The sequence below is a fragment of the Dendropsophus ebraccatus genome, chromosome 15 (genome assembly GCF_027789765.1).
Source record: "Dendropsophus ebraccatus isolate aDenEbr1 chromosome 15, aDenEbr1.pat, whole genome shotgun sequence".
In the NCBI taxonomy this organism is placed as follows: Eukaryota; Metazoa; Chordata; class Amphibia; order Anura; family Hylidae; genus Dendropsophus; species Dendropsophus ebraccatus.
The window spans coordinates 42,320,678-42,371,151 of record NC_091468.1 but is presented as its reverse complement, the minus strand read 5'-3'; the positions used below and the strand labels follow the sequence as shown (position 1 = coordinate 42,371,151).

Genomic DNA, 50,474 nt, shown 5'->3' with positions numbered 1-50,474 from the left:
ATGAAATAAGGTATGAAAACCGCTAAATTTACCCTTTACACCTGTATAGAGATGTCAGAATGCAAAAAGGAGGTGACAGTGTCACTTTAAGTCCTTCTTCAAGGGTTTTCACAATATAATCAGGGATGGCATATCATTAAAATGTCACATCCTACTTGGTGGGAGTTAGACTGGCGAGACGGTTGGTTATTGAAATTAGCATTGTCAGCTCATGCTATATGTACTGTCAAGAAGGGGATGTTTTGTTTACCTTGAAGAGCATTTCCATATTTTGGCAATCTTTATCTATACAGTAAAGCACAGTAATAAAAGGCATTATGCATAGTTTTTCTAGCCAAATGCCTTCATTTTAAATGCCTTTATTTTCTCACTGTATACATTTATGACAAATACATGATGTGTCATAAATGTCTAATAGGAGGAAGCCTGTCCTCTATGACCTCCAACTATGTTTCCTCTGACCAATGTTTGGCAAGCGGAGGTATCTTTATATACACTAGGCCCATATATGAGGAGGTTAAACAGAAATCGGGCACCCCGGCTGACATTTATAGTGTATCCTGTAAGTATGCTATACATATCTGTCATCACATGCTTTGTATTTAGAGGCTATGACTGGGTTTTATTTAAGGCTTACAAGATGTACTGTATATATGGATAGCTTTGGCAAACAGTTAAATGGAAGAATGTGCAAAGCAGCGGCAAACTGGTCACTTATTGATTACTTCTTCTTTAAGTTTTTCTGCAAGTTGCTTTCTTTTCTGTAAGTTCTTCAATTGTTCTTCAGTCATCGTCTTTTGCTCCTTAAAAAAAAAAAAAAAAAAAAAAAAAAACACACAACAATGTAAATATAATACCTTGCAGACTTTTCAAACAGCTCCCCCCCCCCCCCCCAAAGTAAAAATTCTCAAGTATAGACCGATTCAATCACCTTTACTGTTTAGATGATTGCATCACCGATTCATAGACTATAGAACATGCCATAAAAGAGGATTTTTTACTCACCGTAAAATCTCTTTCTCGTAGTCTTCATTGGGGGACACAGATACCATGGGTATAGGCTGCTGCCACTAAGAGAAACAAAGGAAGTGACTCCTCCTGAGCAGGATATACCCGCCCACAGGCACTGAGGTAAACCAGTTTGTACCAGAGCAGTAGGAGAAGTCAAGAACAGGTAAAGTGGGAATAACACCAAAATGGAGAAAGCTACCATACCGAGGAAAAACCCAAAAGAAAATGGGTGGGTGCTGTGTCCCCCAATGAAGACTACGAGAAAGAGTAAAAAATCCTCTTTTCTTGTGCGTCTTATTGGGGGACACAGATACCATGGGACGTCCAAAAGCAGTCCATGGGGTGGGAAAGATAACCGCTAGACAAGGAGCTTGGTGAGAAGGCACAGAATAGCACCAACACAACCATCAACTAGGAATAGAGCAACGGATGATGCTGAATGCATCAGAGAAAACCCCTACAGGTCCGCGGCAAAGGAAAGCCCCTGGAGCAACGTGCTGCACTGCAGACAGAGTGGGTTGTGGCAATCCTGGAAGCCAGCAACATGATGTAACTTTGAGTTCAACAGAACTGGTAGGCTAGATGTGGGGGAAAAAAACCTGACGCCCAGCCAAGTAGGCGACCACAGGCGGCAGGGACTTACTCTGAGGTAGAACAGAAAAAAGGCAAATACAACCATGACGGGAGAGACTGGAAAGTGTTTCATGGCGCATAGAGGCCTAAGGTGTCAAATAAAGGAGAAAAAGACTGAGCGTCTTCTCATAGAAGGTGCCACATGAGATGCAGGAGAAGCTGCGTCCCTGACAATGGAGCTGGGAAGAATGGCCAGGCTGAAAGCTCCATAGGCCTAGGAGTACAGTCTTCACTGAGAAGCCAAAGCTCGAGCACAAGAGAAGTATGGCAATCTGGGAGAAGCCATGGCCTATGACATGAGTTACCCCATCTGAGAAACACATACATGTTAATAAGAAGAATAAAGCTTTCCAAGCGTAAAGCAGTCCAGGGAAAGGAAGGAGCAGGAGAAAGGAAAACCATGATCTGAATCTTGAGTAAGTTGTCCTGAAAGAAGTACAGAAGTACCTGGTACCCAGCAGTGCCCAACAGAAAAGATTAACAGAGGAAGCCGGTAGGCCGGGAAAAAACATCTTCATGGGCTGTTAAAGCCTTAGAAAGGAGGTCGATCATGCAAAACACTCTACTCCCAGGAGAATAGAGGTACTCGAGAGCATGAAAGGAAAGGCTGATGGCACGGGAGTTGTCACCGGACAATGGGCACAACAGGTAGTACATAGACTAGAGTCCATATGTAGACTAAATCTAGAAACCAACGCCTCAAAGAATGAGCAGAGATGTTGCTTGGTAAGAGCAGAACAGCAAAAAAAGAGAATATACGGCTGTTGCGAAAGTGGGAGAAGACCAGAAGAAAAGAACCTTATGCGGAGTCCGATGGCCACATAGAAGAGATTAGAGGATCAACCAGCTCAACCGGAGCCCTAGGCAATTGGAAAGGCGAGCCAGATGCTCTGGTGGACAGAGCAACAGAAAAACAAGGGGACTTTAATGGTGAATGAGAAAAGATGATCGAGAATTGGCAACTTGCCGAACAAATGTACGCCTGGCCAGAATGCGATACGGTTGGAGACGATAGAGCCTTAGGTAAGGCCAGACATGGGCCAGTGAACAACCCTGTTTGCAAGGAGAGGAAGCCTTTAAGAGAGAAGTTATCGAGGACTCCACATGGGAGACAAGATTAGGGAGGGGGACCGGGAGTCCCGTCTGGAGAGCATGGCCGGTCAACAAGAAGACCAAGGACAAGCAAGTCAAGCAGGAGTGCTCATAGAGGCCAATGAGGGCCGAAAACCCACACTCGCCTGTCGGAAGAAGCAATTTCGGAATAACAGTCCTCTGGAGGACTGTAAGATACTTATTATACTAAATATATTCCATCCTCACAGAGGAGGAAGGGACTGCTTGAAGAATTCCTGACTGAGTGGTAAAAAAAAAACCAAACCTATTATAGGGGGGTCATGCACAACAGTGTGCTACTCCAGAGCGTAGGAATAACTGTGTATGCGGGAGCACTGCAAAACCCTGAACTGAGAACAACAATGCTTCATAGTCCATATGGCCAAGCAAGGACACTTGGAGAAGGTAGACCACGAAGTGACCATCCACCTATGCTTAGGACGTTAGAGAAACAGTACAGGCAGTAAACATGAATCCTTACCCTGTGAGACTGCAGCTGCCTAAAAGAGAGAAGACTAAATACTAATAACACACTTCCACCAGTAGGTGTCAGGAGAGATGCATTGTGTCCCAAGCTGCTGGGAATAGGAGAACAGTGTGTGTGGTAGCTCTCCAGGAGACCACACACACACATGGCAGGGGGAGGGGGGAAGCAGCATCCCTCAGTGCAGGCTCTGGAGAGAGCCACAATCCAAAATAAAAAGGCAGGATGCTGCGGTCTGCGACACCCGAAAAGGGGCGGGGCAACCCGGGAGGGGGCGGGGCATCCCACAGTAAGACTCAGCAACTTAAGGAAAAATGGCGGGATGCTGCGGGCCGCGCGGCTCCCGAAGGGGGCCGAGCATCCCACAGTGCAGAATCAGCCACATAAGAAAAATGGCGGGATGCAGCAGCCCACGCGGCACCCGAAAGGGGGCAGAGCCTAACGGGAGGGGCGGGGCATCCACAGAGCAGGCTCAGCAACCTAAGAAAAATGGTGGGATGCTGCGGCCGAAGGGGGGCGGGGCCTAACGGAGGGGGCGGAGCATCCCCCAGAGCAGGTACTCCAGACATAGCCACACTAAGGAAAAAAGCGGGAAACTGCAGCCTGCACAGCACTGACAGGAGTGAGAGACCCCTCACTGTACACCCCATGGCACCCAGAGAGAGAGGCACAAATAAATAAAATGGTGGAGGGGGCTGGCCTGTTACTGACTGAGGGGAGAGCCACAGAGGTACAGTGACCCTGAGGGAGTGGAGCATGGGGAGATGGAGAAATCCCTGTGTGAGGAGAGCATGGCCCCAGGGTTGTCTATAAGAATACAATGGCGGCCTGGGAGGGAGGGCAGGGGGAATATACTTACCATATAGGAGCCCATACTCACCATTGCCGTCTTCAGCCGGTGGGTGCCTCACCTTACGCGCCAAGCTTTGGGGGGGCGAGGCGGGAAGGGGCTGTGCGGATACAGAGTCCGCAGAAAGGAGATTAGACAGTCAGACTGATTTGGTGCCATGGTGTCACGTTGCCGGCCGGTGGCGACCGAGGGGCGACAGCCCATTTACATTTATGGTCTGTTCCCTGGTCGCATAGTGGGGGGGATCAGGGTGAGTTTTAGATAACCCACCGTGCCCAAGAATCCATAGGACCTAGAAGTAAAAAGAAAATCTAACTAACTAAACATAAAGGAAGAAACTGGTCTGGGGAACCCAGACCTGTGTCTGCCTCCTACTGACACTAAGCTAAACTGGTTTACCTCAGTGCCTGTGGGCGGGTATATCCTGCTCAGGAGGAGTCACTTCCTTTGTTTCTCTTAGTGTCAGCGCCTCCTAGTGGCAGCAGCCTATACCCATGGTATCTGTGTCCCCCAATAAGACGCACAAGAAATGTCTGATAGGTGCAGTAGCTCTGTAACAATGATCCTTCGATTACTAGTGATGATCGACTTTGCCCAACGTTCAGGATTGGCCTAACCCGAAGGCTCGGCATTTGACTCCTGGTGGCTGGAGAAGTTGGATGCAGCCCTATGGAGTACTGGGAGCCATGTTTTTCTGCCAGGCAGCAGGTATCATATGCCTAGCGTTTGGGATCGGCCAGTTCACTCAACACAAATAACTACAATCACATTCAGATTACCTGGTAAGAGCAGGGGGCCTTTTCTTTGTGCCCTTCAGTATTTTGTGTTCCATTCTTAGAATCTCCTTTCCGCGCCATAAGTTCTGCTCTTTTTTGTTTCAGATACTCTGCCCGTTCGCGGAGCTGTTCCTTCTCTGTCTGACTTAAGCTCTGCAAAATAAAATACTTTATATTAAGATCAATTTCCAATGGGCAATTAGGGTACACAGAGGTACACTAAATAGCTGAACAAAGCATCAAATCTGCTGCGGATCCTGTACGTGTGAAGCTACCCTAAGGGCAATTGATTTACTGTAAGGGGATGTGCACACCGAGGAATCAGGGCAGCTCCCCCCACTTGCATCTCCACCTGTGCCATAGACTCAATTCTATGCACAGGCAGATTTCGCTGTCCGCGTGAAGAATGACCCCATTAATTCTTCAGGTAAACGGCGGAATCTGAATGACCATAGAATGGAATCCGCTTGGATTCCTTGAGTGTGCACATCCCCTTTACAATAAGGGCCTTATTATACGGGACGATTATCGTGCTAAAAATCGTTAAATTGTTCGAATTTAAAAGATAATCATTCTGTGTTATTGCAGGCAATGATCGAAAAATCGTTTGTTCGTCGTTGATTTAGATCTGTGCAAAAATTATCGTTAATCGTTCGCTGTAATTCCACATTTGTTCGCTCAATTCCGCGTTTTTTCACAAATCGTTCATTGTAATTGCACATTGTACATTGTTTCACTGGGATCAGAAGGAATAAACGATCGTAGTAACGATAGTAACTAACAATTATCTTTCTGTGTAATATGGTGACTGATTTCAGGTTAATGATAAACAATCTCGTTTGCGATCGTTTATCGTTAAAAATCGTTCCATGTAATAGGACCCTAAATCAATTACCCTTAGGGTAGCTTCACACGTACAGGATCCACAGCAGATTTGATGCTGTGTTTAGTTATTTAGCCAAATCTACTGTGGATCCTGTACGTGTGAATGCACCCTTAAAGTAATCCTACACATTGCACTTTATTAGTAGTTGCCACGGGTCTTTGTAATTCACGGTACGTTCCCAGGGACACACAACAACCTCTTTTAAAGTGAGATAAAGGGCATATAAAATACAAGGCAAATATATGCGGTCACTGCAAAACATAGGGTCTACATGTTACAGAATATCAGCTAGACAATTTGTGAGTGTAAAGAACAAACACGTGCATCCACTTGTATGTTTTTTATCTCACCTAATAGACGCTCACTGCTGTAATCCTTGTTTATAGGTAACTAAAAAACAAACTTAAAGAGTCACTGTCGTATTTTTTTTTTTTGCAGAAATCAATAGTCCAGGCGATTTTAAGAAACTTTGTAATTGGGTTTATTAGCCAAATCTGCCATTATCTGCATGTAAAAAGCCTTTTCCCAGGTCCCCCCCTCCTTCCTCTTTTTCATCCACTCCAAAAAATCTGAAAATTGTGACTTGTTGCAGGAGACGTACCCTGTCTGCTCTATGGAGAGGGGAGGGGGGAGGAGGAAGGAGGGAGTTAGCCGGCAGCAGAAAGCAGATAACAGAAGATTACAGGCACGGAGCTGGGTGACAGCTGTAATCTGAGCTCAGACAGGTCACTGGTGATGGTCAGAACAGATAACGGGTGAGGGATTTGTAGATTAACTCTTTGTTGTCCTGTTTTGGTCTTTTCTTTAGCTCTCTCCATAGGAGAACAATGAAGACAGGGGGGAGAGCTTCAAACTGCTTTTTCATGATAAAAATGCATTTTTCGGATAATAAACCCAATTACAAAGTTTCTTAAAATCGCCTGGACTATTGATTTCTGCAAAAAAAAAATTCACGACAGTGACACTTTAAGTAGTACTCACAGTTAAAGTGCCCTGTATGCCAGCTTCTTTCCTGGCTTGTTCCATCCAGGCCTCTGCTGCTTCGGTGCTACTAAGCTCTTTAAATCTGACAGGAGGTGGGTTGTACGTAAGTTCTTCCACTTTCAAGGACTGCTTTATGGTCTGAAGAGGTTTAACTTGTTCTACAGACAAGAAGCATAAGGAACACACAGTACAACAGGCAATAGGAAACGTAAAAAATTATTTAAAATTAAAGGGGTAGTGCAGCAGTAAGCAATTATTCACTAAATAACCACTCCGACTGTCCCTAGTGCCGAAGATGACATCATTGTCTCAAGATGGCGGACGGGGGTCGACACGAATCAGGTGAGTATAGAGCACTACACTTTCGGGGGTGGCGTGGGTTGGGGGAAACACGGGGAAGGGGGCCATTCACTAACATAACATACATTACAAAGTTGTGTGACTTTGTAATGTGTGTTATTTAGTGAATAATTACTTACCGCCGCACTACCCCTTTAAGTTTAAGCCATTAAGTTTTCTGCCAAATAAAATTTTTTTTAAAAAAACCTATGCAAAGAGAGCCTATACCTCCTGATTTCTCTAATATGTTTAAATGGTCATTTATTGTGGATACAATCACTGATCAACATTAGTTGGAGACAAACGGATTGCAGAAGCGTTCCACAAACAACTTGCACTTCTAGTGGCCTGATAGGATGTCACGCATTGGCGAGTGCCGCCTGTTCACGTATCTATCTTCTATGACTGACGTCTTATTGAGGCAGAGCACCACATTAGTCACCCGATCTGTGTCCCGGTGGGCTGGCTGCACTTTGTAATTACTACATGTTATACTGATTGGCAGCAGATGTTGGCTAAAGCTGCACCGGGAATTTCTTCTTTAAAAGTTTCCATATATAAATACAATTTAGGCAGTGACTTATAAATGCCTAAAAGATACTTCAAGCACAACCATTTACTAAGGGAGAGAAATGTAAGAACCTGCAAGACAATTGAGATAGTAAACATTTCTAATGTACCCCTTTCGTATTATAGTTCTGAATGTGACTGGTGGCTATGTGCTCGTCTTAATTTTGGAGCACATTGTTAAGTGGACAGCTCACTAGGCTCTGCCATATGTCATTACTAGGGCTGAGCGAACTTCAAGCAACCTATTGCTGGATCCGTGTTTTTCAGGACTTCTTGGGCTTCATCCAACTTCGGCAGCCACCAAATCAAGTGCTGCACAGCCAGTTTTGGACGAACCCGAGCATGCTGAAAGTTCGATCAACTCTAGTCATTACACATCCAGTCATCACACAGTTTGACACATCCAAAAGTGCACTGTGGTTTCTGGTTAGCCAGATGTTAACAGAACCATAAAAACGACCCAAAAATTACAATTCTTTTTTTTCCTGTATATTTTTAAGCCCTATTTCATAAAATTACCTGTGTCTGGAGTTTTCATTCTGTCATGTGTGGATGTTGTGGGGAGATTCTTTTTATCTACATTGGCTCCATTTCTTTTCTAGAGGAAAAAAGGACGAAGCGTCTGATGGGTGAGCAAATTGTATTTCGTACTGCACAAGAAAAAAAAAACGGAACCAAAATGTTTACAGTAAGTTTCCAACCTTTCTCCGTAACTCCTCCTGTTCATATTCTTCCCTTGATATCCTAAAAGAACAAAAGTATACCCTGCATAACTTAAAGGAGAATAGCGCCCTCTGTCTGAACGATAACTGCTCTCTGCTTTAGGACTTAATAGGATAATGTATTTATAAAGTCTGAAAGTTAGTTCTCTACATCTGTACTTATTTGTCCATCTCTTTCCAGTCCTCGACAGAAGTCCCAATGTCAGTGTATCAGGGGTTGCTGAGAGTGCACACTGCTACTCTACTGACTCAGAGGACAACTGACCTCCATTCTCATGGTCTGTGAGGGTCTCAGCTGTCAGACCCCCACAATCAGCTAGCTAACCTCTATTCTGTTTCTCAGGTTACACTTTTAATCTTTGTATAACCCCTATAAAGCATAGCTGTCCTTTTAGGTAATGTCTCAGGATGCACTGTCCAGCGTGTGTACATGAAGAGCAGCCCTATTTCGGGCAATACTTGTATATGGCATTTTTCCACAAATCTCTGCTTTTCAAGCTCCATCTTTTCTCAGTAGTCTCTGAGTTGGTGGGTGGACCCTAATTTCTATGGTATCTGCCATACATTGTACATACACAGAAGAGGGCATCCCGCTCTCCTATGTTTCTATACAAACCCTAAGCAGCACAGAGAACATTAAAGAGCACTAGGAAAGAATGTAGGGTGTCAAACTAGTGGCCCTCCAGCTATTGCAATACTACACTTCCCATCATGCCTAGACAGCCAAAGCTGTAGTTTTGCAATGCAGTTTGACGCCCCTGGTCTAAGCTGTGAATCAGGCCAAGAGTTAAAATTATTAGTTAGTTAAATACAGCTGGACTACAAAAACTCTCTAAACTGATGTCTCCTTCCATCACTCCCCTTATCCCTCCCCTCTCCATAGACCTACATAAGCATCATGTAACACGATCTGTCAGTAAGGTGCTAGTTAATCTTGTAAACACAGGACAGAAATTAGTATTTTTTTTCAAGGTGAATGAAACTTTAGCAGAAAAAGAACCTTAGGGCCCTATTATATAGAGTATAGAGCGATTATCTGCTGAATCAGGTTGATATTGTTCTGTATAATAAAGACAACAATCAGCAGCGGAGCTGATCGAAAGATCGTTGTCTGTGCATTACTATGTGTAATAGTAATGCGCAGACGGCGGCTGGAGAAAGGTATATAAAAAAATAATAAAGAATATACTTATCTGTCTATACTCCCCGATGTCCTGACTGTTTTCCACTGACGATACAAACCAGACTCTGCAGTGACAGGCCGCTCAGCCAATCACTGGCTGGGACTGTCATGGGACAGCGGCACAGCCAGTGGTTGGCTGAGCGGACTGTCACTGCAGAGACTCGGGGAACTAACAGGAGGAAGCAACTATAATCTTTATTTTCTATTTGGCAATGTTAAAGTACACCTAAAAGCAAGGGGTACACGGACATCGCTAACAATGGCTGTACTATCATTGAGCCGTGCCATAGGCTCTGTAAGCAAGATGCTAACTGGCCCATCTAATACACCCCTTAGTAAGAGGAGAGAAAAAAAACTTTTCTCTGATAAGATATATTAAAACCTTCTTACATTCATTTGTACTATAGATTTATGCAAAGTCTGTTGAAATAGCGTGTTATGTAATGTCTCATCCAAGCCGATACAGATTTACAGTAGAACAAAACAGGTCGTTGCTGTTTACCTTAAAGCTTCCGAGATCATTTTTATCTCCTGTTGTTCAAGGTCTGAAATAAAATCTGCCCCGTTCTTTAAGCATTCTGGAAGGTCACCTATAGGCAAAATACATTCAGACTGTTATACCTGTACACTGGACACGTTAGGAGTCTTTTCTCTATAAAAAAAAAAAAAAAAAAGAAAATTTTAAAAAAGTAGCATTTTTCAGAAAAGCACCAGTGAAGAGCGAAACTCTCCATGCATTACCATTCTTTTGCTGTATTATCTGAATGGCTTGTAACTGAAGCTCAATATTCTTCTGCAGCATCATTTCTTTAAAGACAATAAAATCTTCTACAGCTACCACAGCCTGCAACATACTCTATAAGTAAGGACAAGACAGCGTCACAACAGAGTTTGCTAGATCTCGAAAATGAAGGTTACATCTATTCTCTGATCATTCCCGGTCACGTTAAATCTTAGCTTATAACAGTTCAGAAAGCGGCGGCAACGACCGATTTCTATGTAGATTAACTTACCTAAGGTCAATAGGAGGATTACCATTGTATTATCTCTTAATCTACATTATCCTTCAACGACTTTCCGGAAAGATTTATGGCGAGAGAAAACACGGCATATGTTGTCTTGTAGTGAATGGAAACAATACAACAAAACAATATGCTGTTCTGCCATCAGAAGGATGATTTTTTTTAATACAGAGAATTACCTAATTTACTAATGACACTCCATGGAAAACTCTGTATTATTAGTGACAATGAATAAACACTGACAGCCGTCCAGCAATTTATGTGCCATCAGCCATAGAGGAATACTTGATCACAATTGGTCCCTGTGCAGTCCAACAGTGAAACTCCTTGTGTTCAGCGTATTGTCAAAGGAATATTCTAACAATGGTGAACCAGTTTAGGCAGGAAATACATATTTCACATTCCTTTTGATCCACTTTTATGTTTGGCTCAAAAACAATAAAAAATAAATAAATAAAAAAAGTAACAAAAAAGTTTTAAATCTTTAGGGTGTGCTCCCACATACCGCAGATTTCACACATTGAAGACTGCAGCCCCTCTTCCTTATTAACTAATTGTCTGCCACAAGTCGGGAGCTTAAAGAGGCTCATACATTACCTGCCCACGCTCCGGCTTGTTTGTGACGCCCCTCAGCCAGTGCGCTGTCCTGACGCAATTGGTGACAATTTTCTGATTGTAATTTATTCAATTTCATTAGTAATAAATTATGGGGGCTGTTTCTAACAGCATTTAGTGACATGCTTTGTGGCAAGCTTCATGGACATAGACATACTGAACATTGCCAGGTCCCATTCATTGTATGGGACATATTTGTGAGCATGCTCTTTGGGCTCATTCCACAGGAGAGGAGGGCTGAGTTGTGAGTAACAGTAAGGGCCCTATTCCACCGGACGATTATCGTTTGCATAATCGTTAACGATTAACGATCTCAAACGACCGCTATTGCGAAAGACCTGAAAATGTTCACTCATTTCCATGGAACGATAATCGTTACTTACGTAATTGCGATAGTTTTTTCTTCGCTATTGCGTTCGTATCTATTGCGAACGATGGAACGATGTCTTATTCAATGCGAACGATTTGCGAACGATAAAAATAGGTCCAGGTCTTATAAAGCGATCAACGATTTCTCGTTCGGTCGTTAATCATTAACTGCATTTCAACCGAACGATTATCGTTTAGATTCGAACGATTTAACGATAATCTGAACGATAATCGTCCGGTAGAATAGGGCCCTTATTGTGTGCGCCTCTTTTTTGTGTTATTGTGTTCACCTCTTTGTGTGAGGACACTACTGGGAAGTGATCTGTACAGAACAGTCTGAGCTTAGTTATACTGTATGCTTAGTGGCCAGAATAAAAACTGCATGATCTCAGGATATAAATAGTACAATATTAAATAAATAAACAAAAATTACCAAGATGGCTTTAAATTACATGTTTAACATTAGAAGATGATTTAAAAGCTACCCGTCATTTAAACATCTTCTGACATATCATAGCGACATGTATCAGTTTGTATCAGTGTATCAGAGTGCTGAGACCCCCGTTGACCGTTTGAACAAAGCGGCAGATGTGCGCAGCAGCATGCCCTCTGTCTCTTCATCTCCCTCTCACCACTAAAGTAGGAGTAGTTGGAATAATAATGGAGCCCTATGGAACTTCCAGTACAGAGATTACCGACCGTTCCATAGGGCTCCATTATAATTCAGTCGACTGCTACTTTAGCAGTGATATGGAGATGTAGAGGCAGAGCGCATGGTGCTGCGCACATAAGCCTCTTCATTCTAACGATTGGCGGAAATCTCAGCATCCGTAACCTGACCGATAAAAACATAAAAGTTTGTTTAAATGATAGGTCCCCTTTAAACAACAGGTTATTTTCTGATGATACATCCCTTTAAGGTAATGTTGGCAAACTTGTAGCAGTTCATGAATGTGGTTTGTGTGATTCAATAAACCCAGAACCATCACCAGTCACATTTAATAAACAGATTTTCAGTCACAACCTGTGACACAGCTAAGGATGGGATTATACAGTTGAGCAATCCATGGTACAAACTGTTAAAATGGGATACGTGTGAACAGACCCTAAAGAGGTATTTTTTACTTAGGACTAAAAACTTACACACAATGCAGCAGTATAACACTAATAGTACATCCTAAACATGTGTCATTATATTCACACGGTTGATCCCTACATGCAGAAAGAGCAGACATGGGTAGCAGGCTAAAATTCAGAAAGCTGAACTACAGGTCATAAGCTGTGTATTTGGGATCACTCTGCAGCAGCTGGGCACACGTACATATATATTTGTCAGTAAAACAGAACTAATTGCAGTTTATTAGGTTCTAATTTAAAATGTTTAAGTTTTTTTAATCATTTATAAAACAAGAATGGTTCATAAAATGCAGCTGATAATTCTCAGACTATTGTCACCTTAATATCCGGAGAATGGGCAAGAGGAGATGAACACGCTTGTTGAAACTGCTCCTCACTAATCCCCATTTCAGTCAGATGTCCTTCTATCAGCTTTTCCACCTGCAAGATTAGAAGGAATTCCAGAGAAAGGTTTGTTACATAACCAGCAATATACATTAAGTCCTCTCCAATGTAATCCAATAATCAGGCACAGAACGTATATATTTCATGTGGAATATCACAAGTCTAGAATTTATTGGAGCAGAGTGGGTGTTTTACATGTCACTGTTTTTTCAGAGTTTTTCTTCCCCCTATATTAAAGCATATGATTTCCATATGATGCTCACCCACCACCACTACTGCTGCTGCTGTGTTACCTGCTTTAGGCCCCATTCACATGCTCCGTGTTCTGCACTGAACACAAACGTGGAATGCCAGTAACAGACTCAGTGTTATACAATTCCTGGGCACAGTCCTGATCAATGGCAGAAGGGGACCACAAGATGGTGGAACCAGTTCATTTACTGCAACCCATTTGTTAAGGCACAGGCCTTTCTCAAGCATCATGCGCTAATCCTTTGAGTGGGTTTGCCTCTGGTGCGGTGATCCTATGTGGGTCACAATTCAGCTCAGAGAGATAAGTCACAGCCAGACCTCTCTGGCTGCAGCTTAACCCTCTCCATAGAGAATACAGGATCACTTGGCCATGCAGAATGTTCCTCTGTGTGGGTAGGGGGTGGGGAGGACGAGCGATAACTGTCTGCTGAGGTGTATGGCCACCTTTAAAACAGAAGTGCAAATAAATTAAAGGGGTAGTGCGGTGGTAAACATTTATTCACAAAATAACACACATTACAAAGTTATACAACTTTGTAATGTGTGTTATGTATGTGAATGGCCCCCTTCCCAGTGTTCTCCCCCACCCACGCTTGACCCGGAAGTGTTGGTGCATTATACTTACTGCATTCGTGTTGACCCCCGTCCACCATCTTGTGATAATGACGTCGTCTTCGGGACGCCGGCTGAACCGCTCCATCGGTCCCTCATGCTGACCCCCCCCTATGCCGCATCATGAGCTGCCCAGCCGCGATTGGCTGAGCATAGCTGTGCTCAACCCATCGCGGCTGAGCAGATGATGAAGCGGCATAGGGGGGGCCGGCATGAGGGACCAATAGAGCAGTTCGGCCGGCCTCCCGAAGACGACGTAATTGGCACACTTGGATTACCAGTCCCCCACTCTATAGGGACTGGTAAGCTGCAGCCAGACAGCTCTGGTGCCACCTTATCCCACCAAGAAGAATAGGATCTGACACTGAAAATCAATCACACCTGACATTATCTGTCAGTGGAGAATTGGAAGGCTACCTCTATACCTTATACTGTGCTGGTGGGTTTGGCCAACTTTCGTACAAGGTGTATGGACACCTTTAGTTTACACCTGTCTTAGAATTATACATTATTAGTAAAACTGGGCCATGACTTCTTTGCTTAGTGACCTCACATTTGTAATGTAGCACCCGCTCACAGGTCACACTGGGCATGACACAGTTTTTCCATAAGTATTCCTTCCCATCCCTTCATGGTTACTAAGAAACAGATATATATCTACAACATTATATACACTAAGTGATTGTTGCAGACTAGTGTTACATCCTATTTTACTTTTAACATACGTGTTATATAGCGCGGCACAACTACTTGTTTTTAGATTTTATAATTTCTCACATTCACCAGTACCACAGAACTTCAGATGTCTATTATTTTGCATCCAGTAGTAATGGATTATACTTACCAGTTCCTTGTATTCATTGTGAATCTCGGTGTATGACAACTTATTCTCTTCTTCATCATCAAACACTGAAATCAGAAATGTCAGTGTGTCAGCAGAATGTACAATACATAATGGACAGGGTAAAGGTCATAAACGTTATTACTGCACGGTCACAACAGGTCCGTCATATAGACAGATCATTCGTATAGCTCCTCTGGACAAATCCTTCCTGCCCAGACATTAGCCATTGCATCCTAAGGGCCAATGCAGAGTCCATAGTCTGCGCACAGTCCGGACACATCATTACAAAGTCCTGATTTGTGGATCAGGGTCCTGGACTGCTAGTGGCCTCGTGGTCCATGACTGCGGGCAGCTCACAGATGAATACCCCATGACCACAAAACCACTATGGACTGTGAATACTACTGGTCAGCACATATTTATATCGGGCTTCCTCATGGTTTCCAGCATTAGAAGTAGGATTCTTAGCCCGTGTGCTTGCACTCAGTTTTACACTTATTGTTGCAGTACAGTGGGATTTTTTTCTCTGTCTTTTGTTGTCAATGAAGCTATGAGAGTAGTAATTATATATAACGCTACAAGTCACTACAGGACACATCCACTCAGCCATCCCTATACTGAAGAGCCCCAGGCACAACTGCCTGCCTGGCACCCAGTCTCCGCTACACAAAGCCACAAGCAGCCATAGGCCCAGATCTAATATATCTAATAGAAATCAGGGATCTGAGGGCCACATATTCCCTATCCCTGATATACAGTCACAGGCCGCTCCTATGTATCGCCCCCATATACGTAATGGTCCCATGTATCACCTCCATATACGTAATGGTCCCATGTATCGCCTTCATATACGGTAACAGCCCCATGTATCGCCTTCATATAAAGTAGCAGCCCCATGTATTGCCCCCATATACGTAATGGTCCCATGTATCACCTCCATATACGTAATGGTCCCATGTATCACCTCCATATACAGTAGCGGCCCCATGTATCGCCTTCATATACAGTAACGGCCCCATGTATCGCCTCCATATACAGTAACAGCCCCATGTATCGCCTTCATATACAGTAACAGCCCCATGTATCGCCTCCATATACAGTAACAGTCCCATGTATCACCTCCATATACAGTATCAGCCCCATGTATCGCCTTCATATACAGTAACAGCCCCATGTATCGCCCCCATATACAGTAATGGTGCCATGTATCCCCTCCATATACAATAACAGTCCCATGTATCGCCCACATATACAGTAACAGCCCCATGTATCACCTCCATATACAGTAGGGGTCCCATGTATCGCCTCCATATACAGTACCGGCCCCATGTATCACCCCCATATACAGTAACAGCCCCATGTATCACCTCCATATACAGTAATGGTCCCATGTATCGCCCCCATATACAGTAACAGCCCCATGTATCACCTCCATATACAGTAGGGGTCCCATGTATCGCCCCCATATACAGTAACAGTCCCATGTATCACCTCCATATACAATAACATTCCCATGTATCGCCTCCATATACAGTACCGGCCCCATGTATCGCCCCCATATACAGTAACAGTCCCATGTATCACCTCCATATACAATAACAGTCCCATGTATCGCCTTTATATACAGTAACAGCCCCATGTATCGCCCCCATATACAGTAATGGTGCCATGTATCCCCTCCATATACAATAACAGTCCCATGTATCGCCCACATATACAGTAACAGCCCCATGTATCACCTCCATATACAGTAGGGGTCCCATGTATCACCCCCATATACAGTAACAGCCCCATGTATCACCTCCATATACAGTAATGGTCCCATGTATCGCCCCCATATACAGTAACAGCCCCATGTATCACCTCCATATACAGTAGGGGTCCCATGTATCACCCCCATATACAGTAACAGTCCCATGTATCACCTCCATATACAATAACAGTCCCATGTATCGCCTCCATATACAGTACCGGCCCCATGTATCACCCCCATATACAGTAACAGCCCCATGTATCACCTCCATATACAGTAATGGTCCCATGTATCGCCCCCATATACAGTAACAGCCCCATGTATCACCTCCATATACAGTAGGGGTCCCATGTATCGCCCCCATATACAGTAACAGTCCCATGTATCACCTCCATATACAATAACATTCCCATGTATCGCCTCCATATACAGTACCGGCCCCATGTATCGCCCCCATATACAGTAACAGTCCCATGTATCACCTCCATATACAATAACAGTCCCATGTATCGCCTTTATATACAGTAACAGCCCCATGTATCGCCCCCATATACAGTAATGGTGCCATGTATCACCTCCATATACAGTAACAGCCCCATGTATCGCCCACATATACAGTAACAGCCCCATGTATCACCTCCATATACAGTAATGGTCCCATGTATCACCTCCATATACAGTAACAGTCCCATGTATCGCCTCCATATACAGTAACAGTCCCATGTATCGCCTTTATATACAGTAACAGCCCCATGTATCACCTCCATATACAGTAGGGGTCCCATGTATCACCCCCATATACAGTAAGGTCCCATGTATCGCCCCCATATACAGTAGGGTGCCCATGTATCGCCCCCATATACAGTAGGGTGCCCATGTATCGCCCCCATATACAGTAGGGTGCCCATGTATCACCTCCATATACACTAACGGTCCCATGTATCACCTCCATATACAGTAAGGTTCCCATGTATCGCCCCCATATACAGTAAGGTCCCATATATCGCCCCCATATACAGTAGGGGTCCCATGTATCGCCCACATATACAGTAACAGCCCCATGTATTGCCCCCATATACAGTAACAGTCCCATGTATCGCCCACATATACAGTAACAGCCCCATGTATCGCCCCCATATACAGTAAGGTCCCATGTATCGCCCCCATATACAGTAGGGGTCCCATGTATCACCCCCATATACAGTAAGGTCCCATGTATCGCCCCCATGTATCGCCCCCATATACAGTAAGGTCCCATATATCGCCCCCATATACAGTAGGGGCCCCATGTATCGCCCCCATATACAGTAGGGTGCCCATGTATCGCCCCCATATACAGTAGGGGTCCCATGTATCGCCCCCATATACAGTAAGGTCCCATGTATCGCCTCCATATACAGTAGGGGTCCCATGTATCTCCTCCATATACAGTAGGGGTCCCATGTATCTCCTCCATATACAGTAGGGGTCCCATGTATCACCCCCATATACAGTAACGGCCCCATGTATCGCCCCCATATACAGTAACGGACCCATGTATCGCCCCCATATACAGTAACGGCCCCATGTATCGCCCCCATATACAGTAAGGTCCCATATATCGCCCCCATATACAGTAAGGTCCCATATACAGTAATGGTCCCATGTATCGCCCCCATATACAGTAATGGTCCCATATACAGTAATGGGCCCATGTATCGCCCCCATATACAGTAGCAGCCCCATCTATCGCCCCCATATACAGTAATGGTCCCATGTATCGCCCCCATATACAGTAACAGCCCCATGTATCGCCCCCATATACAGTAATGGTCCTATGTATCGCCCCCATATACAGTAACAGCCCCATGTATCGCCCCCATATACAGTAACAGCCCCATGTATCGCCCCCATATACAGTAATGGTCCCATGTATCGCCCCCATATACAGTAAGGTCCCATATATCGCCCCCATATACAGTAATGGTCCCATGTATCGCCCCCATATACAGTAACGGTCCCATGTATCGCCCCCATATACAGTAACAGCCCCATGTATCGCCCCCATATACAGTAACAGTCCCATGTATCGCCCCCATATACAGTAACAGCCCCATGTATCGCCCCCATATACAGTAGGGGTCCCATGTATCGCCCCCATATACAGTAACAGCCCCATGTATCGCCCCCATATACAGTAACAGCCCCATGTATCGCCCCCATATACAGTAACAGTCCCATGTATCGCCCCCATATACAGTAACAGCCCCATGTATCGCCCCCATATACAGTAACAGCCCCATGTATCGCCCCCATATACAGTAACAGCCCCATGTATCGCCCCCATATACAGTAACAGCCCCATGTATCGCCTCCATATACAGTAGCAGCCCCATGTATCGCCCCCATATACAGTAACAGCCCCATGTATCGCCTCCATATACAGTAATGGCCCCATGTATCGCCCCCATATACAGTAATGGCCCCATGTATCGCCCCCATATACAGTAATGGTCCCATGTATCGCCCCCATATACAGTAAGGTCCCATATATCGCCCCCATATACAGTAGGGGTCCCATGTATCGCCCCCATATACAGTAGGGGTCCCATGTATCGCCCCCATATACAGTAACAGCCCCATGTATCGCCTCCATATACAATACTGGTCCCATGTATCACCCCCATATACAGTAAGGTCCCATGTATCGCCTCCATATACAGTAGGGGTCCCATGTATCTCCTCCATATACAGTAGGGGTCCCATGTATCTCCTCCATATACAGTAGGGGTCCCATGTATCACCCCCATATACAGTAAGGTCCCATGTATCGCCCCCATATACAGTAACGGACCCATGTATCGCCCCCATATACAGTAACGGCCCCATGTATCGCCCCCATATACAGTAAGGTCCCATATATCGCCCCCATATACAGTAAGGTCCCATATACAGTAATGGTCCCATGTATCGCCCCCATATACAGTAATGGTCCCATATACAGTAATGGGCCCATGTATCGCCCCCATATACAGTAAGGTCCCATATACAGTAATGGTCCCATGTATCGCCCCCATATACAGTAGCAGCCCCATGTATCGCCCCCATATACAGTAATGGTCCCATGTATCGCCCCCATATACAGTAACAGCCCCATGTATCGCCCCCATATACAGTAATGGTCCTATGTATCGCCCCCATATACAGTAACAGCCCCATGTATCGCCCCCATATACAGTAACAGCCCCATGTATCGCCCCCATATACAGTAATGGTCCCATGTATCGCCCCCATATACAGTAATGGTCCCATGTATCGCCCCCATATACAGTAACAGTCCCATGTATCGCCCCCATATACAGTAACAGCCCCATGTATCGCCCCCATATACAGTAACAGTCCCATGTATCGCCCCCATATACAGTAACAGCCCCATGTATCGCCCCCATATACAGTAACAGCCCCATGTATCGCCCCCATATACAGTAACAGCCCCATGTATCGCCTCCATATACAGTAGCAGCCCCATGTATCGCCCCCATATACAGTAACGGCCCCATGTATCGCCTCCATATACAGTAATGGCCCCATGTATCGCCCCCATATACAGTAATGGTCCCATGTATCGCCCCCATATACAGTAAGGTCCCATGTATCGCCCCCATATACAGTAAGGTCCCATGTATCGCCCCCATATACAGTAGGGGTCCCATGTATCGCCCCCATATACATTAACAGCCCCATGTATCGCCCCCATATACAGTAACAGCCCCATGTATCGCCTTCATATACAGTAACAGTCCCATGTATCGCCCCCATATACAGTAACAGCCCCATGTATCGCCCCCATATACAGTAATGGCCCCATGTATCGCCCCCATATACAGTAGCAGCCCCATGTATCGCCTCCATATACAGTAACAGCCCCATGTATCGCCCCCATATACAGTAGCAGCCCCATGTATCGCCTCCATATACAGTAACAGCCCCATGTATCGCCCCCATAAACAGTAGGGGTCCCATGTATGACCTCCATATACAGTAACAGCCCCATGTATCGCCTCCATATACAGTAACAGTCCCATGTATAGCCCCCATATATAGTAACAGTCCCATGTATCGCCCCCATATACAGTAGCAGCCCCATGTATTGCCCCCATATACAGTAGGGGTCCCATGTATCGCCCCCATATACAGTAACAGCCCCATGTATCGCCTCCATATACAGTAACAGCCCCATGTATTGCCCCCATATACAGTAACAGCCCCATGTATCGCCTCCATATACAGTAGCAGCCCCATGTATCGCCCCCATATACAGTAGCAGCCCCATGTATTGCCCCCATATACAGTAGGGGTCCCATGTATCGCCCCCATATACAGTAACACCCCCATGTATTGCCCCCATATACAGTAGGGGTCCCATATATCGCCCCCATATACAGTAGCAGCCCCATGTATTGCCTCCATATACAGTAGCAGCCCCATGTATCGCCTCCATATACAGTAGGGGTCCCATGTATTGCCCCCATATACAGTAGGGGTCCCATGTATCGCCCCCATATACAGTAACACCCCCATGTATTGCCCCCATATACAGTAGGGGTCCCATATATCGCCCCCATATACAGTAGCAGCCCCATGTATCGCCTCCATATACAGTAACAGCCCCATGTATAGCCTCCATATACAGTAGGGGTCCCATGTATCGCCCCCATATACAGTAACGGTCCCATGTATCGCCCCCATATACAGTAGCAGCCCCATGTATCGCCCCCATATACAGTAGCAGCCCCATGTATCGCCTCCATATACAGTAATGGTCCCATGTATAGCCTCCATATACAGTAACAGTCCCATGTATCACCTCCATATACAATAACAGTCCCATGTATCGCCTCCATATACAGTACCGGCCCCATGTATCGCCCCCATATACAGTAGCAGCCCCATGTATCGCCTCCATATACAGTAATGGTCCCATGTATCGCCTCCATATACAGTAATGGCCCCCATGTATCGCCTCCATATACAGTAGGGGTCCCATGTATCGCCCCCATATACAGTAATGGCCCCCATGTATCGCCTCCATATACAGTAAGGTCCCAGTCCTGCACAGACTCTCAGTAGGATCAGTAATGGCGCTGGGCACTGTACACACAGACACTACACAGCCCCAGGATCAGCAATCTCAGCCTCCCTCTTATATACACGTATCCCAGACCCCCTATATATCACCCCCATATACAGGGGACACCGCTGTATACAGACGCTATCGCGCAAGGCATCACGGGAGAGGGGCCGCTCCGGTACCTGAGCATTTGTTCTCTATGAAGCCGCTGACGGGCGCCGTCCAGGCGGGACAGCTGAGGAAGGCCAGCACACTGTCCAGCACCCACTCCAGGTCCTCGGCCATTGGGAACCGTACACACCGGGGCCGGCCCACGGGACTCCACCTCTATAGCTCGGCAGCGGCACCGGAGTCAGGACCCCGGATGAAGTGTGAGGGGCCGGGAGCGCGCAGGTGCTGAGGGCGGGGGCGTCTCCAAGACAACCGCGTCACCGCCATAAACTGCACGGAGCGGGGGCGCGCCTCATCACATCCTGCCTGCTCCGGGGCCGCGGTGTGTGGTCTGCGGCAGGAAATGCCGACCGGGCCCCGGTATTCCCAGAGAGACGTCTGCTGAAGAGAGCGCCGGCCGAAGGACGGATACCAATGTGCTATATACCGGGAGAACAGGGACGGATACCAATGTGCTATATACCGGGAGAACAGGGACGGATACCAATCTACCATATACAGATACCGATCTAGTATGCACTACCACTCCCAGCATACCCCCTTGTGCACAACGAGGTATGCTGGGAGTGTATTGCACAACGAGGAATGCTGGGAGTTGTAGTGCATACCGCTGGGAGTTGTAGTGCACAATGAGATATGCTGGGAGTTGTAGTGCACAACGAGGAATGCTGGGAGTTGCAGTTCTGCAGCAGTAGCCCCCCAACACAACTCCCATCATACCTTCTTCTGCACTAAAACTCCCAGCATACCCCCTTGTGCTCAAGGAGGTATGCTGGGAGTTGTAGTGCACTAGGTATGCTGGGAGTTGTAGTGCACTAGGTATGCTGGAAGTTGCACCAGCAGGCCTCCTTGTGCACTACAACTCCCAGCATGCCTCCTTGTGCACTACATCTCCCAGCATGCCTCATTGTGCATTACAACTCCCAGCATACCTCGTTGCCACACTACAGCTCCCAGCATATCTCGTTGTGCACTACAACTCCCAGCATACCTCGTTGTGCACTACAACTCCCAGCATACCTCGTTGTGCATTACAACTCCCAGCATACCTCGTTGTGCACTACAACTCCCAGCATGCCTCCTTGTGCACTACAACTCCCAGCATACCTCGTTGTGCACTACAACTCCCAGCATACCTCGTTGCCACACTACAGCTCCCAGCATATCTCGTTGTGCACTACAATTTCCAACATACCTCGTTGTGCACTACAACTCCCAGCATACCTTGTTGTGCACTACAACTCCCAGCATACCTCGTTGTGCACTACAACTCCCAGCATGCCTCCTTGTGCACTACAACTCCCAGCATACCTCGTTGTGCACTACAACTACCAGCATACCTCGTTGCCACACTACAGCTCCCAGCATATCTCGTTGTGCACTACAATTTCCAGCATACCTTGTTGTGCTCAAGGGGATATGGCAGTTGCAGACTCCTGCTGCATACGGAGCGGCTCGGGAGGGGTTAAATGCCGCTGTCAGTTGTGACAGCGGCATGAACGCTGTAAAATAGCCGGCACAAGCGATCGCTATGTGCCAGCTATTTTAATTTGGCATCGCTGGGAGCGGACAGTGCACAGGGCCGAGGAGGTGACACCAGGGGGCGGCACACAGAGAACATGGCTGGCGCCCAGGTAGCCGCCAACGCCCGTGTTTTCTGCGCTATACTTTATGTTAAGCTGCATTATTATGCAGCTTAACATAAAGTATCAAATACCAGGAAATCCTGGTAGCAAACCATATTTTTGCATCGTGCATCACTATTTGCTGATCTACTATATACAGGGGGCACAGGGACAGATACTGATCTATATACAGGGGGCACAGGGACAGATACTGATCTATATACAGGGGGCACATGGAGGGATACAGACCTACTATATACAGGGGGCACAGGGAGGGATACTGATCTTGATATACAGGGGGCACAGGGACAGATACTGATCTACTATATACAGGGGGCACAGGGACAGATACTGATCTACTATATACAGGGGGCACATGGAGGGATACAGACCTACTATATACAGGGGGCACATATAGGGATACAGACCTACTATATACAGGGGGCACATGGAGGGATACAGACCTACTATATACAGGGGGCACATGGAGGGATACAGACCTACTATATACAGGGGGCACATATAGGGATACAGACCTACTATATACGGGGGGCACAGGGACAGATACTGATCTACTATATACAGGGGGCACATATAGGGATACAGACCTACTATATACGGGGGGCACAGGGACAGATACTGATCTACTATATACAGGGGGCACATGGAGGGATACAGACCTACTATATACAGGGGGCACATATAGGGATACAGACCTACTATATACAGGGGGCACATATAGGGATACAGACCTACTATATACAGGGGGCACATGGAGGGATACAGACCTACTATATACAGGGGGCACATGGAGGGATACAGACCTACTATATACAGGGGGCACATATAGGGATACAGACCTACTATATACGGGGGGCACAGGGACAGATACTGATCTACTATATACAGGGGGCACATATAGGGATACAGACCTACTATATACGGGGGGCACAGGGACAGATACTGATCTACTATATACAGGGGGCACATGGAGGGATACAGACCTACTATATACAGGGGGCACATATAGGGATACAGACCTACTATATACAGGGGGCACATATAGGGATACAGACCTACTATATACGGGGGGCACAGGGACAGATACTGATCTACTATATACAGGGGGCACATGGAGGGAGACAGACCTACTATATACAGGGGGCACAGGGACAAATACTGATCTACTATATACAGGGGGCACAGGGAGAAATACTGGTCTGCTATATACAGGGGGCACATGGAGGGATACAGACCTACTATATACAGGGGGCACAGGGACAGATACTGATCTACTATATACAGGGGGCACAGGGACAGATACTGATCTACTATATACAGGGGGCACAGAGAAATACTGGTCTGCTATATACAGGGGACACATGGACAGATACTGATCTACTATATACAGGGGGCATAGGGAGAAATACTGGTCTGCTATATACAAGGGGCACATAGAGGGATTACAGACCTACTATATACAGGGGGCACAGGGACAGATACTGATCTACTATATACAGGGGACGCAGGGACAGATACTGATCTACTATATACAGAGGACACATGGACAGATACTGATCTACTATATACAGGGGGCACAGGGAGAAATACTGGTCTGCTATATACAGGGGACACATGGACAGATACTGATCTACTATATACAGGGGCCACAGGGAGAAATACTGGTCTGCTATATACAGGGGACACATGGACAGATACTGATCTACTATATACAGGGGACGCAGGGACAGATACTGATCTACTATATACAGGGGGCACATGGAGGGATACAGACCTACTATATACAGGGGACAAAGGGACAGATACTGATCTACTATATACAGGGGGCACATGGAGGGATACAAACCTACTATATACAGGGGCCACATGGAGGGATACATATCTACTATATACAGGGGGCCCAGGGATACAGATCTATATACGGGGGCACATAAAGGGATACAGATCTATATAAAGGGGGCACAGGAAGGGATACAGATCTACCTTATCTAACACAAGGACGGATAATGCTGGGAGCACAGAATATTACATGATGTACAGGGGGTACAGTGTAATTCTGGGGGCACTGTATATTACAGTTTAAAACCAAAGCAAATTTTCCCATAGGAAATCAATGAAATGTAGACAATTGGTTCCATGCCCCAAAAATAATGTTTTTTTTTATTCTGAATAACATGTAAAACTAGTGAAACAAACCTTTATAAACAGCTGAATATGTGATATTATAAGTGACTGTACAGTATAGCAATCAGTATGTGGAGTATAATGTATAGTAACTGCATAAACCTGAAAAACAGCCGCAGTTTGTATATACAGGATGGAACTGCAGATCCCCATAATGCAGTAGCGTAGTACAACAGGCTAGAGAAGCAGGGCTGCTGTCAGAGGTATGTGTGGTCACATGACAGCAATGGGGAAGGGGTGTGTGTTCAGCATGGACCAATCAGGACTGACAGAGACTGCAGGGAGCATGAAGGAATGAGCAGGACAGATGTGGGCACATACATGCAGCACTCTCTGTCCGAGGAGAGAGGGGTTACAGCTATGGAGAGATTACCTCCACAGTCCTGTCCCCTGATGTAAGCCCTAGCCTGAAGTGGATCTGCTATGATTTGGAGGGTGAGGGAGACTTCCTGGGTCAGAGTACAGTGCTGTTGGCCCCCGCTATGCAGACCATGCCCCTCCTCCACTCCCCCCCCCACCCAGTACAGGAAGCTCTTAAACCAAAACAATGCTCTTAAACCAAGTCACAATTTTGAAAAACTGTGAGCTCTTAAATCAAAAAGCTCTTAAACCAAGGTACCACTGTAATTGGTTAGAAACATAGAAGATTGTCTGCAGAAATATACCACCTGCTCCATCTAGTCTAGTTTGAGTTCTTCAGGACATGGTGGCTGGAGACTGGCTGCATCCACTGCACACACACACAAAGAGGAGCCTTAGGCCCCATTCACATGTCCAGTGTTTTTCACAGAGCGTGATTTTGTCCGCTCCATGAAAAAAACTGTACGTCTGTTCACTGCATCCGTGCACTTGGTAGTAAGTGGGGGAGATGGGAGCTGGTGACAGGAGCTGGGAAGATGGCAGCCCGGGAGTGATGAGAGCCGGGAGTGGGGGACAGCAGTGGGGGAGATGGGAGTGGGGGACAGCAGTTGGAAAGATGGGAGCGGAGGCGATGAGAGCGGGGGCAGCAGTGGGGGAGATGGGAGCGGAGGCGATGAGAGCTGGGGACAGCAGTGGGGGAGATGGGAGTGGGGGACAGCAGTGGGGGAGATGGGAGCGGGGGACAGCAGTGGGGGAGATGGCAATGGAGGCAATGAGAGCGGGGGACAGCAGTGGGGGAGATGGGAGCGGAGGCGATGAGAGCGGGGGACAGCAGTGGGGGAGATGGGAGTGGGGGACAGCAGTGGGGGAGATGGGAGTGGAGGCAATGAGAGCGGGGGACAGCAGTGGTGGAGATGGGAGCGGGGGACAGCAGTGGGGGAGATGAGAGCGGGGGACAGCAGTGGGGGAGATGGGAGCGGGGGACAGCAGTGGGGGAGATGGGAGCAGGGGACAGCAGTGGGGGAGATGGGAGCAGGGGACAGCAGTGGGGGAGATGGGAGCGGAGGCGATAAGAGGGGGACTGCAGTGGGGGAGATGGAAGCGGGGGACAGCAGTGGGGCAGATGAGAGCCAGGAGTGGGGCAAGGATCATGACACAGATGACGACATGGATGGCGTGAATGCCCACATAGGATTTCATGGGCTCTAAAATTGTCCGTGGTCACGGATCTGCGACCATGGACAATTTTACGGGATGTGTGAATAAGGCCTTATTCACTCTTTTGCTCTTTACACGAGTGTGATAGATAACTCCTGTCTGACCGGTCATTTATGAGTCGGAGTCAGTCCCTGATAAAGTTCAGGAGTCGGAGCTGCAGCTTACCAACTCCACAGCCCTGCTTAGTAGCTGGCCTCACTTCATAGATGATAAGTACTGGCTGCTATCATCACCTGGTACATACAGTCAGTGACCAACATCAGCAATCATGCTGATGTCAGTTATTTAACCTCTTAAAGGGGTACTCTGGCCATTTTTTTACCTATTGCTGCCTTTGCTTAGAACATAATAAAAATGTGAACACAACAATGCTCACTTTGGTTCAAGTCTAGGGAATTTGGGGGCCAGGGTAATACCCGATCATGCTCTTTCAACCAGTGTTGGGAGTCATATGTATTAGGCTCCTGGAGAATTCCGCCAGTTTTACTCTGTGTGAACGGAGCCTTATCTTACTGCAAGTTCCCATCCACCCCAGGGGCAGTCAGCATGTATGGGCATATGTGATTTTCAAGGATGGATTCATACCGACATTATTTGAAAGTGTCTTAATAAATTAGGATTTACGTATTGAAAAGCCAGTAATAAACCAACACCAAATCCGAAGAAGAAAAAAAGTTACAGTGGACTAAAGAGACGCGATCATTGAGTGTGGAGGACTGGCAGAAAACCATGTTCACTGTGGAATCACCCAGCTGCTTTCATCCAGAAGACAATGGAGAAATTAAGATGTCATTCTAATTAAACAGATCCAGTAAGATCCAGTGTCTGAATATTACTAATCTGTAAAGACCTTTATCCTCCTAACTTGCCATGTCTGTATACATTTCCGGTACCTATGCCAATGAATGGCTCCTGCTCTGTATGCAAACCTTTACCAAGCACTTCTAATATTAACTTAAGGCAACTAGCGTCTAATCTTATTACTTACAAGTGGATGGTTAAATAATCTCATTGCCTGTTCACTGGCATGACTCTGTAATATTATAGACCTGTAAGCACCCGCTGCCAGCTTTAGTATATAGTCATGAAACCAGGCAAAATTGTCTACTATTGCAGATTAATAACAATAGTAAATGTGCAGAATGCATGCTAAAACATAGGTTTTCATGGTGGCGCTATTAGAATAAAGTAGTTGGAAGATGAAATTCGGGTCCATATGAATTCCTCTCACTGGTCCCTAAATCCTTAAAAATAGAAAAAGATTTGTCACATTTGAAAGTTTTAGATTGTTAGATGCGTCAAAATTTTCATTGGTCAGGGTCTCAGTGTTGAAACCCCCCACTGATTAGAATGCGCAGGAAGTGCAGCCCCCTCCTAAGTCTATAGGGCCGCCATAGGGGATAGCTGGGAGCCGGGCAGTGAGTGCACCACCACCTGCTTCTCCCTGCTAGTTCTGATCTTAGGGGTCCGGTAATGAAGAAGCATCTGTACAGGAGTCCTGAGTAGAGATGAGCGAACCGGGTTCGGGTTCAAGGCGATCCGAACCCTTAGCGGTGGCTGCTGAACTTGGATAAAGCCCTAAGGTTGTCTGGAAAACATGGATACAGCCAATGACTATATCCATGATTTCCACATAGCCTTAGGGCTTTATCTAAGTTCAGCAGCTACCGCTAATCAAATGCCGAAAGTTCGGGTTCTGATCGACTTGAGCATGCTCCAGGTTCTCTCATCTCTAGTCCTGAGGCCTTGTGGTAATTCCTGCAGTGTTAGATGGTCACAGTCTTCGTGCCAAGCCAGAGAGATCCAGAGAAGGCAAAATTCCCACAACCCCCTAAGATGAATTGTTTGAGGAGTGTATTTTCCAAAATGGGGTCTTTTGGTTGGTAAATCCAAACATTTTTTTCATCTCAACCCCCAGTAAGGCTGTGTTCACACTCAATAAAATACCAAAATGCGACAGTAATTGTAAGTGAAAATAAAGCAAGGCGTAAACAGGTAAAAAAAAAGAAAGGTCTTAGGCAATGTTGCTACAACGTGAAAAAGTCTTATGATATGTTTTTAAAGGGGTTCACCAAAAAAAATTTCCTTTAAATCAACTGGTGCCAGAAAGTACCAGAGATTTGTAATTTACTCAAAAAATCTCATATCTTCCAGTACTTATCAGCTGCTGTATGTCCTGCAGGAAGTGGTGCATTCTCTTCAGTCTGACACAGTGCTCTCTGCTGCCACCTCTGTCCATGTCAGGAACTGTCCAGAACAATAGCAAATCCCCATAGAAAACATCTCCTGCTCTGGACAGAGGTGGCAGCAGAGAGCACTGTGTCAGACTGGAGAGAATACACCACTTCCTGCAGGACATACAGCAGCTGATAAGTACTGGGAGACTAGAGATTTTTTAATAAAAGTAAATTAAAAATATTTGGCACTTTCTGGCACCAGTTGATTTGATTGAAAAAAAAATTGGGGTAAACAACCCCTTTAAAGATCATCATCATTAAAAACTTCCATCTTTATGAAAAGACAGATGTTTTTCATGTAAAAAAAGATGTTGTGGGAACAAAGTCTTAAAGCAAATCTATAGGCACCTCGGGCTCAAATCACTGAACCGTTTAGTAGCTTTCATCAATTCATGTCCGGTCCAAATATATCCTGGTGCCATCCTTTTCATAAAAATGCTCTTTTAATTGGGAGAAGCAGTAAATATTGTCCGTTGTTTTAAAATAACGCTTATTAATTGCCATTAAATGACGGACATCGACTTTATTTCAACAGTGTGTGAACATAGCCTTTCTGTGTTTTTGGTTTCTCTGGTTTTGGTTGCAAAATACTGATTAAAAATACTGTGTGTGAACAAAGCCTAAATCTGATATGGCGTCTGAATAACAACTAAATGAAAAGAAAGCCCCCAAATCCATTTTCTAAGACCGGTGTGTAAGGCCCCATTCACACGTCCGTGTCAGTTTTTACTGTCAGGAAATCCTGATCAGGAGACCTCAAATGTCATCAGGAATGTATCAGGATTTCCTGACAGTAATCCGTTTTTACCATCAGGAAACCATCAGGAAAAACCTTCAGGATTTCCTGATGAGATGGTCTAGTATGCCAACATAAATCACAGGTATCCACACAGCCCCTAGTGTACCTGGATGGCCACAGGCTGCAGAACTACAACTCCCATCATGGCCTGCCAGCAGAGCCATGATGGGAGTTGTACTTCTGCAACCTGGATGGCCACAGGCTGCAGAACTACAACTCCCATCATGGCCTGCCAGCAGAGCCATGATGGGAGTTGTACTTCTGCAACCTGGATGGCCACAGGCTGCAGAACTACAACTCCCATCATGGCCTGCCAGCAGAGTCATGATGGGAGTTGTACTAACCTGGATGGCCACAGGCTGCAGAACTACAACTCCCATCATGGCCTGCCAGCAGAGCCATGATGGGAGTTGTACTTCTGCAACCTGGATGGCCACAGGCTGCAGAACTACAACTCCCATCATGGCCTGTCAGCAGAGCCATGATGGGAGTTGTACTTCTGCAACCTGGATGGCCACAGGCTGCAGAACTACAACTCCCATCATGGCCTGGCAACTCCATCAGAGCATGGTGGGAGTAGTAGTCCTAAAGGGGTAATCTCACCTGTCCTGGATCCTGCTCTGTCCGGGCAGCGAGGTTGAGGTCCGGGCAGAGTGCAGTGCAGAGATCCGGGCGGCGGCAGCGGACGTAGGCGCGGAGCATGCGGCGGGCCGGTGGGGAGTTTCCGGGGGGGGGGGGGGGGGATGGAGCGAGCGGGCGGGCGGGCTGCACCGCACTCTGGCCGGCCAGCCCTGTAGTACCAGAGGGGCGGTCAGGCGAGCGGAGCGGGTGAGCGCAGCGGGCGGGCGGGTGAGCGCAGCGGGCGAGCGGAGCGGGTGGGCTGCACCGCACTCTGGCCCCGTGGTGAGGTCCTGGCTCTCTACCATTCCGGAATCACGGGCACTTTCCTGATATACATCAGGAAAATGCCCGTGATTCCGGCGCTCCCATAGACTTCTATGGGGGCGTCCGTGCCGGATTTCCGGACGAAAATAGGACAGGATCTAAAAAATCCGGTCCTATTTTCCGGAACGGACACCCTTCCGGAAAAATCCGGAAGGGTGTCCGTGTCTAATGTCAGCCTATGAGTCCGGAAATCCGTCCGGATTTCCTGATAGGAAATCCGGACAGATTTTCCGGACGTGTGAAGGGGGCCTAAGAAAAGCAGGGTACTAAGGCCACATGTGGGGAAATTCTAGAAACCTAAATCCTAAAAATAAATTAACAGCCTAAACAGTACAGCGTTAACTAGGCCTATGCGTTTGTGCATTTTACATTCTTTAATACTGTTTAGAACCAAGAAAAATCATGAAATAGTACTGTATGTTAAATGGTATTTTAGCATGTGGTAGTATTATGTATGTCCAGTAGATGGCGCAGTAAGCTTAAAAAAAAATCACACTTGTCTGAATGAATCTGATTTATACATGCGCATTATCCTTACTTGTTAAAGCCTTTTGTGGTGCATTTTATTTGTTTTACTGCCTAGTTTCTATACTTGAGGACCAAGTGGCTGCTGTTCTTTTTAGTACTATTCAGGTATATATCCTATGTGTGGCATCTAATATTGTGGATGATGCGGTAAACCACACATAGATTAGGGGGTGACAGTATCACTTTAATTGATGTACCGACACAGCTGCGCGGCTGTGTCAGTACACTAGCACAAACTTTCAAACTGTTTAGGGGCTCCGTAAATCATAATTAATTAGCATACTGGGAGCTGCCAGGTCCAGTCCGCAAAACACTGTACGTGTACAGACGGAATTCTACAGACGTGTGAATGACCCCCTTATATTGCTGAAAATTAGAAGGGTGAAGCAGGCTGCTGGGAAAGCTGAGTGACAATACTGTGGAACCACAATGGTGACCACAGACCTTGATATTGCATGATAGATACACACAGTATATCACTGATGCATCCTGCGTGTTTTACATAATCAAGTTATCCTTCATCACAGAGCTTGTTACTCAGCTTTCCCAGGACAACATATTTCCCTAGGTCCCCAATTCTGATATTACAGAATAACTAGACAGATTTGTTATCTAATGGCCCTATTCCACGGGTCGTTTTAGAGGACCAAACGAGCGCTATTAGCGCTCGTTTGCTCCTCGTTCGCCGCTCGCTGCCGCCGCTATTCAACGCGGCTGCAGCGAGCGGGTGAGTGCGGGAGGGGCGGCGGGGAGCTGCGGGGGGGCTGCTCGGAGGATCGCTGATCGTCCGGGCAGCCCATAGGATATAGCAGCGTCTGCTGCCGATGCTCCTATTCAACGGAGCGACGGCAGCAGATCGCTGCTATATCAGTCGCTTGTTTTTCAACATGTTGAAAAACAAGCGACTGCAACGATCAGCCGACATGAACGATGTCGGCTGATCGTTGCACTCTATTCCACGGAACGATTATCGTCCGTAGCGGTCGATATCGTCCGAAAACGAACGATAATCGTTCCGTGGAATAGGGCCATAAGAATCCCTGGGAAGTTGTGATTGACAAATGTCCCATGTTATGCTAAGGCTATGTTCACACATACTATTTCCGTCAGTCTTTTGGTCAGTCTTTCTCTTTCTCCAACCAAAACCAGGAGTGGAACTAACAGGGCAAAATTATAATAGAAGATTTGTGCAGCTTCTGTGTTTTCAACCCCCTCTTGGTTTTGGTTGAAAAAATACTGACCAAAAGACTGACGGAAATACTATGTGGGAACATAGCCTAAACCTAGGTAGGCAGATTTCCCTTTAGGGTCCCAGGAAAACTGGATAACAAACCATCAAATCTACCTAGATAAATAACACTTGCTCCAGGCCTGCAGGCAGATTAGCCTTTCAGGAACCCAGGGAAAGCTAGGTAACATCACACATCACCAATACTATCTAGAGAGAGAGCGTGTGTAGCTCTACAAGGCATGGAATCCATCATGACTATCATTAAAAAAATCTCTACAACCTAAATAGGCAATATACTGACATTCAGGCACCTGGGAAAGCACTGTACATATAATTAACATACAAGAGTTAACATATAGAAGTTACACATGCAGAATGTAACATAAAATGTAAATGGCCGACTGGTACATAGGGAGAGAGGACCCTGCCTGCGAGGGCTTAGGCCTCATTCACCCGTTCAGTCATTTTTCTGGACCGCAAAACCTCCCGTTATTTTTAATCTGTGATCCATTTAAATTCATCCTTATTTGTATCCGTAATTGCATCTGTTTCTGTTTCCCCAAAATGTGAATAGTTCTAGTTTGCATAGATTTGATCCATGTTTTTTGAGGACGTCACGTGACGTCTGTAAAAAACACGGATCCCGTTGGCTTTGATTGGTAATCTGTACCGCAATCACAATCCGCACTAGGGCATGTCCTTTTTTTTTTTTTACGGAATGGATTACGGATCAAAATTAAAACGGACTGTGTGAATAGCCCAATATACATCAATGTGTTCGAAGTTGAACCGTGATTACGGATCCGCAATAAACGGACAACTTTACTGAAAGTGTGAATAAGGCCTTACAATCTACAATGGATGGCAAAATAAGTGTAAACCTAGTTGTCCCAATACTATAGTATATAGCATATACATACAGATAAAGGTGCGTTGGGTCCTAAATAGCCACCTCTATGGGGCACAGTCCATGCGGGTATTAAAGTGAATGGGCTCTATCCCCCAACCTTTTCCTGACTTTCCAGTACTGATGGTGAACTCATAGCATTATCAGCCGGTCCCCTGCAGAAGATGGGTATTTCTTTGTTGGGCACATGTCCAGCTTAATGACTCTGCAAAATGTGATGAACCCCCAAATGCCAAGCAAAATGAATGAAACCAAAGAACACAAAACAAAGACACAACACAATATAATCCTGTGTCAAATAGTCACAATTTTTATTTAAAATCACTTAACACCCCCCCCCCCTCACAAAGAGTCATCCAGGACTCAGACGAGGAATAAACCCCTGTGGAGGAAACCTCGAGGGAGCCATAGCTGGAGAGAAGCCCCTCCCTTGGCTTAAAGCAGTGCTTCTCAAACTTTTTCTACTGGAGCCTCACCCAACAGACCCAGGCATCACCAGACTGACCAAGAGGGTGCCTGGGCCTCATTATCTGTGGTGAAAGTCCATTTAAAAGCTGAAAATAATGCTAGGACTACCTTTCACTCATCTCCCAAGCTCTAGATAGTAATAAAGCAAGTACAAAGTAAGTTAATAACGTTGCTAAAATAGAGATTTCTGCAAACAGCAAAAGGACTGTGCAGATCATAGTCATTTTGTGAAAACTGCCTACCCAGCTGGGCCTCACCAACAACTAGGGGGCGCCTCACTGGTGAGGCCCGCCTCACAGTTTGAGAAGCACTGGCTTAAAGGGTAATACCAATATAACATAGGTTAAGAATTTGTTCATTTTACCTGATTTACAGACAATAACAACAAAAAATGGACTATAAATATACTACACCGGATGTGAGAGTGATCTGTCTGCCATATCTGACACCTTATTATTGGCTAGGCCGAAGTACCTTTTCTTCCTTTCAGATTCAGGTCCATCTCTCAAAAAGGTAGGGGTCGTTCAAAGCAGACAATCCCTTTTCCCCTGCTAGAACCTCCAAGTTACATCAAGGGTAGGGGAGAGTAATGTAGTCAAGCTCAAGGTCCTCTGGCCCATCCAAGATGGCAGTGATCCATGCAGCGTGCCTTTCTTTTATGGAACCTTCTGTATGACATAAGCGAATGCCCTCACAGTTCACGGTTGCCATGGATACTACAGGTGCCCACAGTGACATGACACATTAACCTTTAATGACTGGCAATGCACTTTACTGTAGAGGCCGTTAAACACGCTTGTGATGAAGCAAGCAGCTTATGGTTAGGGCACTAAGAAAAGAATAAAAAAAATCTTACAGATGACACAAGTAGTTGTAGATGTGATATACACCAGAGACCGGCCCTGTAACTAGCACATACCTCAGAACTTTTTGGACAACCTAAGAAGGACACATATGGTCCCTACACTACGGTAACACAACCTGCACATGTCCTACAACCGCTCTGTAACTGTCAGTAACTGCACTACATACAGCGTCTGTATGCACTTTCACAAAGATCGTCCGGGCAGCCCCTTCCCTAGCTCCCCGCGACCTACCGACACCATCCCCCCCCCCATCTTACCACTTGATACCTGGGCATGTAATAGCACAGACAGCGAGCAGGGGAAGAGAAGCAAGGAAGCGCTGACATGATAGGTTGGTGCTTATTTTTTCCAAAGTATCGGGCTGTCTAATACGGCCCTTAGTAAAGTAAAACAGCAGTCTTTCTTGCTGTCTAATTCCTTGTCCCAGCATGGCTCCCTGTCTCAGTCCTAGTCCACAGCATCGTTTTTCTTCTTAATCCTGGTCCCAGCATGGCTTCCCCTCTCATTCCTGGTACTCAGCATGGCCCCCTATTTCAATTCTGATGTCCAATGTGAATCTTCACCTCTTCCTGGCCACATAGCAGCATATGTCCTCTCTGCATGCAGTATAAATCCAGCCACTAGATTTAAAGTCTAAGTGCACTTGTGCCCAGTCTGAGTATCAAGGTCTTCTGGTCCTTCTAGTTTCTATTATTGCTGTTATTGCACAAGCCCTCTGTACCTGTGTTACCCTGCTACAGTGTTTCTGCACCCTCCGTCCTGGTCCCTGTGTTCCTGCTGTGGTGTTCCAGTGTCCTGATGCCCTGCTGTCTGGCCCTGCACTGCCAGTCGGTTCCTGTATTCCTGTGTATTTCCATCCAAAGTTTGAACCTCACCAGACTTGTGTTTGAACCAGCTACCCGTTCCTGCACCAAGTTTCCTTCATTGTGCGAGCTGCACTCAGGTGTTTATCACCCTTGCCATCTGGTCTGGCCGGACCAGCTAACACATGTTCTGTTTGTCTCAAAAGGTTGCGACCTGGAGTGTCCTCTGGAAAAGCATATCTCCACCATCAGGAATATCTTGTGAAGAATGGAGGATACGCTAAAAAAAAGTCCTTAGGGACAGACGGTCACCTGGCACAGTGGGCTCACGTCCGCTGATCCCGACACAAAGACTGATGCTGTACTTTATCCAGTATCATCACAACATTGCAGATATTAGCCAATGGTGGCCTTTCTGTCACAAAACCTAAATGTAACATACCCTTAAGATTTGTTAATAATAAGTTTATTCTGTTAGAATATTGGATAACACTCTAAATAAAGTAGAAATATAATTAAGTATATTAGGGTGTCAGGGCTGCGGCGGCGTCCACACCCCCTCACCCTGTCCTGCAGCCGCCGGTGTCCACATGCAGGGACCCGGCGCTGCTGTCACTTCGGCCCCTGGGGGCGCCTCACCTCGGCCCGCTCCTGTCCGTCGCTGTGCCGGCCGGCGCACGCGTCCCCGCCTCCTAGGGCGCGCGCGCGCTGGCTGTCTCTGAGTTAAAGGGGCAGTCCGCCCCTAATTGGTTGCTGCCCACACACTCTCCTATAAATTCCAGCCCTGCCCCACCTCAGGTGTTGGAGCCTCTACATGCTTCCCATAGCGTTTGGCCCAGCTCCCTGTTGTTCCTGACGTCAGTCCTTGTTCCTTGTTCCTGTTCGCTACCCGGTCCCTACTTCCTGTCCGCTGCCTTCCTGTTGTTCCTGAGTACTGTCTGCCTCCTGCGATTACGCCTACAGACCTCTGCCTGCACTATCTCCTGCCTACCGCTCCTGCCACGCCTCGCCTGCCGTCACTAGCAACCAAGCCAGGGGTAGCGACCTGGGGGTCGCCTGCCGCAGCAAATCCGTCCCGCCTTGCGGCGGGCTCTAGTAAAAACCAGCGGCCCCTTAGACTCCGCTCCCTGGTGAGGTTAGTGCCATCGCTAGTGACGGTTCAGTGGATCCACGACTCCAGACGTTACATAGGGAAGCATAATGTTCGTCTATCACACTTTTGATGTGTAACCACTGGCCTTCACCAGGGAATTTAAAGTGATACTGTCACCCCCCTTACTCATGCTACAATTCATCAGTTCAATGCATTAACAGTGTTACCTAGGCGGGGCTTCACAGCAGTTTGGCCCCATCTCCTTGGCTGGTGAAAAGTGCCCAACTGCCATGAAGCTCCACCTAGGTAACACTGTCCACCAATGAAATGTAGCAATTATAGAGCAGAAAGAAGACACGGACAAGTTTTATACAGATGTATATCAAATGTGCAGCATCTAACCTTGTGGATGGTGCAGAGAACCACACAGAGTAAGGGGGTAATAATATCACTTTAATTGAAAAATGACAGCATCTATGCATACATACTGGTTGTCAGTACCATTATATTTATTCTATGTTTCGTAATGTTTGTAAAAAGTGTCTTTTATTGTCTGACACTGATGCTGCCCATCCCGTTCCACGAATACCGCTCCATCACCAGGCCGCCCCACCTCCTCACTGAAAGATTGATAGTCGGCTCCTCTTTGGTTGCGTGGGAATTAAATTGAGATTTTCATGTTTTAAAGCTACTTTTGGTTTTGGCTAAAAATACTTGGGTCTTGGTGTATTGGGTCTGTTTTTTGCTTTGTCTGTCACACTTTTATAAGAGGTTAAACTTTAAAAAATTTTTAGATAAATGAATTATATTAAAAAAAAATACGTAAAAAAAAGGGTACGCATCTTTCCTAGGTCTGTGCACGTATCACTTTTCCTTGTTGACTCCATATCCATCTAGTTTTAGTTGCTCCAGGCATTTTTACTGTTTACTCTCTGTAAATCTCCCCATTGATCCTCCAAGTCAGTCAAATCTTATTGATGTGTTGGTGTCATTATGCCTATAAGTTATCTTACCTGGCACACAACAGAATGCCTGTCTGCATGCATTGAGCTGCAATGTGACTACTGAGTAGACATCTTGTCAGCCACGCTGGATTGGCAATGCGCTAATGAAGATGCTATATTGTATAATCATGACCTGAATGTTTTTATATTTTCTAGAAATGTGTTTACTGATTTTCAGAGCCATGTACTGAGATTAAACAGATTCATTCTTCATTATAAACCTAATGCAAACATTGAGGACATTCAAGGACAAAAACTGAGCACAAAGCCCCAGAGAAAGCAAGACAGTGGGATATTGTCAGCGAATAAACAACTGGGTAATACACATACAATGTTAATGCAACAGCATTTTGACATAGTGCTTTAAGTTAAAGCGAATGTACCATCACCACTACTGAAATTTTTTATTTTTTTTTGCAGCACCTGCTCGGTTATCGCTTATGGCGCCGTTTTCTGCTTGTGCACTGGCAAATGGGGACAATACCATCATACTGTGACTGGATAACACCGCCACACCAGACCTGACCAATATCACCATACTGTGACTAGATAACACTGCCACACCAAACCTGACCAATACCGCCATACTGTGACTGGATAACACCGCCACAGCAGACCTGACCAATACCGCCATACTGTGACTGGATAACACCGCCACACCAGACCTGACCAATACCACCATACTGTGACTGGATAACACCGTCACAGCAGACCTGGCCAATACCACCATACTGTGACTGGATAACACCGCCACAGCAGACCTGACCAATACCACCATACCATGACTGGATAATACCACCAGACCTGAACAATACCGCTATACTGTGACTGGATAACACCACCATACCAGACCTGACCAATACCACCATACTGTGACTGCATAACACCCCTATACCAGACCTGACCAATACCACCATACTGTGACTGAATAGCACCGCCATACCAGACCTGACCAATACCCCCCCCTCGAAAAGACACCAGATTTACTGGCACGTCTGAATGGGAGATTGGGGACTAAAAAAAAAATCTGTGTTGATATGCGAGTTTGTGTCCTCAATGTGAGAAATATACAAATATAGCACAGAATTGTATTAACATTTAATAAAAATTTTGTTTAGTTTAAAAATTTTATTAAAAACTGCTCAAATTTAAAAAGTGAGCTGGTTCCCACACAAAGGCACAACTGAGGCAAAAGGAATCTTTAGCCTAAACCACCAAAAATGTATGCAGATTCAGGCCATGTTCACACAATGTAAGTAAAGTATTAATCACAGCTGTTGTTGCCAATTTGCAACATGGCCGTGATTAATAATTTACCTACATTGTGCTGCAGCTGAGGGAATCGCTAACGGCGCTGCAAATGTCAGTTTTCTGCGGCCGCTATTTATTGAATAGCGGCTGCAGAGAACCTGTCAGTTCACACAATGGAGCGAGCTGCTCCGGTCGCATGCTCCATTGTGTGCAGCGGGGAATACGGATGTGCGCCCGCATCCGAATTCAGCAGAAGTGAACATTATCTGGCCAGTACTACAGTACCTGCCGGGATGATCTTCTCTTACACATGGCCCGTGTCTTACGCCATGTGAACATGGCCTCAATCACTTCGGTACAAACACTCAATATACATATGAAGTAGATAGTGTCATATAAATAAATCTTTAAAAAGGGGTCTTTCATTTGAAAAAAATAATAAAAAATTAAATGATTAAATCTAAATAACATGAGGAATTGTAAACTAATATACAGTATGAGTTCAGAGTAGTAAAAAGTGATGCCGCTTCTTCCTAGTAATTTATGTGCCCGGTGTCAGCCCAATAAAGAAATGGACTATTAAACTGGTTCTACAAAGACTCCCCCTCCGCTTATGAGACAGCCTGCAAGGAAAATGAGTGTTGTGGTTTATGAAAAGTTATGAAAAGGCTGCAAAACAAGATAAATATAATACATCTGCTGGTTGTTTGCTGTAGCTCACATGATCTCCTCGCGTCTGTCTCTATCACCTAGCATATTTAGTTAAACAAACACCAGGCACATCATGTCTAGTGCCATCCCGGATCCAGGAATTTGCCACTGAGGAAACATGCAGATAGAAATGATGTTGGCTTTTGTCGTCCTCATTTGAAATGAGATATGACTTCCTATTGGCAATCTGTTCATTTTATTAAATTCAGTTTAAATAATAAAACTTTACAGTTTTTAATTTTACCATCCGCGCTCCTGTAAGCACAGAGTACACTGTGTACCTCCAAACCATAAAATGTTATTGCCCAGCACTGTAAAACCTGCTCACAACCCTGGGAGCAATTAGATTTTATTGCTATTGTTCCTAATAACAATTTACAATACGGCCTAGACTTTGGATGAAAGTGAAATACTTTATAATTCTCTGAAGTCTACTTTTAGACTCGTCCTATAGCTATACAATGATGTTAAAGAAATGGGAAAGGTTGGTAGAGATTCTAATAAAACAATATTTAGAAATGTTGTTATTTAATATCATAGGTAACTTTCAACCCCAAAGAGAAACAGCGACTAGCGTTGAGCCGACCTGTCAAACTGTTCAGGTTCGGCGAAGTTCTCCAAACTCGAATGCTCAGGTCAGGAGCCGGCCGTCATGCCCAGCTCCTGGCCCAGCCGGTAGGCTAGAGGCATATCGGCAAAGCGTTCTTTTGTTGTTGCCAGGCCCATTGGCTCAGGTGTTATAAATATTGGCCTGCTGACTGGCGGCCGGCACCACCAGTCAGCTTTATTGTGTCTGCTGGGGGCTGGGGTCTCTGCCCCAATCATGCCTGGGGCTGGTACTCCAGCCTCCGTTTAACTACCACTCCCATAATACTTTCTTGCCTGCGATAGAGTCTCTTTGAGTGTGGCTAAGCTATCATTGTATCCTAATTGTTATTCCCTGGTTTTCCTGATTTTGGCTTGACTTTCCGACTATCCCCAGACTTCTGATTTTGTACCGTGACGACCGATAGTTTCTGATCTGGCTTGTTGACCTGGCTAGTACAGTGATCGTGTTCTGGTTGGGGCCAGCTTTCTAAGGAGCCAATCACTCCAAAACGAAGGGACAGTTGGACAGCGTTAGGGTTTCACTTGTCCTGTGTTCCTGGGTCCCAGCCTGACAGCTCGGCATTTGATTTCAGGTGGTTGCGGAAGTTGGATGCCGCTCTAGGGCTTCCAGGAAAACATGGATTCCTCCTATTTCCTATGGCTGTATCTATGTTTTCCAGGACTGCTTAGGGGAAATCCAACTTCTGCAGCCACGGGGAATCAAGTACTGAGTGTTCGGGTTTGGAGAATGTTGTCGAACCTGAACAGTTTGACAGGTCCACTTAACACTAGCAGTGGCCAGACAGACAACATTAAAGGGATATTCCATCTGGACACTTATAAATATGCCATAAATAATCAATAAATTTGGGTCGCACCTCTGGGACCTGCACTTAACTCGAGGTCAGGGATTGCTTCCATCTGCTGAAGGTGGTCAGGAAGCCAAAAGCAGTCAATTGTGCTGAAGTATTGTATTACCCCCCAAAATTTTTACAAATCACCAATATACAATTATTACGGGAAATGCACATAAAGTGCTGGAGAGGATGATGGCAGAGGGATGCTCAGTGTCTCTTCAGTGCCCTGTGTCCCTCAGTGTCCCTCTGCCATCATCCTCTTCAGCAGCCACAGCCCGCACAGCTCTCGGAGTCGGGTCGTGACATCATCATTTTATCCAGGAAGTGAAGCCTTGATGCAATAGTAAGTGCAGGGAAAAAAACACTTTATAAGCATTTCCCATAATAATTGTATATTGGGGATTTGTATAACTTTGAGGGGGGGGGGGGGGGCAATATAATACTTTAATAAAAAATTTTACTGGACTTCTTCTTTAATGGAAGTTGCATAAACAGCATAGCACTGCTAGCTATCCTGCTTCTATGACAACATAGCTCACAATGCCGTGCTATTTGTGCAACTCCATCAACATCAATGGGAGTTGCACAAACAAGCAGAAAACAGATACCTTGGCTTCTATAGGATGAATGTCACCCCATATTAATGTTCAGCTCCTCCGGAGCTGACTACCCCATAAAAAAAAGTTGTGGTAAGTGTGGCTGTGTGTTCAAATTTGGCTTTTTCAGGTCACTCTAGGGGGTTTGTATGAGCAATTGTAAGTGACTGCCATCTCAAGTACCCAGTGACTGCATTGTGGGGGGAGGCAAAAGCAAAGTGGCACCCTCTATATATATAGTGAGTGGGCTTTGTTCCAAGAGCCCAATCCATACTTCCTAAACATTTGGCATACCTGTACATTGGATGTTGGGAAGAGGTTGAAAGTAATGCATTTTACACTGAATTGAGACAGGGTGGCATTTTGAATAATTTTGAATAATTGTTCTGTAACCCCCTTTTTCCAAGACCTGGTAAATAGGCATGGGAGCAGAAACACTGCCGCCTGTAGTCATCCATGTAGTCACACTTTATTGGCATCCTGAGTGCTGGAAACTTAATGCAAAGTCGAGCACTCAGGATGCCAATGAAGCTTGAGTGGTTGGGAGGCTTCATCCCCATGACTAATGGATGCCAGTAGCATGGATTGAAGCTGCCAACTAGGGATGGTCCGAACCGAGTTCGGTTCGGGTTTCGTAAGAACCCGAACCCTCAGTATTGATTCCCGCTGTCTGCCCGCTCCGTGCAGTGGGCGGATCCAACGGGAGGACCGCCTGGAAAACTAGGATACAGCCATAGCCATAGGCTGTATCCAGTTTTCCAGGCTTTCCTCCCGCTGTATCTGCCCGCTCCACGGAGCGGGCAGACAGCGGGAATCTGCTGCCGAGCGTTCGGGTTCATACACACCCGAACCTCGGCAGGTTCGGACCATCCTTACTGCCAACTGTAAATGCAACAGCTCACTGCTAATGGCAAGACATAAAGCCAATACAGATATGGAAATCCCAGCCATGAAGCCAACTTACCATGGTGGGATGGTACACACTATTTGCAAATATGCCAAGAGCCTTGTTATTTTTATGGAGATTCTCTTTAGCAGTTGGGGGGGGCTACTTTTAGTGATTTTCATATCTGTATTGGGTTTATGTCTTGCCATTAGCGGTGAGCAGTTGAATTTTTTGTGTTTTTGTGTGTCTGCAATTTCAACCATAGAAATGTGCTCCTTCCTAGTGTGAATGGGGTTGTAGGAGAGCTGACTAATTTTTTTTGTCTGTGTTCGAGATGGGGGGAGTGGCTGCCTCTACTTGGTAATACACTCCACCCCTCCCCCCTAGGGGGGTATTTCTGCCATTATTAGTTGGATCCTGTATGTATAGGCTTATTATTAGCCAAGGAGAGGCCACAGTTATTGTAGGGTCCGCCCGGGCATGAGACCACCTTATCGTGGTGGGGTGGTTCACACTATTTGCAAAGGTGACGTAAAGGTATCCTTAAAGTAGACAAGAGGCTTATAAGAAGGCACCTGCATTAGGACTTTGTATTAGGTTCATGTTACACCCCTAGGAAAATGCTCCTAATTCCTAAAAAGTAAAGTTTATTACTACAGTTAAAGTACAATTATTCTCACTTGACAAATGTCTGAAGCAAATGCAGCCATGTACAACACAATCTCACTTAAATGAAAGCTATAATATATTTTTGTTCCATTAGAGCGTATAGCCCCCCAGACAGATGGAAAATGTAAACAGTAATAAACCAATGTTCACATTGTCATCTGTGCAGCGGGGTTGTGTTCCCTATTCACATATTGCTCATTCCATATGCCAGCTTTTTTTTGGCACATTTCAAACACCAATAGTACTCCCGAGATGGTAAATGAAAAATTCGCCATGTGCTCGTATTTATAATTTTAATGTGGGCAAAACGCAGATTTTGAATTGATCTCTTGAGAAATCTCATCCACAAAATATTAACATTTCAGAAAAAAGTGAAAATCCATGCTGGGTAACTGCTTATCAATGATCGTGCTAATGGAGAAAACTTCTTTACATCCAATTGGGTTATTTTAACTAGGCATCCCCTTCATACCGATGTCCTTGCAGCTCTTGTTTAGCATACATTACCTACTATGCTGGAGGGCTTCTCTGCTTCTTCTCTCCGGGTCCCACGCGCATCAGCAGCTTCGTAGCGGCCAGTCTGAGCTGACAGACCAATCACCCAATCACTGGGCCACTGCGGTCACTATTCCACATAGCGATGTGCGGTCGGTGACTGATGATTTTACACAATCATCGGCTGATCGTTGTCTCTATTCCACAGAGCGATAATCGGCCAAATAGGCCACTTAGACTAAAACTGATCCTTGAAAGGGTCGTATTGTTGTCTCTATTACATTGAGTGATAATCGGGCCAATTTGCCTAATTATCGCTCTGGGTAATAGGGCCCTTAGTAAGACTCTTAGCCATGCAAGGACTCTAGGCTGGGATACGGGTACTAGTACACTACAAACACTTTAGCAATACATATGCTGTACATTTATAAACCCAAATGTATCAACTTTTCTGCCCTATCCACAAGCTATGCTATAAACATCCACGTGCAGGAAACCAATAAAACAAATATGTAAGTTATTAAGGATCAGTCTAATGTGTTTGAGTAATACTTTCTTCTATACCATGCTCTTACTGTACTTTACTCTCCTGTATTTGTTATGATGTGTCTCTATATTATTTACTTTATGGTGAAAAGTCTATGGGTAATCCTTAGATACATTTGTCTGGATTTTGCTGTTTATCTTGTACTTGTGTTATATTTTGCAAAGGCACAAGTCAAGCTAAGTATTAAGCTAATACAATGGACTATTTGGAGACAACAGCCGTACTGACAGCGTGAAAACGTTCACAAATAGCTGTGAACGAGGATGATTTTCTCTGTTTAAGAACTTAGAATTTTTCAGATAATGTCACAGTTCTCACAATTCTGACATTGAAGCTGTGTTACCTGTTACATTGGTCTTCTTGGTTTATCCTTTAAGGGGTAGTTCACCAAAATAATTTTTCTTTCAAACCAACTGGTGCCAGAAACTGGTGCAATTTACTTGTATTAAAAAAAAAAATCTTCCCCAAAAAGTCTTCCAGTACTTATCAGCTGCTGTATGCCCTGCAGGAAGTGGTATTCTTTCCAGTCTGGAGATCAGGAGAGGTTTTCTATGGGGATTTGCTTCCTAACGTGGACAGAGGTGGCAGCACTGTGTCAGACTGGAGAAAATACACCACTTCATGTAGGACATACAGCAGCTGATAAGTATTAGAAGACTTCAGATTTTTTAATAGAATTACATTACATATCTCTGGCACCAGTTGATTTGAAAGAAAATGGTGAATGGTGAATGGTTTCTTTTACTGTTTTGTGCCTAGTACGTTTTTTTTTTTTTTTTTCTTTACAGCTAAATTGGAGATGGTTTGTATCGTGTCCCTATTTTTGTTTCCAGAAAATGAGTGGGATTGGGACCAATTTTATGAACATAATGAGAAATCTGATGTTATACAACTTTCTAATGGGGTGTGCTGCATGCGACAACCCTCAGGCAACATTTTCATTTGTGACAAAATATAAAAAAGCAAACACAAAGAAGGAGATTTATCAAACATGGTGTAAAGTGAAACCGGCTCAGTTGCCCCTAGTAACCAATCAGATTAAAATTTTTCATTCCTTGTGGACTCTTTGGAAAACGAAAGGTGGAATCTGATTGGTTGCTAGGGGCAACTGAGCCAGTTTCACTTTACCACATGTTTCATAAATCTCCCCCATAAAGTATATTATTCTTATTCTTGAATGATGATAGAATTGGTGTAACTTGAGAAATGGTAATTTACCATTCTCTTTATTTGAAGAAGTAACGTAACGCTTCCAAGATGGAGGCACAAATCTTTAACAGCAGGTCATATAGGCTTTGCTTAGGCTGAAGCAGAGTTTCCCAATTTGTGTTCACTCTATAGATTTCACGAGTTGTATCTCTCTTGTCTCTTTTCTGGGGCACTACGCTGGTCTTTAAAGGGGTGCTCCAGCGTGGGGGCACTTTTTTTGGGGGACCGGTTCCAGCGGCGGGTCCCGCATCACGGTGCTACAGTGCCCGGTTCCCGGCCTCTTCCTGATGTCTAACGCCGCCCGAGACGCTACATCTCAAGGCCGCTCAACCACTCAGTGAAGGAGGTGGGATCCGAGCGGACTTCAAACGGATCCCGCCTCCTTCACTGAGTGGCTGAGTGGCCCTGAGACGTAGCGTCTCGGGCGGCGTCAGACACCAGGAAGCGTCCGGGAACTGGGCACCGGAGCACCGTGATGCAGGACCTGCCGCTGGAACTGGGGAGGTAAGTGGACGTCTTTTATTTCAGCCACCTCCTCCCCCCAAAAAAGTGCCCCCACACTGGAGCACCCCTTTAAGTATTGGGCCATGATGCAGTAGGCCTAGCCGGAAGCCTGCTTGGTTTCTAATTCAAACTCTGGTGCAACTTCTCTTCACAGGTATCTTTCCTTACTCCCTACTGCAGTTAAATGTAGAACATTTTGCTCTCCAGACTGCATGGACTTGAATTCAACAGAGCTGACTTCCTCTCTGAAGGTAGACTGAACTAGAGCTGGATACAGTTGCATGATTGGTTTCATACAGCATTAGGCTATGTTCACATTACGTACGTCTCCGGACGTAGCGCGTTCCGTGAATAAGCGGCCGGAGACTTACGTAGTTTGCGTACAATGGAAAGTATACGATGTACGGCGGCACAGTTCACACTACGTAAGAACTTACGCGAGAATCGTACGCGGCGCCGTAAAAAATTAACCAGACCATTGTTTGAGGACGAAAATGCCGTAACTTACGCCCGTAGCGTAACATTCGGTCCCATACGTAGTGGTGATTTCTTCATTTTTGAAGCTTTTTGTGCTGATCCAAAAGGTTCTGTGGGGTGTCCGGGGCTCGGTGAAGATTTCCAAGTAAAAGACCGCTGTCAGATCGCTACGTAGGGCGCTCGGGAAGCGTAAGTAGACTGCGGGCATAAGTTCGCTCTCCGTACATAGCCGGCCGCAAGTAGCGTAAATCCCCTGCCGGAGTTTACAGTGTGAACATAGCCCTAAAGGGGAACTATCAGCAGGTTAGACAAATCCAACCTGCTGATAGCCCCCTATAGCGACAATGACACTGAGGGTGTCTTACCTTTCTCCTTGGCCATTCCTGCGCTGTTAGTTGGGATAAAGTCTGCTCCGGAGCTCCTTTAGGAGCACTGTCGCGTCATATGGCTTGCCCCTTCTAATGATAATCAATGGAGGGGGCGGGTCGGATGATAAGGCAGTCCTCCTAACGGGGCTCCAGAGTTGACTTTACCCTGACTAACAGTGCGAGACCGGCAACCGGGGAGCAAGGTAAGACACATACTTTCCTCCTCAACGTCTCCAGCGCTATAGGGGGCTATCAGAAGTCTTCCCATACTGATGAGCTGCTGTATGTCCTGCATGAAGTGTTGTTTTCTTTTCAGTCTGACACAGTGCTTTCTGCTGCCACCTCTGTCCGAAACAGGAACTGTCCAGAGCAGGAGAGTTTTTCTATAGAAATTTGTTGCTGCTCTGGACAGTTCCTGTCTCGGCCAGAGATGTCAGCAGAGAGCACCCTGTCAGACTGGAAAGAATACACCACTTCCTACAGGACATACAGCAGCTGGTAAGTATGGAAAGACTGGAGATTTTTAAATAGAAGTAAATTACAAATCTATATAATTTTCTGCCACCAGTTGATTTAAAAGAAGGCGATTTTCACTGGATAACCCCTTTAAAGCAGAGGCGTCAAACCTACTGCCCTCCAGCTGTAACAAAACTACAATTCCCATTATACCCCAACTGTTCAGGAACGTTGGGTATTGTAGTTTTAGAACATTTGGTGGGCCGCAAGTTTGATATCTGTTCTTTTAAAGGATAAGTGGTGGGAGTCAGCTGCTGGAACACTACAGAGAGCTCAATCCCCTTTGCTGACACTTGTGGTCGCTCTCTATCAGCCATACACACACAGCCAAGTGCTGTGAATATCTTCCAGTAAGGGAGCCCTCTGTAATGTATAGTCTACCTGCAGAACAATTCTTGGTTAATTCCCAGTTGGACACATTTTATAGACCATATGAAATATTCCACAAGATTCGCCGAAACCAAAGAGAATGATTCACAAGTGTTGACCCAGACATGTAGACTTCAGATTTCACAAGCTGGGTGTTGTAACTGACCCACGTGATATACACTGTGAGAGCTTGTCCCGAAAACCCTGGGGATATATATTTGTTAGCTATAGCCTGTGGTGACAGCAAACATTCCCAAACTGGACAGGAGGGTAAATGACTTATTATGCCGCGCAGCTGTGACAACTCTTATTGGGTTTAGGTCTGTGCCCTGTCATTGTATGTTTACCTGCAAATGAATCTGAAAAGACACTGTGTACATGACCATTGAATAAATGATCTATCTAAAGTATCTATATTTGAGGCCCTATATGCTATTCTCGTGGGAAAGCTGCCCATATACTTGTTAAGTAGCAATCACCATGGGCAAAAATGTCTGCGGCTTAATGGGTCCCATCAGTATTGGCGGTGACATGAACCTACATTAAACATAGCAAACAATTCCGGACGGCTTGTCAATGCATTTGCATTATGCTGTTTGCGTGTCTGCAGTGTCTAATGCTTTGTTTTTCGTATGCAAACCATTTGTCCTGATGACTATGTATTATACTATATAGGAGGGAAAACAGCCCCGAGGTCAGGAGACCACTGTGTGCAGATGGAAATAATTCACTATGACATCTTAATTTAAGTAATGTAGCAATATCTATCCATCTATCTATCTAGATGTCTTCTATCTGCTATCTATATGTCTTCTATCTCCTATCTATCTATCTATCTATCTATCTATCTATCTATCTATCTATCTATCTATCATCTATCTTCTATCTATCTATCTATCTATCTATCTCCTATCTATCTATATGTCTTCTATCTCCTATCTATCTATCTATCTATCTATCTATCTATCTATCTATCTATCTATCTATCTATATATCTATCATCTATCTTCTATCTATCTATCTATCTATCTATCTATCTATCTATCTATCTCCTATCTATTATCTATCTATCTATCTATCTATCTATCTATCTATTATCTATCATCTATCAAATCAAATCAAATCAAATCAGCTTTATTGGCAGGTCTAAATAACATATTAGCATTGCCAAAGCAAACAGGAGATATTTGGGGGATGGGTGGGGAAGATGGGTAGGGATGGGGGGTAGGGACGGAAGTCTGTGGTATCGTATGTGGCGGGATGGGGGGGGATACCGGGGGTCAGGTAGTTGGAGTCCATGATGTATCACGCTCCTCTCAGTCTATGGCAGGCAGTGACGTATTGTGCCGCTATAGTTGCTGTGGTCTCTTCTTCCCCCAGCAGGATGGCAAGTTTCTCTTCCTCCTCCATGGTGGAGAAGCCTGGAAGGAGATTGGAGAGTCTCCTGAAGTGAGTGTCCCTCACTGCTGAGTATTTGGGGCAGTGTAGCAGGAAGTGGGCCTCATCCTCCACGGCCTCCTGGTCGCACTGCTGGCACAGTCGGCTCTCCCTGGGCTTGTACGTCTGTCAGTAATGCCCTGTTTCAATGGCCAGGTTGTGGGCGCTCAGTCTGTAGCGGCTCAGGGTTTTCCAGTCTCTGTGGTTGGGTAGTTTCTCCAGATATGGGGCCAGTCTGTACTCTGGTTTATGGTCAGTTTCTGGGATTCTCTGATGTCGTTCCTCCAGACGCTGAGGTAATCCTCCTTCTCCTTGTCTATCATCTTATAGATTTGGCTTTTCGTGATGATGTGCTGGTTGGCGGCTTGGTCAGGTTGGGTTTGGGAGACTTGTTCCCGGGGGCTTTGTTTTCCTGGGGTTTCTTGATGCAGCAAGGCCTTGTGGTGGTAGGAGCTGGGACGGCTGCTGTGTAGGTGGGCCCTGAATGATAGCGCCTATCTATCTATCTCCTATCTATCTATCTATCTATCTATCTATCTATCTATCTATCTCCTATCTATCTATGTATCTATCTATTATCTATCTATCTATCTATCTATCTATCTATCTATCTCATATCTATCTATCTATCTATCTATCTATCTATCTATCTCCTATCTATCTATCTATCTATCTATCTCCTATCTATCTATGTATCTATCTATTATCTATCTCTCTATCTATCTATCTCATATCTATCTATCTATCTATCTATCTCCTATCTATCTATCTATCTATCTATCTATCTATCTATCTATCTATCTCCTATCTATCATCTATCTATCATCTATCTATCATCTATCTATCATCTATCTCCTATCTATCTATCTATCTATCTATCTATCT

The 50,474-nt window shown here is 45.5% G+C and overlaps 1 protein-coding gene across 2 annotated transcripts; it reads right to left on the bottom strand.

Annotated features, from left to right (window-relative positions):
- Nucleotides 1-595: 595 nt before the first annotated feature.
- On the bottom strand, nucleotides 596-34,860 carry CFAP36 (cilia and flagella associated protein 36). 2 transcript variants are annotated; one of them, XM_069954415.1, is made up of 10 exons: nucleotides 34,818-34,860; nucleotides 14,787-14,851; nucleotides 13,013-13,114; nucleotides 10,293-10,407; nucleotides 10,054-10,141; nucleotides 8,348-8,390; nucleotides 8,166-8,244; nucleotides 6,735-6,895; nucleotides 4,871-5,020; nucleotides 596-803 (listed from the first exon to the last, which is right to left on the bottom strand). In XM_069954415.1, exons 1-10 carry the CDS (start codon nucleotides 34,843-34,845, stop codon nucleotides 711-713), a joined length of 924 nt encoding a protein of 307 aa, XP_069810516.1. In that variant the 5' UTR covers nucleotides 34,846-34,860; the 3' UTR covers nucleotides 596-710. The 2 variants fall into 2 exon arrangements, with proteins under 2 accessions (XP_069810516.1, XP_069810515.1); XM_069954414.1 differs by lacking the exon at nucleotides 34,818-34,860 and adding an exon at nucleotides 21,832-22,134.
- Between the last annotated feature and the right edge of the window lie 15,614 nt (nucleotides 34,861-50,474).

Excerpts from the sequence above, each read along its gene's own strand:
- CFAP36 (XM_069954414.1), bottom strand. The coding sequence starts at position 21,934 with ATGGCCGAGGACCTGGAGTGGGTGCTGGACAGTGTGCTGGCCTTCCTC. Across the intron at positions 14,852-21,831 it reads CATAGAGAACAAATGCTCAG|TGTTTGATGATGAAGAAGAG; the intron begins GTACCGGAGCGG and ends TTCTGATTTCAG. Across the intron at positions 10,142-10,292 it reads GATAATACAGCAAAAGAATG|GTGACCTTCCAGAATGCTTA; the intron begins GTAATGCATGGA and ends TTTTGCCTATAG.